At 49.3% G+C, this 60,543-nt stretch overlaps 6 protein-coding genes across 13 annotated transcripts; 4 read left to right on the plus strand and 2 right to left on the minus strand.

Moving 5' to 3' along the window:
- Positions 1-2,756: 2,756 nt before the first annotated feature.
- Positions 2,757-14,569, plus strand: VPS72 (vacuolar protein sorting 72 homolog). The gene is made up of 6 exons (XM_047784676.1): positions 2,757-2,994; positions 6,689-6,841; positions 7,006-7,120; positions 7,514-7,690; positions 13,521-13,665; positions 14,000-14,569. Exons 1-6 carry the CDS (start codon positions 2,878-2,880, stop codon positions 14,385-14,387), a joined length of 1,095 nt encoding a protein of 364 aa, XP_047640632.1. The 5' UTR covers positions 2,757-2,877; the 3' UTR covers positions 14,388-14,569.
- A 412-nt stretch (positions 14,570-14,981) lies between these two features.
- On the plus strand, positions 14,982-19,559 carry TMOD4 (tropomodulin 4). Of its 3 annotated transcripts, none has more exons than XM_047784677.1 (10): positions 14,982-15,116; positions 16,072-16,236; positions 16,442-16,598; positions 16,915-17,031; positions 17,518-17,607; positions 17,791-17,921; positions 18,015-18,122; positions 18,509-18,652; positions 18,911-19,055; positions 19,437-19,559. In XM_047784677.1, exons 2-10 carry the CDS (start codon positions 16,114-16,116, stop codon positions 19,457-19,459), a joined length of 1,038 nt encoding a protein of 345 aa, XP_047640633.1. In that variant the 5' UTR covers positions 14,982-15,116; positions 16,072-16,113; the 3' UTR covers positions 19,460-19,559. The 3 variants fall into 3 exon arrangements, with proteins under 3 accessions (XP_047640633.1, XP_047640634.1, XP_047640635.1); XM_047784678.1 differs by having other exon boundaries at positions 14,982-15,088; XM_047784679.1 differs by lacking the exon at positions 16,072-16,236 and having other exon boundaries at positions 14,983-15,116.
- Positions 19,560-20,062: 503 nt separating this feature from the next.
- SCNM1 (sodium channel modifier 1) lies at positions 20,063-22,582 on the minus strand. The gene is made up of 7 exons (XM_047784681.1): positions 22,412-22,582; positions 22,088-22,158; positions 21,759-21,847; positions 21,564-21,661; positions 21,367-21,455; positions 20,501-20,695; positions 20,063-20,252 (listed from the first exon to the last, which is right to left on the minus strand). Exons 1-7 carry the CDS (start codon positions 22,460-22,462, stop codon positions 20,153-20,155), a joined length of 693 nt encoding a protein of 230 aa, XP_047640637.1. The 5' UTR covers positions 22,463-22,582; the 3' UTR covers positions 20,063-20,152.
- Positions 22,583-22,691: 109 nt separating this feature from the next.
- LYSMD1 (LysM domain containing 1) lies at positions 22,692-32,992 on the plus strand. 2 transcript variants are annotated; one of them, XR_007135517.1, is made up of 4 exons: positions 22,692-23,533; positions 30,708-31,072; positions 31,749-31,954; positions 32,557-32,992. XR_007135517.1 is itself a non-coding variant. In XM_047784682.1 (3 exons), exons 1-3 carry the CDS (start codon positions 23,354-23,356, stop codon positions 31,885-31,887), a joined length of 684 nt encoding a protein of 227 aa, XP_047640638.1. In that variant the 5' UTR covers positions 22,692-23,353; the 3' UTR covers positions 31,888-32,992. The 2 variants fall into 2 exon arrangements, 1 of the variants encoding a protein (XP_047640638.1); XM_047784682.1 differs by having other exon boundaries at positions 31,749-32,992.
- TNFAIP8L2 (TNF alpha induced protein 8 like 2) lies at positions 32,991-36,097 on the minus strand. Of its 3 annotated transcripts, none has more exons than XM_047784683.1 (2): positions 36,010-36,097; positions 32,991-34,140 (listed from the first exon to the last, which is right to left on the minus strand). In XM_047784683.1, exon 2 carries the CDS (start codon positions 34,116-34,118, stop codon positions 33,519-33,521), a length of 600 nt encoding a protein of 199 aa, XP_047640639.1. In that variant the 5' UTR covers positions 34,119-34,140; positions 36,010-36,097; the 3' UTR covers positions 32,991-33,518. The 3 variants fall into 3 exon arrangements, with proteins under 3 accessions (XP_047640639.1, XP_047640640.1, XP_047640641.1); XM_047784684.1 differs by having other exon boundaries at positions 32,991-34,078; positions 36,010-36,096; XM_047784685.1 differs by lacking the exon at positions 36,010-36,097 and adding an exon at positions 34,422-34,695 and having other exon boundaries at positions 32,991-34,078.
- Positions 36,098-46,740: 10,643 nt separating this feature from the next.
- SEMA6C (semaphorin 6C) lies at positions 46,741-59,619 on the plus strand. Of its 3 annotated transcripts, XM_047784686.1 has the most exons (20): positions 46,741-46,860; positions 48,840-48,889; positions 50,593-50,764; positions 52,153-52,267; positions 52,574-52,637; positions 52,796-52,852; positions 53,210-53,311; positions 53,538-53,628; positions 53,839-53,958; positions 54,145-54,233; positions 54,538-54,755; positions 55,015-55,146; positions 55,437-55,589; positions 55,824-55,997; positions 56,287-56,433; positions 56,743-56,820; positions 56,948-57,003; positions 57,177-57,221; positions 57,603-57,698; positions 58,103-59,619. In XM_047784686.1, exons 3-20 carry the CDS (start codon positions 50,647-50,649, stop codon positions 59,146-59,148), a joined length of 2,901 nt encoding a protein of 966 aa, XP_047640642.1. In that variant the 5' UTR covers positions 46,741-46,860; positions 48,840-48,889; positions 50,593-50,646; the 3' UTR covers positions 59,149-59,619. The 3 variants fall into 3 exon arrangements, with proteins under 3 accessions (XP_047640642.1, XP_047640643.1, XP_047640644.1); XM_047784687.1 differs by lacking the exon at positions 57,603-57,698; XM_047784688.1 differs by lacking the exons at positions 46,741-46,860; positions 48,840-48,889; positions 50,593-50,764; positions 52,153-52,267 and adding an exon at positions 52,290-52,420.
- The last annotated feature ends 924 nt before the right edge of the window (positions 59,620-60,543 follow it).

The following is a 60,543-nucleotide window of genomic DNA, read 5'->3' on the forward strand; positions in this document are numbered from 1 at the left end:
GGCAGGGTGTGGAAGCCTGGACAGAGGAGGACACATTGGCTTGGTGCCCGCAAGGAAATGGAAAAGGGAGTTCACCAATATATAATTTGGAAAAAGGAGGGGACAACCTGGTGATCTCCAAATGGAGCCACTCATACATAGTTGAAGGAAACAGTGTACATACAGCCACACACAGCCTTATTAAAATGAACTTCATGTCTTAGGACAGTTCTTAAGGTCAAAGTGGAGTGGAGAGGCTAGGTCAACATAGAGGCAAAATAAGAGGATAAGTTCCTTATTAACTCAATTAGTCATTCATTCATTCATTCATTCATTGAGTTAATATTATTTAGCCTCAATTACATCCTAAGCAGTGTGGGAATTCTGGCGCACACAGAAGAAGATGTAGTCCCTACACTCAAAAAGATCACAGACAAATAAGGAAGTCAGACACATAAATCATTAGAGCAAACATAATATTTGCCATCATAAAGTATGCACAAGTGCTATGGTTTTTGTGGGTTTTTGTGGGTTTTTTTGGTGTTTTTAGGCCACACCCATGGCATATGGAGGTTCTCAGGCTAGGGGTCAAATCAGAGCTGTAGCTGCCAACCACAGCCACAGCCACAGCAACTCAGGATCCCAGCCATGCCTTCGACCTACACACAGCTCAGAGCAACGCCAGATCCTTAACCCACTGAGTGAGGCCAGGGATGGACCCCTCATTCTCAGGGGTACTAGTTGGTTTCATTAACCACTGAGCCATGATAAGAACTGCCACAAGTGCTATTTTTTGACAACCATACTTTCAGAATTAAAAATGGGAAGAAGAGTTCCCTCTGTGGCACAGTGGGTTAAGAATGTCTGCAGCAGCTCAGGTCACTGTGGGGGTATGGGTTCGATTCCTGGCCTAGTGAAGTGGGTTAAAGGACTGGGTGTTGCCACAGTTGTGTCCTGGGATTCAGTCCCTGGCCTGGGAACTTCCATGTGCCAGGAGTGTGGCCATAAGCAAACAAACAAACTAACCGGAAGAGAAGTTGAAACATTCTTGACAGACTATTTGAGATTGGAACTATTACAAGAATCTAGGAGGCATGATCTCCATGGTTATAGAAACTGTACCGGGAAGAGAGAAACAGATGTGAGATGACTTCACTGTCCTACAGAACTGGAATTTTGCCAGGTAGGTAAGAAAAAGAAGAAATTTTAAGAAGGAAAAATACGGAGACATGATAAAGAATTGGTGTCAGGGAAACAATGCTAGAATAGGATGATGTGGAAGAATGTGAGGCTGTTAAAGGCAAGGAGAAGCTAAATGACTGATGAAGGATCTTGAAAGCTATGTTAGTAGTAGTTATCCCCTACCAAACAAACATCTATGTGCTTATTACTGTGCTAAGTGGTTTACAAGGATTAGATATTTAAATCTTCTCAACCACCTAAAAGTGTAGGTATTCTTATTAGTGTCACTTTACAGATGAGAAAACTAAAATTCAGGGAGGCAAAACAACTTGTCCAAAGTCACACAGCTAGAAGACCTTAAACTCAAACTCAGGTCTGGCTGGCTCTAGAACTCAGCGGTCAACCATGCTACTATTCTGCCACAAGAATTTTGGACTTTCAGGCAGAGAAGGACAAACATCAGGAGTTCCCGTCTTGGCTCAGCGGTTAACGAACCCGGCTAGAATCCATGAGGACTCGGGTTCAATCGCTGGCCTCACTCAGTGGGTTAAGCTGTGGTGTAGGTCACAGATGCAGCTCAGATCCTGCATTGCTGTGGCTGTGGTGTAGGTGCTGTGGCTGTGGTGTAGGGCGGCAGCTGTAGCTGATTCAACCCCCAGCCTGGGAACCTCGATATGCAGCGGGTGCAGCCCCAAAAAGAAATAAATAAATTAAATAAAATAATAAAATAAAATAGATAATCAGAAGTTGCTTTGTGTAGGTCGAAGCTCTGGCTTGGATTTGATCCCTAGTCCTGGAACTTCTGCATGTCATGCGGGTTGCCGAAAAAGGGGGAATTTTTTTTTTTTTTTTTTAATTTTACTTAAGGAGTTCCCTTTGTGGCTCAGTGGTTAACGAGTCTGACTGGGAACCATGAAGTTGCGAGTTTGATCCCTGGCCTTGCTCAGTGGGTTAAGGATCCGGCGTTACCCTGAACTGTGGTGTAGGTTGCAGAAGCGGCTGGGATCCGCGTTGCTGCGGCTCTGGCGTAGGCCTGCGGCTACAGCTCCGATTCGACCCCTAGCCTGGGAACCTCCATATGCCACGGGAGTGGCCCAAGAAACCACAAAAAGACAAAAAAAAATTTTACTTAAAAAGACGAATGGGTATATGTATAACTGAATCACTTTTCTGTACACCTGAAATTAACACAACATTGAAAATCAACTATACTCCAATATAAACTAAAAACTAAATTTAAAAAAGATTTGGACTTTACCCTGTAAGTCGACAAGGAAGGAGCCATTGAAGATTTTTGAGCAAAAGTGTGACAAAATCTGAGTTTTTAGAAAGGTTCCTACTGGCAGCAGAGTAGAAAACGAACGGGAGCAGAGGGAGACTGACCTCTTCTAAATGAAAATTTCTTGGCTCCCGATTTCTGCACTCAGTGTAGCGGGGTTTCTGGGGTCACCAAATCGAAGTATTTCACAGCCCAGTTGGGCGCCGGAACTGGGGCGGGGAGCTTGGGGTAGTCTCTGCGCAGGCGTGGGCGGGGCTGAAGCCGTGAGAAGATTTAGGGGGCGGGACTAGGAATCTCTCGACACTCTGCTACTTCTGCCTGTAGATGACCGGCTTCCGCTGTCGCATGCCGCCCGCAGGTAGTGGTGTCGAGAGCCGAGCCTTGAGGACCGCGCTGTGTGAGGGGTTGCTGGTGGTGGCGCAGTCTGAGTAGGCACTATGAGTTTGGCTGGGGGCCGGGCCCCCCGGAAGACCGCAGGGAACCGGCTTTCTGGTCTCCTGGAGGCAGAGGAGGAAGATGAGTTCTACCAGACGACTTATGGGGGTTTCACTGAGGCAAGAGCCGGGCCCAGGAAGAGGGAGGGAAGGAAGCTGAAAGGAGTCCTGAAGGGAGAAACCTCGGACAAAGAAGGGGGCGGGGGAAGAGAGGATCTTTGGTAGCTGATACTCGAGATGGGGTGGGCGAGACTGGAGGATAAACTGGAGTCCTGGAAGGGAGAGTGCTGGAATGCTGAAACCTGCTGTGTACTTCCCCAGCTGCATCTCTCATTGCACTTCTGACGTCTAGCATACAGCACATCGTAGTCACGCGGTGTATACTCGTTGGCCCACTGCCTGGTTATTCACCTCCAGTGTAGAAAAGAAATCTCTCAAGAAAAAATAGAGGCACTTAGCATACTCCTTTTTCAGCTTTCAGATCTTGGTGTAAATGTCTCTTGGGTAAATAGCCTTTCCTTGATAGTGCTAAGAAGTTTCTCCCTATATTTCTTTCGTAGAACCTATTTCGATTTGTAATAGCTTTTGCTGGCTTGTTTATACTTTCCTATCAGATTGTAAGCGCTTTAAGGTTAGAGATAATCTGTTTTGTTTAACAGTACACATGTCCAATTCCTGGTCCAATGTCCTCATTGGGTTGGCACTTGTTAAATTTTATATTGATTGAATCTAACCGTTCTTCAAATATATTAAACGCATAGAGCAAGCCAAGAACTGTGATAGGCTTTAGGGAAACAGAGTATTAAAAACACCACTTTGGGGAGTTCCTCTGTGGCTCAGCCAGTTAAGGGCATGGTGTCACTGCTGCCGCTTGGGTCACCTCCTTTGGCACCAGTTCAGTCCCTGGTGGGGAAGTTGCACATGGCTCCAGCACAGCCAAAAAGAAAACCAAAAAACAGACCCCACCATTTTGTTCTGACATATTCCAGATTCCAGTGGGGGAACTAGCTGAATTAAGTCAGTTTAAATACCACATGGAGCCAAAGTTGTTTGGGATAGGCATCAGGATAAGATGAGGACCATGTGAAAAGTGGCCTTGGCTGGCTGAATAGTGGTAGGAGTAGGAGCAGGGGAAGGAGGAGGGTTGGTCCATCGAGGGGGTGGGGCAGAGATGTATAAAAACGCTGAGATCCTTGTCAGGGACCTGCGTATCTACTGCCATTATCCAGACCATGAAGGAGAATAAAGGTTGGTCAGGCTGGAGGGAGTAGGTGTGGGCCAGATCATGGAGGGCTTGTGAGCCATGTTAAGGAGTTTTGCTCTTCATCCAGAGGACTGAGAATATTTGTCATAGTTTTATGATCAGATTTGTACTTTATAAAGATCACTCTGTATTGTGGATTTGAAGAAGGCAGTGGGAGTAGAGAAACATGGTCAGGAGGGTTCAGGAGAAATTAAGGAGAAATAGAATCCACAGGACTTGGTGACTGATTAGGAATCATCACAACAACCCCCTAAGCAAGTAGTTTAAAATAGAACTTTCCCATCCCTCCTCCAAAGGCCATTTTCCTATTCCTGTCATTTTACGAGTTGTTATTTAATATGTACCCTTCGTTCTTCCAAAAAGGATTTAAGGAGGCTTACGATATAAACAAAAAGTAGGAACAGTAAAAATAGAGACAGATCAGAAGTAATTGTACCAAGAGCCTCAGCTAAAATGGTAGTAGCAATTGATTTTAAATTTAGCTGTGAGCTTCCTGGCAGCCAAACCCTGAATTTCTTTTTTCAGTAGGAAAGAAGCATACAAGTTCTTTAAGAGAGACAAACTTATTCAACATTAAATCCTAGGGAGAATTGCGTCCTTATATATAAAGTAACAGGGGTTTGGTAGATGATGTAAAAACAGTCTCTTGTTTAGTCATGTCTATTAATGACCCTTGATAAAAGCCAAAGGAATGGTAGTAAGTCCATAACTTAGTGAAAGCATTTCAATTGGGCATTAAGCTAATGTGTAGTTGAACTGCTACCTCTGGTGATATGACTTAGTAGGGTCAGAGCTAAGGGGATTAACATGTTCCCAGGCTGTCTTTCACAAACATCAGTTGGGAGGAAATGATGATCATCAGTGCAAGACTGAAGTTGACAGGCTTGGAGTGTCAACTGTCTGTTATTTGCTTGTTTTGGCAGTGTGTATACCAAGATTAGCCCGTTAGTCTCATCATTGATTGAAGAGAAAGCCACATGTTTGAAGTGCTGCCCCACCCAATTAACTCCCACTTAACTCCCTCGCCTCCAAGTGATTTTTTTTTCTTCTTTTTTTTTTTGCCTTTTTAAGGCTGCACCTGCAGCATATGCAAGTTCCCAGGCTAGCGGTTGAATCCGAGCTGTAGCTGCCAGCCTGCTCCACAGCCATAGCAACTCCAGATCTGAGCCTGGTCTGCAGCCTACATCACAACTCACAGCAAAGCTAACGTGACCCATTGGGCCCCAAGGCAACTTCCTTCTTTTCTAATCTTGTAGCCCTACAGGGCAGTCAGTTTATGTTGGAAGGAGGCTGTCTGTGCTAGCGCCAAAGACAATCAGCTAGGACAACTTCTTGCCAGAGATAACCTGCTTTACTTAGGTCCAAATCCTTATTCCCTAATCATGCTATACACATTCCTGCTTCTACACCTTTGTTCCTGATGTTTGATCTGCCCATGTTTCTCTCCTTGACCTTGGCTATCTAAATACTATCAGTATTTTAAACCATGGTCAAAGGCCTCTGCAATTTTTTTTTTTGTCTTTTTAGGGCTGCACCCACGGCATACAGAGGTTCCTGGGCTAAGGGTTGAATTGGAGCTGCATCTGCCAGCCTACACCACAGCCACAGCAATGGCAGATTTGAGCCAGGTCTGCAACCTACACCACAGCTCTCAGCAATGCCGAGATCCTTAAGTGGGATCCTTAACTCACTGAGCAAAGCCAGGGATCAAACCTGTGTCTTCATGGATATTAGATTCGTTTCTCCTGAGCCACAGTGGGAGGTCCTCCTCTGCATTCTTTAGAGTCTAACGCAGGGTTTAGTAAACTACAACCTGTTGGCGGAAACTGGCCCTTTACTGAAAAAGTTTGCCAAATCCTAGTCTAAAGGAAGGAAATCTAAAGTTAAACCTTCCCGGGCCATCTGTAACATTTTATTGGTACTTTATATGTTGCCTTGTATTAAAACTTTGTTTTATAATTATGTCCTGTCCTCTACTAGTCTGCAAGATCCCATGAAGATAGAGACTAAACCATATCCTTTTGTACCCCAGCACTTAACACTGTGCTACAGGTACAAGGCAGTCAATTAATGTTGGAAGGGGTGGTCCTGGAGCTGAAGGCCATCAGCTCGGAAAGCTTTTTGCCTGAGGAAGGTGAAAGGCTGAGTTGGGAAGGAGAGTGGGGCAGCCCTTCTAAAGAAACTGATTCTGGCGTTCCTGTAGTGCCTCAGCAGTAATGAATCTGACTAGCATCCATGATTGATTAAGGCCATTAGTCCCTAGCCTCCCTCAGTGGGTTAAGGATCCAGCTTTGCCATGAACTGTGGAGTAGGTCACAGATGTGGCTCAAATCTGGCATTGCTGTGGCTGTGGTATAGGCCAGCAGCTGTAGCTCCAATTCAACCCCTAGCCTGGGAACTTCCATATGCTGCAGGTGCAGCCCTAAAAAGACCAAAAAAGAAAGGGAGGGAGGGAGGAAAGGGAAGGAAAGAAAGAAATAGTTCTGTTCCTCCTGGAGGGGTATTAATGACTCCAATGCCGATGAGAACCTTTTTTCCCTATGCCCTCAGGAATCAGGAGATGATGAGTATCAGGGGGACCAGTCAGACACAGAGGATGAGGTGGACTCTGATTTTGACATCGACGAAGGAGATGAACCATCCAGTGATGGAGAAACAGAAGAGCCAAGAAGGAAGCGCCGAGTAGTCACCAAAGCGTATAAGGTGAAGGGGGGGGGTCCTAGTTTTCTTGGGCTTCCTTAATTTCTGTTCTCTCTTTTATCAGGTCTCAAGATCCTCACACCAGTCCCATTTCCTTCAGTGCTGGTTTTCTCTTCCTTTTACCTGTCTCTTCTCTTCCCTGGTGTCTGATTCCATTCTGTCCCCAGGAGCCTCTTAAGAGCTTGAGGCCTCGAAAGGTCAGCACCCCAGCTGGTAGCTCTCAGAAGACACGAGAAGAGAAAGCATTGCTTCCACTAGAACTACAGGATGATGGCTCTGACAGTGAGTGTGGATGTTTGGGTCAATTGACAAAATTGAAATATGATGATAAAGTATTGTATTACTGTTAAATTTCCTGAAGTTGATAACTGAATTATGTTTATGTAAGGAAATTTTTTGTTCTTAGAAAATATACACTGAGTATTTAGGGGAAGAGAGCCATGATATGTACACTTAACTCTCAGATTATTCAGAAGACACACACACACAAAATGCAAATAGGGCAAAATGTTAACAGGTGATCTGGTAAAGAACACATGGATTTACCTTGTACTGTTCTTGCAACTTTTTTCTAAGTTTAAGATGATTTCCAAATAAAAATTTTAAATTAAAAAAAAATACAAAGGAGGTGGACATGAGTTCAAAGGTTTCTTCCTCTCTTGACTTCCTTCCCAGGTCGGAAGTCCATGCGTCAGTCTACAGCTGAGCATACAAGACAGACATTCCTTCGGGTACAAGAGCGGCAGGGTCAGTCACGGCGACGAAAAGGGCCCCACTGTGAGCGGCCACTGACCCAGGAGGAGCTGCTCAGGGAGGCTAAGATCACAGAAGAGCTCAACTTACGTTCACTGGGTCAGTCTATGGTTTGAGAACAGTGGGTAGAAGGGCTGAGAAGCATGAGATAAACTGAGACCTGGAAGATGGAGTGAACTAGAAAGATGGCGATTTGGGACAAGGTAATCGGAGGAAAGAAATGGGGAGAGTAAGTTATGAGGAACAAGGACAAGGAACTAGGCAGTTACGAGGGCACTAAAGGACAAGTTATACTGAAGTACTTTGGTGTAATATAAGACTTATATAAGGAGTTCCCTGGTTAAGGGTCTGGTATCACTGCTGTGGCTTGAGTTTAATCCCTGGCCCAGGAACTTCCATATGCCACAGGCATGGCAAAAAAAAAATTGTGTAGAACTCAATTCAAATTGTAGTTCTGCTGTTCCCTACCTGTAAGACCATAGGCAAATTACTTACAGCCTACTTTTATCTTTCTTTCCTTGTTCACAAATGGGGTGATAATGCCTACTTTAATGATCATAAGAATTAGAAATTCAGAGGTAGTTCATGAGATATATTACTTTAAAGTAAAAATTCTTTAAAATCTCTTTAGCTTATATGCTATCGGGTACATAGTCATATATGGTAATATATTGTACAAAACCATACATTTCTCTAAAGTATGGTGAGAATTCTAGGGTCAGGAAAGGTACGTGAGAAATTGAGGGCACAGCAGTCTTCACATCTCCCATCACGTGCTCACTCTGGAGGATACTTTCACTGAGTTAAGTAACAGGTGGAATCTCCTACAGTATTTAGTTTGTTATTTCTCTATTGCTCTCTCTTTTTTTGACCAAGCATAAATAATTGAACATGTATAAATAACCCAAATGCAGTTTCACTGTGGAGTGGAAGATTGTTTACCCAGAATATCTGGGACCCATTCTATTTCAGTTTAATGATAGTTATGAGATTTAGATATCTTAACTCCAAAAGACCTCAGTTATTGAGAAAAGATTTAGTACACTTCCAACATTTTCAGGACATATTTTTTTTTCTTTCTTTTTTTAGGGCCGCACCTGCAGCATATGGAGGTTCCCAGGCCAGGTGTTGAATTGGAGCTGTAGCCACAGGCCTACACCACAGCCACAGCCACAACAATGCAGGATCCGAGCCACGTCTGCGACCTATATCACAGTTCGTGGCAATGCTGGATCCTTAACCCGCTGAGCAAAGCCAGGGATCAAACCTGCATCCTCATGGATCCTAGTCAAATTCATTTCTGCTGAGCCACGACGAGAACTTCAGGGTGTTTTCTCACGACATTTTTTCTTTCATTATGTTGGCTTTAAAATGGGAAATATCTCTCTGTATAATTGCATTTCAGCACTTTAAAACAGTAGTTATCTCTCAAAACATAAATGATGGAGAACCATCACAAATACTGAGGTCACCTGATGTCATTGTAATTATAGTCTGCATCCTTCGACCACATTGATTGTTTCAGGGCACTATAAAGAGAGCGATTCCCAAGCTTCTGACATTATAACTTGACATAGGAGATCGTGGAGAGCCATGTTTGATAGGGAAAAAAATAATAAATTCCTTTTTTATTTTTTTATTTTATTTTATTTTTGCTTTTTAGGGCTGTACCCGAGGCATATGGAAGTTCCCAGGCTAGGGGTCATTTCAGAGCTACAGCTGCCGGCCTCCACCGCAGCCACAGCAACATGGGATCTGAGCTGTGTCTGCGACCTACACCACAGCTCACGGCAACGCCAGATACTTGACCTACTGAGTGAGGCCAGGGATCGAACCTGTGCCCTCATGGATACTCGTTGGATCTGTTTCCACTGCGCCACAACAGGATCTCCTCATGTTGGAATTGAGGTGTCTGTGAGCAATTCGTGCAGTGCTGAGAACTGAGTTAAATGTGCATATCTGGCACTTGGACAAGATTCCTGCGTTAGAAATACAGATTTGGGGAGTTCCCGTCATGGCACAGTGGTTCGCGAATCTGACTAGGAACCATGAGGTTGCGGGTTCGATCCCTGGCCTCACTCAGTGGGTTAGGGATCTGGCGTTGCCCATGAGCTGTGGTGTAGGTTGCAGACGCTGCTTGGATCCTGCGTTGCTGTGGCTCTGGTGTAGGCCAGTGGCTCCAGCTCCTATTAGACCCCTAGCCTGGGAACCTCCATAAGCTGTGGGTGCGGCCCTAGAAAAGGCAAAACAAAACAACAACGACAAAAAAAAGAAATACCGATTTGGAAGTTTTAAAATATGGATGGTAATTGACATTGGAGGGATCAGATCACCTAGGGAGAAATCATAAAGGGAGGAGAGTAGACAGAGGCACAAAAAGGTCCTGCAGACACTGAAAAGTAATAGTCTTATACAAGAAGAGGTGCTTAGAAAAGAATCGGAGGAGTAGCCAGAGAGTTGGAAACTCCAGGAGAGTTTGTCTTAATGCTAAAGGAAAGAATATTTCAAGAGAGAGTAGCTACTGAGTGCTGCTGAGATGCCAGTGAAGAGAACTAGGAAGTGTCCATTGGCTTTAGTGACATGGAGATCAGAGATGACCTTAGGGAGCACTTTTTGGGGACTGAGCCATTTGGAAGTTGGTTGGGAAGCCAAACTTAAAGTTCAGCCATGAAGGGTAGGAGAGGGAATAAGGGGGGTGTGGGGTCAAGGTAGAGTTTGTCCTTGTTTGTTTTTTTTTTTTATTTGTTTGTCTTTTTTGCCACACCCACAGCATGTGGAAGTTCCCAGGCCGGGGATCGAACCTGTACCACATAGCAGTGACCAGAGCCACAGTGGTGAAAATGCAGGAGCTGTAACCCACTAGGCCATTGGAGAACTCCCTGTCCGTCCTTGTTTTGTTTTATTCAGAGATTAGAAAGAATATAAGTATATTTTTGGTGAAGTGAAAATGAAAGAATTTAAAGATGGAAAAGAAAGAAAGGATGGTTAATAGTGTAGGGTTTTGGAGAATTGGGGGTTGGGGGGTGGAAGCTAGGGCACATGTGGAGGAATTGAGCTAAGTTACAAGAAAGGAGGGAAGGAAGGGTGGCTCACAGTTGTAGGACTGTAAATCCAGAGCAGGGCAGTGCAGTTGTCCTCATCTGTTATCTTTTATGTACTGTCAGGTGTTAGGGATAGAGTTGGAAGCTTGAGGAGAATGAAGACTGCTTGAAATACTTGTTGAGATAGGATCATCTGAACTTTGGGACCATGAATTTATTGTGGTTCCAGTCTACCTATTTTGTAACTTTTCAACGGTAGCACTTGGCAGTCCAGGTCTGGGTGAGGGAGTTTAGATTGACAGGAGAATGACTGATAGACCATGGAACCTAAGCTTGATTTTAAAAGGCAAATGAAGCCTGGAAGGGATGATAGAATGAGGAGATATTCATGGACTAGAATACTGAAGAACTAGAAGAACAGAGGTATCTAGAGTAATGGAGCAGGGAGTTCCTCTTGTGGCTCAGCAGTTAATGATATGGACTAGTATCCATGAGGATGCGGGTTCCATCCCTGGCCTCGTTCAGTGGGTTAAGGATCTGGTGTTGCCGTGAGCTGTGGTGTAGGTCGAAGATGTGGCTCAGATCCCGCGTTGCTGTGGCTGTGGCGTAGGCTGGTGGATGCAGCTCTGGCTTGACCCCTAGCCTGGGAACTTCCACATGCTGCGGGTTCGGCCCTAAAAAGACAAAAGAAAAAAATACAGAGTAATGGAGCAAAGAGACCTGAAGTGTGAGACTTAGTAAGACTCAGGCACAGCTTGTACAGGATGTGGGAGAGTAAGGGGCCTCCATCAGAGGACTGCAGGGAGAGTGGTGGCCTCTGTGGATGACAGGTTTCCAGTAAGGCAAGTTTTGGAAGGATTGCTGAGTGAGGAACTTGAGGAAATAGATGAGTTAGCTGATTACAGAGCAGGCGTTCCAGAGGGTACAGGAAGTGTTCGAGAGAAGGGTTGGAAGGTTGGCTCAGGGAAAGAGAACAACATTACCAACCAAAATTTAAGTGCAAAAGAGGTTAAAATACTGGGCAGGGGTTTGGGGTAGGGAGTGTCCAGAGGACTCTTCTGGTCAGAGTTTATCTAGAGGAGTGTGTTGACAGTACCCACTTTTGGACACAGCACAGAACTTAAAAGTTCATTCAGAGGAGAAGGACCAGGCTTTTTTTTTTTTTTTTTTTGCCTTTTCTAGGGCCACTCCTGAGGCATATGGAGGTTCCCAGGCTAGGGGTCGAATCAGAGCCATAGCTATCGGCCTACACCACAGCCACAGCAACACAGGATCCGAGCCACATCTTCGACCTAATACCACAGCTCACGGCAACGCCGGATCCTTAACTTGCTGAGCGAGGCCAGGGATCGAACCCACAACCTCATGGTTCCTAGTCAGATTCGTTAGCCGCTGAGCCACAACGGGAACTCCAGACCAGGGATATTTTTGTTTGTTTATATATTAACACATCTTTATTGAGTGCCTGTAATGTATGGAATGCTGCTTGACCCTGATAATATGTAGGTCATACGAGTCACAGTCACTGTCCTTAGGGAAAAGACACATATACCGACAAGAACTGCTATAGAGCAGTGTCACAGGGTCCAGTGGGGGCTGTGGTGAACTCGAGGAGTGCCTGAAAGGAGGAGCAGTTACTCAGCTCAGCTAATTGTTGCCATGTGAGAATGCAGGCACAGGGTTGCCAGATTTTCTTTCTTTCTTTCTTTCTTTTTTCTGCTTTTTAGGGCCGCACCTGCAGCATACAGAGGTTCCCAGGCTAGGGGTTGAATCAGAGCTGTAGTTGTCGGCTTACGCCACATTCACAGCAATGTGGGATCTGAGTCACATCTGTGACTTACACTACAGCTCATGGCAGCACTGGATCCCCAGCCCACTGAGCGAAGCCAGGGATTGAATCTACATCCTCATGGATATTAGTTGGATTCATTTCTGTTGCACCTCAATGGGAACTCATTATTTTTTTTTTAAGAGGGACCAGAAATCTCTGTATTTAAATGTAATTCCTAACTGTTAATTGTCAGCAGCTAATTCAGATTTTTCATTAAAACGCTATACAGATCAAGCAGAACACCCAAGGGGTGGGGGGTGGAGGGGCTGCCATCTTGCAGACTCTGCCATAGACTGTGATGAATACAGGAATAGAAGAGTGAGGCACAGCGGTGGCAGAGGGAGAGAGTGACTCAACCTTGCTGTATGAGTAATAGCTCAGTGGAAGGGGTGTTGTGATCAGCCTGGATAGAGATGGAAACTAATTTCAACTATATAAAGGATTGTCGTGTGGAAGGAAGATTACACTTGTGTCCCTTATGGCCTTAAAAGTTAAAACAATGTCATCAGAAAGTTTATTTCGGTTCAAAATTGGAAAGAACGCTGATGACCAGAGATGCCTAAAGATGCAGTGTTCTGCCTTGGCTGGGAGCAAGTTGACAGGGCAGTACTGGAGGGGTCTCTGGGGAAATGAGCCAAGCACCTCATCAGAGGGTCCCTTTCAGTTCTGAAGTCCTACAGTCTGAGTGGGGAAGACACTAAGGGGACTGAAGCAGTGATGAGCGGAAAAGATGTCAAGAGGGGCAAGCAGGATTTTCCTTGTGGTGCAGTGAGTTAAGGATCCGGTGTTGTCACTGCAGTGGCTTGGGTCACTGCTGTGGCATGGGTTTGACCCCTAACCCAGGAACTACCACAAGCCACAGGTGTGGCCAGAAAAAAAAAGAGGGGCAAGCAGAAAATGTATGAAATGGTAGATGCTAGAGGGCCTTAGAGGACTTTCATACTTGGCTTGGGTAGGCAGTAACTAGACAGCCAGGAAGATGATGGAGAGACTGTAGGACAGACCCGGGTTTGGGAAGAGGGGAACTGACCATCCCTTCCTTCCTTTGACCCTCAAGAGACCTATGAGCGGCTCGAGGCTGACAAAAAGAAGCAGGTCCATAAGAAGCGCAAGTGCCCTGGGCCCATAATCACCTACCATTCGGTGACAGTGCCACTTGTTGGGGAACCAGGCCCTAAAGAAGAGAATGTCGATGTGGAGGGGTGAGTGAGTCTCAAGGAGAGAAGAGAGCAGTTGCTCCTTTCTGTACCCAGCTCTGTTCCCTCAGCCCCATGTCACCTGCTTTCTGCACACAGCTCTCCAGCCCTCAGTGTCTTTCAGATTCCTCTTCCTTTCAGCTCCTTACTGCTTTCTCTCTTTTTTAGCCTCTCTTTTCTCCTTTCCTTTTTCCATCCAGCCCAGCTTTGTGTTGTTATCACTTAAGAGACTCTCCAATGTTGCCGTCCCCTCTGCCTCCTCTTTTCTCACCTGTCTGATCTCTTTGTCTGTTGTTTTCTCGTCTCAGCTCTTTGTGTTTTTCTGTGTCTTTTCCCTCAGACTTGATCCCGCTCCCACGGCTTCTGCATTGACTCCCCGTCCTGGGACTGGACCCGTCGTCCCTCCTGCTCGCTGTTCACGTACCTTCATCACTTTCAGTGATGATGCGACGTTCGAGGAATGGTTCCCCCAAGGGCGGCCCCCAAAGGTCCCTGTTCGGGAGGTCTGCCCGGTGACCCATCGCCCAGCCCTATACCGGGACCCTGTTACAGACATACCCTACGCCACTGCTCGAGCCTTCAAGATCATCCGTGAGGCCTACAAGAAGTACATCACTGCCCACGGACTGCCGCCCACTGCCTCAGCCCTGGGTCCTGGCCCACCACCCCCTGAGCCCCTCCCTGGCTCTGGGCCTCGAGCCTTGCGCCAGAAAATCGTCATCAAATGAAGGGAGGTCGAGTCCTTAGAAAGCCCTTTCCTGCCCTAACTTGGGGCTCTTGATGCCTGTTCCCCCCCACTTCTTCCCCTTGTCATCACTGATCCTTGCCCAGCCCTTTAGTTTTTTTCCCCTAGTTCCTATTGGTTTCGTGGATTTTTTTTTTTTTTTAATCTAATAAAATAGAAAGATCCCTTTTGTCTGGTGTCTATAATCTTGGGTTGGAAGAAAAAATTATTTGCGAATGTCTGTGTATATACATGGGTCTTAAATATTTGTTTAATAGCATTTATATTGAGTTGCCCTTTATAATAGTAAAATACTCATCCAACAGTTTATAAACCTTAAAATTAGACACCAAAACCAAAATCCTTATATTCACCTTTATGTCTCCTTAAAGTCACTACTGTAAGTATAGCAGGCATCAGATAGGTAGGAAAGGTGTGATTCTCCTAGAACTCCAGTCTCCAGGACTTGGGCTTGCAGGAAGGGGAGGAGGTGCCATGGCTCTTAGTGGCCACTAGAGGCTCTCAGGGCTGGGCAGGGTATGGGGGCTGTGTATATGTGATCTCCCACTCCCCCCCACCTGGCCAGAGCTAAAATAATAAAATGCTGAGCTCACTGTTCCCCCACCCTCTGTCCCGGCACCCGGCTCCTCCTGTTGCCGGTACAGTGCTCCAGTAGAACAGACAGACCGACTGACAGAAGGGGAGGTGAGAAGGGAGGTGACCGCCAGGACTGGTAGGTGGGGAAGGCAGGGGGGCCTTATGGATCAGAGCCTGGTGGGGAATGGGAGGAGAAGAGTGGCCCCTTCTGGGAGTGATATGGAGTGTGTCTGTCTTTGTCTCTCTGTGTTTCTGTCACTGCCCTCTCTGAATCTTTCATATTCAGCATAACGTGTATGTGTAGCTTGTGCGTATTTTTCATATTGTAAAAGATCATGCAAGTCTAATCCTCTCACCATTTTTAGAGAAACTTTATCCCATTTAGAGGACACTTCCCACCCATTGGACTGGTGTCAATGTCCAAAGCCCAGGACAAATTATGGGAATTCAGTACCTTCTCCTAAGGCCATACCTCCCTTCCCCCAACCTGGAGGTACCCCAGCTCCTCTGAGCCCTTGCCTTCCCTTAGGATTTAGAATTTAAGCAAACAGAAAGTGAAATCTTGACCCCCCCACAGTAAGAGGAAATGAGAGTGGGGTAAGAGCACTCTCTTTCCCCCCTCAATCCTCCTTGCTTTCTTAAACCAGTTTAGGAAAAAGACTGGATTATGGGGAAGAAAGGAAGGATTTCCCTGAAGCTCTCTGCCTGCCCCCCTTCCTTTCAATAGGAACTGGGCTTGGGGCCAGCTGTGTTGGCGGGGCTCCCGGCAGCTGTGCTAGGGCAAGAGGCACTGACAGGCGAGGTTATAGGGGAGGGGTACTGCCAGGATTTCCCCATCAAACAATGGGAAGACAGATTCGGTCTGGATGCCTGGGATCCCCATCCAGAGTGGCTGGAAGCTACGGAAGCAGGAAGGAGGCTTGGGTTCTAACTAAACAACCTAACCTACCCCCACCTTCCCACACCCAGCTAGATTTCTATCCTCCAAGGCAACCAGTTAATTGTTCTGCCCCCCGTGGCTTGTCTCTCTGTGTCCCTACTGTGTCCATGTCCATCTTTCCATTTCCAACCACTTTTCCCATGTACCCCAGGCTCCGTGAGTGCCACACAGTGGGGAGGGGGTGGGGGCCATCATGTCATCGTATCTGAAGGAACTGGAGAAATACAGAGACATAGATGAAGATGAGATCCTAAGGACCTTGAGCCCTGAGGAGCTAGAGCAGCTGGACTGCGAGCTACAGGAGATGGACCCCGAGGTAGGGGCTCCAGCACAGGGAACCAGGGGCAGTCCCCAGGTATTTGGGAAGGGTGTGGGGCCTGGGTGTCTGAGACCAGGGCTGTCTACTGGGACTGGAGTCCCAAGAGAGTCAGGGGAAAGGTGTCTGGAGCTGTTTTAGGGAGCCCTGGAGATGCCCCAGTCAGAGGGGAGGTCTGACTTGCTCCTCAAAACTCATCCCTAAGAACATGCTCCTGCCAGCTGGACTAAGACAACGTGACCAGACGAAGAAGAGCCCAACGGGGCCGCTGGACCGAGAGGCCCTTTTGCAGTACCTGGAACAGCAGGCACTAGAGGTCAAAGAGCGTGATGACTTGGTACCCTTCACAGGCGAGAAGAAGGGTATGGAGACACTAACATCCACGCCTCCCAGAACCCAAATAGTTGCCTCTCACATGTCCCCCCCTCCAGCTTCCCTCTCACCTTCCAGCTCCTAGCTGCCCAGGGACTTGGCTGCCTACATCTGCATGCCAGCTCGCACTCTTCAGCTCTTGTAAGAGATCGAGGGGACCCAGGAGTCCTGAGCTTGTAGAGGATGCAGGCTTTACAGTGGCTCCTAGTGACCTAGCACTCCACCTCCTGGAGAAGGAAAGGAACCTGGAGGCCAGGATCCTAGGAGAAATGACCTGTACCTGAACCATCCTCATCTCCCGATCAGGGAAACCCTATATTCAGCCCAAGAGGGAAATTCCAAAAGAGGAGCAGATCACTCTGGAGCCTGAGCTTGAGGAGGCGCTGGCCCATGCCACGGATGCGGAAATGTGTGATATTGCAGGTGGGCAGCTGTGCAGAGGGGAGGACTTGGGAAGATGAGGGGCAGGGAGTCCTAGCCATGCCAAAGGACTAGTAGGGAAGGCTCTGAACCAGGACATGGATGTTTGAGAAAGCCTGTGATTTTGAATTTTTCTTGTTTACATGTATTCACTCATTTTTTAAAAATCTAGTAAGTTAACATTTCAAGGGAATTTTTACAGAGATAATGAAGCAAAACCATTCTGGCTAAAAACAGGAGGAAGTCCGACAGACCCCTTCATCCTGTAGCAGCCCCTTAGGGACCTTCCCTTAGCCCTGTCTCAGTGTTTTAAAAACCAGTGCCTTATGCAGTTTGATGGAAGGGACCCCTGGGACCAAGGAAGAGTGGGAACCTCTTTGGAAGAGAAAAAGAGGTCAGGCTTTAAAAATATAAGATTCAAAATGGGAGGGAGCGGTTGGAGCAAGTCCCTTTTTCTCATTCCCTGTCCCCTCTCTGCTTTCTCACCAGCAATTCTGGGCATGTACACACTAATGAGCAACAAGCAGTACTACGATGCTCTCTGCAGTGGAGAAATCTGCAACACCGAAGGCATCAGCAGTGAGTCTGTTTGGAAGCATGGCCCCCAGGGCGCTTTGCAGGTGGTCCCAGAGTCTCAGCATAGGTAGCAAAGGGTGAAACAAGTGAAGAGGGAGAGGACATGATGCCTATGTGATAGGAGAACCAATGGAGAAGAGTTTGTGGGGGACATATTGGGGTTTTCTTCCTGCCCTCACCCACCAGGTGTGGTGCAGCCTGATAAGTATAAGCCGGTGCCAGATGAGCCCCCAAATCCCACAAACATCGAGGAGATACTGAAGAGTGTTCGAAGCAATGACAAGGAGTTGGAGGAGGTGAACCTCAATAATATCCAGGTATCTGACCCCCACCCTCTAAGGAATAACACTGGGATAACTGCTGACGTAGGTGGGTCCCCAAGCCCATCATCTCCAATCCCCCCTTGACAGGACATCCCGATACCCTTGCTAACTGAACTGTGTGAGGCAATGAAGACGAATACCCATGTCCGGAGCTTCAGTCTGGTGGCCACAAGGAGCGGTGACCCCATTGCCCATGTAAGGCTAGCTGACACCCCTAGCCCTCTCTCTGTACCTTGACATGTACCCCTGGCTGGGGTTCTGCTGGGGATGCTATTCCCATCATGCTCTCTTAGGGGAGCCCTGCTGGAGACGCCCAACTTCAGTCCTATGACTCACAGCTCCGAAATCATCAGATCATCTTCCGAAAGAGCCACAACCCCCTCTACCACCAACTCCACTGCACACGTCATCTCCCTGTTTTCCTCTCCTACCCTCCTCATTTCCGCCTTCCTTGAGCCCTAGCTACACCTTAAGGACTCATTTCAAAGAGCTGTGTTTCCCTCTTGCTCCTGTTTTTTTCCCCTCCCTTCAATCATCTGTGAAACTGTCTCCTAATCCTAACCTAAATCCCCACTCCCCAGGCGGTGGCTGACATGTTGCGAGAGAATCGTAGCCTCCAGAGTCTGAACATTGAATCCAACTTCATCAGCAGCACAGGGCTCATGGCTGTGCTGAAGGCAGTTCGGGAGAATGCTACACTCACTGAGCTCCGCGTAGACAACCAGGTCAGCATGCCCTTGCCCTGGTCTTTGCAGTCAGCCACTACTCACTGAGCCTCCTCCCTAAGGAGCCACCGGGGCAGGACCTCATCTAATCTTGTTTGAATTCTCCTCTTCTTTGTCCCTATGTGGGGAGCCAAGGCAGTTCCTCTCATCCCCCACTCTTGAGAAACAAGCCTCTTAGACCTCCCAAAGGGTCAGGAGGCTGGGACTATGAACAGCCCAGAGAGGGTGGCTGACAGCTTCCACCTCTCCCTCCCCCAGCGCCAGTGGCCTGGAGATGCAGTGGAGATGGAAATGGCCACTGTGCTCGAACAGTGTCCCTCCATTGTCCGCTTTGGCTACCACTTTACACAGCAGGGGCCACGAGCTCGGGCGGCCCAGGCCATGACACGGAACAATGAATTACGTGAGTAACTGCAGACATGGTGTCGGGGTGTGGGGAGGCCAGGTAGGTGCGGCAGCTGGTAGATCCTCCTGAAAGCTGGCTTAGTGACTAAGAGCCTGAACTTCTTCACACCGAGAAGTGATTAGAAAGTATACAGAAAAGCCCCTCTGCCCTAATATACACCAGCAGAGAGGTGGAAGGGAAGCGAGACATACCTGTTCGGAGGCGTGGTATTTTATGTGCCCTGTCGTTTCTTATTTTGTTAATGCAAGGTGGGCATGCTTGTTGGCCTAAGACATGACCTCTTTATGAGTCTGGCCAAGGAACTGGAAAGGAGAAGAGCACCTTTGCAGGAAGCAAGAGATGGAATAATGACTTGCATTGACTCTTCTTCCTTTACAGGTCGCCAGCAAAAGAAGAGATAACACTACCCTCCCTTTATCAACTGGAGCCCGGAGCCCTGAATGCTTAAATTAAATCCTCATCTATCCCCCTTTCCTGTAAATAAAGGCCCTCTGTCCACTCTGCCTGCCTCCTTCCTTGGGCTTTGGGGTGGAAATCTTGGCGCTAACCCCTCAGGGTTACTGCCAGTTCATCAGGGGATTATTTATACTCTAGGGATCAGCAGGCAGGGAGGGTCAAGTTACCAGGAGGAGGTGGGGGGAGCGCTCTCCCTTGGTGTCCCCCATAACCTGGCCAATGCCTTCAGTCCCTTCTGCTCTCACAGGGTGGCTAAGCCCTGGCCCTGTTTCCAGACCTGTCCAGCTCCCACCCCCACCCCACCCAGTGCCTACCCGAAACCTTCATGTCATTTGAAGGAGGAAAAGACTTTGAGTGGAGGTGGGGAAGAAGTCAGACAACATGAAGGGCAAAGACCTCCTTCTGACAGACTTATTTTAGGGCACCGGGCTGCATGCAGCTGACGCTTGGCATGACTTTGGTAGAAGTGGGGGGAGGGGCTAGAAGTATGGGGAGCTGTGTACATTGCAGGGAAATATTGGCCAGGCTGAGAACGAACAGACCTGAAATCCTGAAATGGGACAAGGAACCAGACTCAAGGAAAGTCAGGCTCCCAGCGCCCACTATAGTTTATTTGTGAACTGAATGGGGAAAGAGTGTCAGTCCAAGGGGAGATCAGGGGGTTCCTCTTCATCAGAATCAAACTCAACATTCTCATCTTTTATCCATCGACCTTGTCCATCTGGGATCCATCCAGAACTGGAAATATCAGAACAAACAGAATCGATCAGGAAAGGAAATGTGTTAAGAATTTAGTAGCGGAGTTCCCTGGTGGCTCGGTAGTTTATAGATCTGCATTGTCACTGCTGTGGCACACTTCTGCATGCTGTGGGCATGGCCCCCCCGCCCCCCAAAAAGCTAGTAGGGATAAGTAATATTTGAGGTTTGAAAAAAGGAGAGTCAGAGAGAAAAGGGACAATCTGAGGAAAGTGATTCCGTACACTCACCTTCGAAGGGTGAGATAATGATCCAGAGCCCGTCTTCTCGTGGGGCTCATAGGTGCAGGGGATGAGACAGTGGCTGATTCCTTGGTCTGTGATGCAGCCGCAGGCTCAAGTTCCCTACTGATCCTCTCACTTTGGGATTCAACCTCTGGGGGTGAAAAAGCGGAACGAGAGACAGAGGGACGAGGGGCTTCTGGTCTGGGTAGAGAAGAATCAAAGTCTGTAAAAGCAGTAAAGGAAAGGACCAAATCTCCTGTAACTCCCAACCCCTTAAAGCAGTGCTTCCTAAACTGTATTCCTCAAGATATTAACAGGTGTTCTGCATAAAAAGGATTTTGGAATCAAATGAACTTAAAGGAAAGGCTAAGTTAGTTTTTTCAGCATTTTTTTTTTTAAGACTGTGTAGAACCCTGAAAATATACTGTTACTATTCTTTTTTTTTTTTTTGTCTTTTTAGCGCTGCACTGTGGCATATGGAGGCTCCCAGGCTAGGGCTGAATGCAAGCTACAGCTGCCAGCCCTTACCACAGCCACAGTAACATGGGATCCGAGCTGTGTCTGCAACCTACACCACAGCTCACAGCAACACTGGATCTTTAACCCACCAAGCGAGGCCAGGGATCAAACCCTCATCTTCATGGATGCTGGTCGGGTTTGTTAACCGCTGAGCCACGATGGGAACTTGTATTATTACTATGCTTCAAACAGGATTACAAAACCCTATTTCCCAAAGAAAATTCTTTTTTCCTGAAATTCAAGTTAGCATTTCCAGAACACTAGTATTCCTCAGAATCCAATTTGGAAAACAATTACTTTAGAGCGATCGATCTCCTGTTCCTCCCTACCTCTGGATTACCCACCCCACAGACCTGTTCTTTCGGCGGCAGCAACTGTTATAGTGAGGAGCTCTGTGCAGAGCACTCTGGGTAATAAGTCGAGTCTGGGTTAACAGAGGAGCCTGGCATGGAGATGGGAGACAAAGTCAGAACCTTCAGAGCTAGAAAGAATCCAGAGCCTTCAAGCCTAAGGTGTGCAGCCTGGAACACACCCTCCCCTCTCTGATTACCTCTGCTTTGGTCTCTTCTCTCCTCAATTCATTCTGTTGTCTTGGATTTGGCTCCAGGCCCTTTCCTGGGTGCTTCTTGCCATAGAAAAGCTGCAGGCCTCAGGAGAAAGGGAAAGAGAATTAAAAGGAGGGCACCCAGAGTGAATAAACCCTTTAAGGGTTTATTCTCTATCCTCTGTCTTCCCACAAACTTACTGGACAGATGTTTCTTGCCTGCACGGTGGGCAGTCAACATGGCCAGGGTGTCCAGTACCGGTCGGTGAGGACAGATGGCACAAGCAAAGCTAGAGAGGAGGAGAGAAGATAATTGGTTTCTGGGGAGTGGAGTCTCTGCCATAGGTTCCACCACAGCCTAGAACTCCTTTCCAAAGCCCAAATCCCAAGTCTCCCAGTCTCCACCACCAACATCCCTGTTACTCACTCCCCGCCAAAGATTCCTTGTTCTTTCCACTCTGCTTAATAACAAAAGTTTGTTGAGCCTCTAACCGCAGAACCCCCAGGCTTGATCCACTCCTAGTCCTCACCGTCCATCCCGTAGCATCAACGCCTCATCCTCTGGGATGTAACTCGCCAGCAGGTCCCCGACTCTCCGTTTCTGCAGGGAACAAGGGAAGAAATGCGGACGGGGTCAGCTGGATATGAGGGAGGAACAAAAAGGAAATGACAAGGACGAGGACTCAAAGGGAATAAAGGCCACAAGAAGGGTAGAGATCTGGGCTGAAGAAGGGGTGTCGGCCCAGCTTCCTCCGCCCCCCTCCCCCGAGTTGTTGCCACAGCAACAAAACAGCTCCCTCACAGCCTTCAGATGGCAACTGAAGCTGCTCCAGATGCTCTCCTCTCGCGCTTACTTTGAGCACATTGAGTTGACTCCAATCGTCCCCTTCCCTCTTGAAAGACATCACGACTGTGAGAGCCCCAGAAATAATAAGTTTTATCGCTCCGCGTTCGCCACTCCTTTCAGGCCACCGTAGCAAGAGTGGGACGTCTCCTTTCTTTCCTGTCTCTTTCCGGTTGGCCCCCTTACTTCCGGGATGCGCTTCCACGCATGCGCCGCTCGATCCCGAAAACCCGCCTCTAGCTCATAGAGGGGACTGCATTTCCTATGGTGCTCTGCGACCCCGCCGGCGCGGAGCCTTTTGGGAAATGAAGTCTTTTTCAAAGAGCTTGCCGCCCTGCCCGATTCAGGCCCTTGCATCTTGGCAGATTAGAGGCGTTTGGAGAAAGAGGAACCTAGCTGTGGATCCCGAGTTTGAGAGTGTGACTGATTTGATGCGGAGCGTACCTTTGAGGATCTCTCAGGGGAAAGTGTGCTACAGATTTTCGCGGTCATCACGCCCTTCGCCTGAGGCCACAGCCCACCTGGAGTGGGCCTGATTAGTTCCCGACCCTAGCGACCAAGCCCGGGACGTGCGGAATCGCGGTTGGGGGCTGGGAGGTCTGGCGGACCGACCTGGGGGCAAACTCTGTAGTGTAGAGGAGGGTGTCTAGTGTTCAAAGGTCAGAGGTCAATGTCGCGAGTTGTGGGGGATCGAAAGTCGGAGGGGTACTAAGGAGAAACTCAGGTAGGGACTGAATAGTCAGGTTACAGGTTTGTGGGAAAAGGCCTTGGAAGGCGGGGAAGCCAGGAGTCAGAGGTCGCCTAGTGGGGGGAAGGCGGAGAGACTTAGGAGAGAACACAGAAAGGGAAAGGAATCCTCCAGATTTTCATTCCCAGACCTCGGGCCTGTCACTATCGGTCACTTGGCCGGGCCTCCCGCAGTTGCAACTCCAGTTGTCCGCAGGGTGAGGAGATGGCCTCTCCCTCTAGACAGGCCCCCCTCGGGGGGTCAGGACTGCTTCAAGGGAGCCGGGCTCGTTCTTATGGAAGCCTTGTGCAGTCTGCCTGCTCCCCGGTGAGGGAAAGACGCCTGGAGCATCAGTTGGCGCCCGGAGACACCCTGGCTGGACTAGCACTCAAATACGGGGTGACGGTGAGTCTTCCAGGATTGGGACGCAGACACTCAGAAAAGATTTATTCCTCATGAGGATATAGTGGCCCTCTGGGCAACTTCACCTGAAATTTTCCTAATTGTGTCTAAATTAGTTAATTGTGATAAATTAATTGACAAGGGTCCCATCTCGTGTTGCACTGTCTGGTTGAGACAAATCCTGTCTCATTATCCCGGTGGAGGTGAGCAGCTCTTATTTATTATACCAGTCACTATACTAAAGACTTTACATCCATTAGCGCATCTGATCTTCACATCCCTATCAAGCATACAATTATTATACCCTTTTTATAGGTGAAGAAACTGAGACTTAGATTGGTTAACCAGTTTGACCAAGGTCAAATAACTAGTAAGTGCTGGAGTGAATATTCAAACAGATCTGTCTTACTCCAAAGCCCATACCCTTTTGTTTTGTTTTGTTTTGGCCAGGGATTGGCCAGGAAGTTCCTGGGCTAGGTATTGAACCCTCACCACAACAGAGACACAGCAGTGACACCACCAGACCCTTAACCCACTGAGCCACCAGGGAACTCCAAAGCCCCTACAATTAACCACATAGAAATGTTTTAAATGAGAATGTTGAAACATTTATGGGAAATAATGAAGAGCTGGTTTTTAGTTCTAAGTTCCTTAAGTGCCTGTCTCTTGTTCTTTTTTCCTCCTCAGTGCTCTGCCTCCTTTTCAGAAAGGTAGCCTTGTTGGTACAAAATAGGTACTCTCCCAGAGTTCCTTTCGTGGCTCAGTGGTTAACGAATCCAACTAGGAACTATGAGTTTGTGGGTTCGATCCCTGGCCTTGCTCAGTGGGTTAAGGATCTGGCGTTGTCGTGAGCTGTGGAGTAGGTCGCAGATGCGGCTCAGATCCTGCATTGCTGTGGCTCTGGCGTAGGCCGGTGGCTACAGCTCCGATTAGACCCCTAGCCTGGGAACCTCCATATGCCACAGGTGCGGCCCTAGAAAGACAAAAGACCAAAAAAAACACAAAAAAAACAAAAAAAAAAAAAACCCACAAAATAGGTACTCCCTATGCCAAGTATTTCAGGTCATGGACAGGGTATATTTAGTAGGTGTAAAAATACATTGGTTTAAAGTTGATAAGGTAGGAGTTCCCTGGTGATCTAATGGTTAGGACTTGGTGCTTTCACCACCAAAAGTGATGAAACTTATGGCTAAGTTCAATCCTTGGTCTGGGAACTGAGATCGTACATCAAGTTGCTGCACACCTTGGCCAAAAAAAAAAGTTGATGAGGGTTTTTCTTCCATATTTCTGTAGCCACACAGTTTTTGTGCTTGGTATGTTCAAGCCACTGTGGTAACCATCTTGGGAGATGGAACCATAAATAAAATGTAGAGTTGCTGCCCTCATGTAGTTTACAGTCTAGTGAGAAATGGACAGGGACACAAATAATGATTGTAGGTGACAGAATATGGTGAGTTTGTAGAGGGGTTAACAAAGAGTGGGAAATCAGGAAAGATTAATTTTTTTTTTTGTCTTTTTAGGGCCATACCCCACAGCATGTGGAGGTTCCCAGGCTAGGGGTCTAATCAGAGCTGTGGCTCCCGGCCTTCACCATAGCCACAGCAATGCCAGATCTGAGCCTCATGGTTCCTAGTTGGATTTGTTTCACTGCGCTGCGATGGGAACTCCCAGGAAAGATTAATTTTTATCTCAAAGGGGACAGTGCAGATTTTAAGGGAGTAATCACAATGGGCCTTGAAAGACAGGCATTCCCTTCTCTATGCTCCTCTCTATAAACCTATGTAATCCAGTGGTTTACACCTTTTACATTTTTGTCTTTCCAATAGCTTGTATACTTTTTTTAAGGGCCAGAATGATTTCTTTTCAATTTTATTTCAATAGAGATTGGCATAGTCCCATAGTCCCCAGCTTAATAGTTTTTTTTTTTTTTTTTTTGCTTTTTAGGGCCCCACCCACGGCATATGGAAGTTCCTGTGCTAGGGGTCAAATTGGAGCTACAGCTGCTGGCCACAGCCGTAGTCACAGCAACGCAGGATCCGAGCTGCATCTGCGACCTACACCACAGTTCACAGCAGCAGCGCCAGGTCCCTGACACACTGAACGAGGCCAGAGATTAAACCCGCAACCTCATGGTTCCTAGTTGAATCCATTTCTTCTGTGCCACGACCGGAACTCCCCAGATTTTTTTTTTTTTTTTTAAGGGCCACACTTGCGGCATATGGAAGTTCCCAGGCTAGGGGTCAAATCCCAGCTAAGGCTGCCAGCTTATGCCACAGCCACAGCAATGCCAGATCCAAGCCGTGTCTGCAGCCTACACCACAGCTCACAGCAACACCAGATTCTTTAACCCACTGAGCAAGGCCAGGAATCAAACCCTCATCTTCATGGATGCTGGTCGGGTTCATTACTACTGAGCCACAAAGGGAACTCCTTAATAGATGTTTTTTGAGTAAATGAAAGTGTGGCTCAGATTTCCACACATGGAGACTGGGAGTACAGTAGAGTGAACATTTCAAGTAGAGGGATGGCCTAACCAAAGGAAGCAGATATGAAAGTACTGGGCAGTTCTTTCATCCCAGCAAAGGCCGAGGGAGCCATGCTGCGAGTGAATCAACAATTATTTCTGAGGTTTTCTTACAGCCCTGTACCTTTCTGAGTACAGAAAAGCTCTGTAGTTCTAAGTTCTGTTCTCATTGTGCTACTTACTAGCTGAGTGACTGAATAGTCAATCACTTCCCCTGTCTGGGGCTTCAGTTTCCTCACCATTTGTAAAATGAGGAAGATGCATTAAATAAAAAACTTAGGTAACTAAATCACCCTAAGTTATTATCTATCTGTCATTTAAGGAACCCTTAGTATGTGCCACGCTCTTATATTATCTCCATAAAACTTTATGAGGTATATATAACTATTTCCATTTAAAAATAAGGAATATCACTATGTTGTACATCTGAAATTAGTATAATATTGTAAGTTAATTATGCTTCAATAAAAATTTTTTAAAGATAAGGAGATTGAATTTTAGATAACTTGCCATAGACTATACAACTAATCTAATTAGTAAAGCCAGGATTCAGACGAGGTCATCACATTCTAAAATTCTCACTTTGACCTGCTCTATTAAAATGACTAGATTCTAATGGCCGTTATAGCTCTTGGCTCAATGGATGTGGAAAATTGTGCCCTTATATGGTACTTCTAGGGAATAATAAAAGAGACAGAAAGTTCACAGATAAATTCATGTCATCTTGGAACTAGAAGGGACCCTAGGATATTATCTAAGCAAAATACACTGACTAGGATCAAAACATTTGGCAGAGTAAAATTACAAAACTGCAAGCCACTTTCAATTTTTTTTATTGTTCAGATCAATCGGTTTTATTTTAAACTCATTATAGCATAAGATTTTATTAGTCAAGTTTATTATAGTAGTCTTGCCCTAGGATGGAAACAGCTTTCTTATTTGACAGATATAAGGATTTTGATTTCCTAAACTGGTGCCATTATGGGGTGAAGTTTTGGTAAAACTGGCTGCCTGGCCTCTGGTAATAAAATACTGATATAATATATCTGTGGTTTCTACATTTTATGATCTAGTTTATTTACTCATAAAGCATTAGTGAGCCTCTGCTGTGTGCCAAGTTTGCATGATGCTGAGGAGCACCTTAGGGACAGAGATAGCAAGTCACCAATCCTGTCCAGTTTGGGCAGGACAAATATGCGAAGAGGCAAATAATAATGTAATAGGGTAGGTATTATTACAGGTGTATTTACAGTATGCATTGGGAGAAGATAACACAAAGGGAAAGATAGTTGATGAGAAGTTTTCCAGGCAGAGAAGTGAATAGTGGAGAAGTGTTCCAGGCAAATAAAGACACAAAAGTGTTGAGAGATCATAAAATGTTGGAGTAAAAATGAAAGTTCAGGATGGTGAAAGGTATAGGTGGCAGAAGAAGAGAGATGTGGCTGGACTTCCTATGAGGGCTAGATTGAGAATGCCCTTGAATGCTAATGTGGAATTTATCTCTGAGCCAGTGGGGAGCCATGGAAGGTTTAGAAGCAGAGTAGTGGGTTGATCAGATTAACTTTTAAATTATTGGTTTTTTTTTTAACTTTATTTTTAGCTGCTCCCATGCATGCCAAAGTTCTTGGGTGATGGATCAAATGGGCACCATGGCAGCGACCTGAGCCACAGCAGTGACAGCAACCTGCTGAGCCACCAAGGAACTATCAGAGGTTTTTTTTTGTTTTGTTTTGTTTTTTTTGTCTTTTTGTCTTTTCCAGGGCCACACTCACGACATATGGAGGTTCCTAGGCCAGGAGTCTAATCGGACCTGTAGCTGGCAGCCTATACCAGAGCCACAGCAACGTGGGATCCGAGCTGAGTCTTTGACAAACTATACCACAGCTCACAGCAACGCTGGGTCCTTAACCCCCTGAGCAAGGCCAGGGATTGAACCCACAACCTCGTGGTTCCTAGTCGGATTCGTTAACCACTGAGCCACGAAGGGAACTCCCAGATTAATTTTTTTGGAAAGATATCAGTGGAATGGAGGATGAGTACAAATGGAGAGAGGAAGACCAGTTACATGTTATAATACCCAGATGAGAAATACTAAGAATATATTCTAATTCAGTAGCACTAAGTGTGAAGATGAGACCAGATGTGAGAGAGGTTTTTGCAGCATTTTTGATGACCTGTTCAGTATGAGTAGTAAAAGAAAAGAGTTAAGGATGACAAGGTAACACTGATATTTCTACCTTGAGAGGCAGGTAGATACCTAGATGGTGATGCCTGTCACTGTTTTCAGTGTTGAATAAATAGGTACTAAATACATGCTTGATCAGTGAAGTTATTAATTCACCAGAAGGAGTAAAAAGGCCCAGAATTCTAGTTCTAGCTCTATCAAAAACTTGCTAGGCGAGTAACTTCACCTCTTTGAGCCTCGGTTCCTTCTTTAACAGAAGTTCTCAAAGTGAGTTCCAGGGAGCCCTAGGAGTCCCTAAGACTCTTTAGGGATCCACTAGATCAAAACTATTTTCATTGTAATAGTAATTACTTATCTTCTCCATTCTTGAGTGTTTTCATTGTGGCTCAGTGGGTTAAGAATCCGACTAGTGTCCATAAGGATATGGGTTCAATCCCTGGCCTTGCTCAGTGGGTTAAGTGTCTGGTGTTGTCACAAGCTGAGACATAAGTTAAGGATACGGCTCAGATCTGACATTGCTGTGAATGTGGTGTAGCTGTGGTTCTGATTAGGTCCCAATCCAGGAACTTCCATGTGCTGCAGCTGCGGCTACAAAAAGAAAAAATTTGAAAAATACCTTTTCCAGAGTTCCCGTTGTGGCGCAGCGGAAATGAATCTGACTAGGAACCATGAGGTTGCGGGTTCGATCCGTGCCCTTGCTCAGTGGGTTGGGGATCCAGCGTTGCCATGAGCTGTGGTGTGGGTTGCAGATGCAGCTCAGATCTGGCATTGCTATGGCTGTGGTGTAGGCCAGCGGCTACAGCTCCGATTAGACCCTTAGTCTGGAAACCTCCATATGCCTCGGGTGCAGCCCTAAAAGGACAAAAAGACAAAATAAAATAAAATAAAAAATATCTTTTCCATTTTCATGAGAGTACTGTATTTTCCAGAGGCTTCGAGACATGCGATCTTGCAGCAGATTGAATGTAGAGGCAGATAGGAGAATCCTGTTGTCTTCTATTAAGTCCAACATAAAAGTGGTTTATAAAAATGTAAAATAGTACCTTTCTTCTGGCTACATTTCTTTGTTTTTGTTTGGAAAATTAGTGATTTTTTATTAAAATATTTGTTAATAGGTAATAGGTTTGTTATTTTTATTTTTTTATTATTATTTTTTTTAGGGCCGCACCCACGGCATATGGAGGTTCCTAGGCTAGGGGTCAAATTAGAGCTGTAGCTGCCGACCTATGCCACAACTACACCAGATCCGAGCTGCATCTGTGACCTACACCACAGCTCACGGCAACGCCAGATCATTAACCCACTGAGTGAGGCCAGGAATTGAACCCGTAACCTCATGGTTCCTAGTCGGATTTGTTTCTGCTGCGCCACGATGGGAACTCCCAGGTTTGTTATTTTTAAAGCAAATGTTTTTAAATTTTTTAGCTTTAATTTATAGTACATTAAATATAGATAGCTGTGATCATCAAATATAAATAAAAGCATTTCTTCTCCATACTTTTTTTTTTTAAGGACCACATCAGAGGCATATGGAAGTTCCCAGACTAGGGGTCAAATCAGAGATGCAGCTGCCGGCCTACACCACAGCTCACAGCAATGCCAGATCCTTAACCTCCTGAGCGACGCCAGGGATCAAACATGCATCCTCATGGATACTAGTCGGATTTGTTTCCACTGCACCACGGGAACACCCCTCCATACTTTCTAAAATCTGAAGGGGGCCCCCAAGACCAAAAAGTACGAAAACTGCTAATTAATCAAATAGGATAGCATCAGCCCACTGTATTTACGGTACTTAGAGGGTCAGATGAGACTTTGTACAATCACTTTAAAAGGAATGAGGGAGTTCCCACTGTGGCGCAGTAAGTTAAGTATCCAACTGCAGTGGCTTGGGTTACTTCAGAAGTGCAGGTTGGATCCCTGGCCCATCACAGCAGGTTAAAGTATCTGGTATTGCCACAGCTGTGGCTCAGATTCAATCCCTGGCCCAGGAACTTTCATATGCCACAGGTGCGGCCATAAAAAAATTTTTTTAATTTTTAAATAAAAATAAAAGACATGAGATGGAGTTCCCTTGTGGCACAGTGGGTTAAGGATCTGCTGTTTTCACTGCAGTGGTTCAGGTCATTCTGTGGTACTGGTGCAATCCCTGGCCCAGGAACTTCCACATGTTATGGGCACAGCCAAAAAAATAAAAGGCATGAGATGCTGTAGAGATGCTAGATTGATTGCTGGAGTTCCTGCTGTGGTGCACGGAGATTGGCGGCATCAGGGCCAGGATGCAGGTTTGATCCCCAGCCCAACACAGTGGGTTGAAGACTCCGGTGTTACAGCTGCAGTGTAGGTCACAGCTGTGGCTCGGATCTGATCCCTGGCCCAGGAACTCCATATGCCTCAGGGTGGCCAAAAGAGAAAAAAAAAGAGGGATTGTTTATACTGTCATTAATTGTGATTTTATTTTTTTAAAGATGGAACAGATTAAACGTGCAAACCGACTTTATACTAATGACTCCATCTTCCTGAAGAAAACCCTCTACATCCCCATTCTGACAGAGCCCAGAGACTTGTTCAATGGTTTGGAATCTGAGGAAGAGAAGGATGGAGAGGAAGAGGTACAGCCAAGTAAGGATGAAGTATGGTCACACTCAGCTGAGAGGAAGAAACAAGAAACAGGTCCGGGACGAGCCAATGGTGAAGTCCTTCCCACTCCTGGCCAGGAGCCCCCGACTCCCATCCATGACCTCTCTGCCTCTGACTTCCTTAAGAAGCTTGATTCACAGATCAGCCTGTCAAAGAAGGCTGCTGCCCAGAAGCTGAAAAGGGGGGAAAGTGGGTGAGTCTTGAATGGTCCCATCTAAGTCCCTCCATAGACTTCTCTGTTCCTCTAACTTTACCTGACCAGACACAAAGTAAGTAAGCACAGTGTCAGCAGAAGCCAGGTGAAGCCTTTCCCTCAGGTGGCCCCAAGACAATGAACAGAGCCTGTGGCTGCTGGAATGAGTAGAGGCACTGGGAAATGGTTCTATGTTTTCTTTGGAGTGGGATAATTGACTGTTTTGTTTTTTTGGGGTTTTTTTTTTTTTTTTTTTTTTGCTTTTCAGGGCCACACCAGCGGCAAAAGGATGTTCCCAGGCTAGGGGTGAAATCAGAGTCTATGCCACAGCCACACCAGATCTGAGCCATGTCTGTGACCTATACCACATCTCATGGTAACACTGGATCCTTAACCCACTGAGCAAGGCCAGGGATCGAACCCATATCCTCATGGTTACTAGTCTGATTTGTTATTGTTGAGCCACAATGGGAACTCCTGGTTGACTGTTCTTACTGCTCCGATGATCTGAGAAGGACCAGGACGGTTAGGATTTATCCAGAGGGTATGGAGACTCCATCTGAGAGCAACCAGCTCAAGTATATTAGAAGAGGAGGACGGCTTTCCATGTACCTCTTCACTTGGCCCCAACTCAGGCTCTTGATCTGTCACTTGTTTGCCCTTTTCCTACCTGCAGGGTACCTGGGGAGGATTCAGGTCTTCACCTGAGCTCTCCTCGGATGCAGCAACGAGCAGTCCTAGGTCCTGTGCCGCTGACCCGGACCTCTCGGACCCGGACCCTTCGAGACCAGGAGGATGAAATCTTCAAACTCTGACGTCCCCAGAACTGACTGAGAGAAGCAAGATGTTGAAGGATCAACTTGAGGGAGAGAAGAGCCTGAGGTGAGGCTCAAGAACACGGCTTCCCAGCCCACCTCCCTTCCTCCTGCCATCTTCCCAGCCTCCTTGTCCATCAGGAGTTCCTTAGCCTGGAGCAGTTCTACTGGCAAGGGTAGGGGTGGGAAAGAGACCCCTTCTCAGTTCTTGGGCTGAATCTAGAGTTGTCCTTTAAATTCAAAAGGCTCTTAACATCCTTGCTGCCTTTCCCATCCCTCTCACCATTCCTTGGCCTTAGAGCAGGGAGGCAGGGACTCCTCCAGCCCCCAACTTCCTCCCCCCCCAATGATATTACCTAATTTATTTGGTGCTATACTGAAGTAATATTTATTTGCTCTATCTTACTCTTTCCCACTCTTAGCCAAAAAATAAGATTTCTATAGCCCTGGGGTGAGGAGAACCCAGGAACAGGGAGTTAGCTGATGACTGTTGGCTCCCCTGCCCAGCCTTCTTAGCCAACGGTATTATTGAGAAAGGGCAGTCAGTGATCCAGCCCCACTGCAGGGAATGGCACACTGTGCCAGCCTTTCCCCCAACTGCAAAGGAAAGAATTTTGGCTCTGTCTTGACTAACCAGGTTCATGTAACTTTTTCACGACTCTTGCTCAGAGAACAAGCCAGTGATGTAGGGTCTGGGACTCTCCACGCCACCAGTTCACCCTTCTAATCTGCTCCTCTGTTCAACCTGTGTGAGGCTAAGGGCTGGAAGAAGAATTGCCTTGGAGTTTGAAGAGGAGGACAGCTGTGGGAGTCTTTTTGTTGTGGGAGTCTCTTTGTTATGCCCCCTCCTTACCAGAGCCTGTTGATCTATGCCTTGCTCCTCACTGCATATTTATTTGCAATTTGTAGCACTGATCTGCAGTACAGTTTTTTGAGTTTCTTAAACAGAAGAAGTAGGCAAGGGAACCCCAGTGGTACTGGAAATATGCCTCAGTCTCCTGTATGGAAATGGTGAGAGGTGAGATGAGTGATGTTTATATACCTCTTTCCTCTGATGATCATAAGATATAAGAAGCTGGAGAGATTAAACATTGAGCCCTGTGCATGTTTGAATAGTTTTATTTCCTCTGTGAGACTCTCCCCTGCCCTAGCCCTTCTTCCTGCCCTCTAGAGCAGAGCCCCTGGTATCTGTCCAGGCTCTGCCTAGAGCTGAAGGTCTAGGATGTCTCTAAGGGCCCCCTTCCCCCACTCCCTGCCCCCTGTCTTTAGTGTCCCCAGAGGAGTTCGATGGGCTGTGGCTTCTTCCCCTGGTTCTGAGGGGAGGGGGCTTCCCTGTTTGAAACGTCTCTTATGGGAAAAATAGAGATCCAAGTTTCACTTCGTCTTTTTCAGGCAGCTCTGTTTCCTGTCTTGGGGCTGGAGTGGGAGAGAGGCTTCAACCCTCGGCATTGCTTCTTCTCCACCAGCAGTTTGGGGGTGGGGTGGTCTCAGAGTCAAAAGCACTCTTGGGAAAGACTGAAGCCTGAGGACTGAAAGGCATTAGTGCGGATGAGTAGGGTTAGAAAGCCCGTTATCTGTTGTTTTCTCAGTCAGCCATTTCGCCAAGAAGGAATGTGCTGGGTTCAGGGCCCTCAGAGTTTCCCCTCATCCAGCAGCTTCCTGAGCCCATCACAGATCTTGCCAAGGCGTGAGGTGAAGTCAGGCCCATAGAGCGCCGTGAGCAGGCCCAGGTCGGAGAAGTGATCAAACACATGGCGGATGCGGCTGTGTGACTTGGGTGTGAGGTGCTGTGCCACCAGCTCCAGCAGCATATCCCGGCACTCGGTCAGCAGGCTGGCCAGCACAGCAGCCTCGAAGGTGAAGTCCACCTCGCTAAAGCTGAGCACGGTCATGGCGCCCTGCCGCAGCTTTTGGCGAAAGCGGGTAGCCAAGGCCAGCTCGCTGGGGCTAAAGCAGCCACTTCGGTGCAGCACAGCCACCTTGATGGCCACCTTGATCAGGTCCTTGATTACCCTCTGGGCCTGGGGCCTGCTGTGTGTGTACTCTTTGGACACACGGTAGAGCTCATCTAGCACTTCGCTGCTCGTCTCATCGATGAAGAGGTGAACAACAGACCGACCTGCCATCTTACTCAGTAGCTTCTTCTCCGCTTGCAGCGCCAGACTCTTTGAGCTGAAGGACTCCATGGTTCCTGGGGGTGGGGGTGGGGGTGCGGGCATGTGGTCAGTCATTAGAAGAAAGGCCGCAGGTTTCCTTAGAAAGAGAGAAATGGCTTTTCCCCTTTCTGTCTCTTTGGTTTCTAGCTCATCATCATCTTTGTTTGTCATCTTTCCCCCTGGGCCCCTTCAGCCCTCTGTGCTTTCTTCCCGTTTTTTTCCTTTAGTTCTGTAGGAAATCTTGATCTTTAAAATAGCCTGAGGAGCAGTAACAGCTTTGGCTGGAGGAATGAGGGCACGCAGGAGGCTAGCCCACCACCAGTTAAGACCCCAAGGGAAGTAGGCTGTTGCTACTACAGTGGAGAAGGTGAAGCTTACCTGGCAGGTAGTTCTCATAGCTGCCATTTTTGGACACACACTGGGTACTGTACTTCTGTGAGGTGCAGGTATTACTCTCCTTGTTTTACAGCTGAGCAAACTGAGGCTTACATTAAGTAATTTACCCAAGGTCAAACACAACTGATTTTCAGACTCCAAAAGCCCATGTCAGGGAGTGTGCTGTCCTGCCTTTAAAGAAGTGAGAAATATAGGGGTCCTGGGAGTCCTGATAAAAATAATAACTAGGAGTTCCCGCTGTGGCGTAGCGGAAACAAGTCCAACTAGGAACCTTGAGGTTGCAAGTTCGATCCCTGGCCTCGCTCAGCGGGTTAGGATCCATTGTTGCCGGGAGCTATGGTGTAGGTCACAGATGTGGCTCAGATCCTGCGTTGCTGTGGCTCTGGCATGGGGCCGTGGCTGCAGCTCCGATTAGACCTCTAGCCTGGGAACCTCCATATGCTGTGGGTATAGCCCTAAAAAGACAAAAAGACAAAAAACAAAAAACAAAAAAAAACACCTTAATATTTATTGAGAACCTACTATGTGCCAAGCGCTTTATGTGAATTATCTCTGTCTTCCCAGCCTGTTGTAAGGGAAGTGTCCCCAGTTTGCAATGAGAAAAATGAAACTAAGAGAAATTAAGCAACTTGGCTTAAGTCACTAGCAAATGATAAATGTGGGCTTTTACCAAGTGGGCCAAATAATCCAAAGACAGCCTCCTTCCTTGGAATGCTCTCAGTAAGGTTGAAGCACACTGAGGAAGCCTGAGAAATGCAGAGTCCTAGAGGCGTTGGGCCTCTGCTGGGCCTGAGCTGAGGACCCCCTGGTGGCACGTCAGCTGTATGTATCCAGGGCATGCTCCCCATGGTCTTTGCCTGTGGTGGTTCTGCTTGTTTTGCTTCTTACTTCCCCCTCCCCTGCTCTGCAGGATGTGGCTGTGACCGCAGTGAGGAGCAGCCTCACCCTCTCCCCCAACTGAAATGGGAGTATGAAGAAGCAGGGGAGGTGGGTAACTGGGGGGATTCTCCTCCAGCTGAATCAGTCCGGTGGGAACCTGGCGCCCCACTTCGCTCCTGGTTTTGCCGGGGCTTTCTGGAGCGCGCTTTACAGCCGGAAGAGGAGATTGCTCCATGTGAGCCTTCCTTCCTCCTTGGCCTTCCTGTTACCCAGCTCTCCTCTGCCCCCAGTGCCATCTCATATTTGTTCCACTGTCCTCTCCCTCTCTCCCTGTTTCAGTCTCCCCTTTTCTCTTGTCTGGATCCTGCCATGTGATCCTCTGGCCATGCTCTCCCTCTGGCCCTGGCATCTACCTCCATGTCTCCTAAGATTGCCTTGCATCTCTCAGCAGTGTGTCCCATACCCATCTCCACTGCCATCCCTCCACCCTGCCCCCACCCATCCCAAAGCGTGTCTTTCTCTCTGAGGCTTCCTTGCCCCAGGGAAAACTGAGCTGGACCTCCCCACTGGGGACTCAAGAATTCTATCAAATGAGAGTCTCACAATTTGGGAAGCTCAGGTCAGCAGAGCTGGGATTCTCCTGCCACCATCACCCCTAAAGCCTACCCTTCTGTCATTGCTGATCCCTCACCTGCCGCGCCCTGGGTGCCAGTCTTGCCTTGGATGTTCCGGGAGAGCTGACAGAATGGAGAAGCTCCTAAGTGAGAGGCTCTTTGGCCTGGCCCCACCCCCAAACCCCGCCTACCTACTCTGTGCTCAACCTCCGGTTCATCACACTGTCACCAAAAAGGTCTGTGAATGAGAGCCTCCTGGAATTAAGACAAAAGTCAAAAGGAATGGTTCTCTGTAGGAAACAGTCTCAATTCTTTGAGGTGAAAAGAAAGGACTGTGCATCCCCTGCTCCCAAACTGTCTGTCTGCCTCTTTCTATCCTTCTGCCCAGTTCCTTGTGATCTTTTCTTACATTTCTATGGTTCAAGGGAAACGTGAAGTACAAATTGCTGGGGTGGGGGAGTCAGAGGGGAAAGCTCTGAAGATTGGACTGAGACCAGTGACTCTAAAGGCAAATTAGACATCAGCAGGTCTGAGTGTGTCCCTGGAATCTGTAGGAATGGATGCTGCTGTGGGGCAACATTACCAGGAGCATATGCTTCCAGGGCCTGGCTAGGTAAGGGTGTCTCCACCCTTAATACTATATAGAGAGGAATATGCTGGGGTAAGGACTGCTGAACCAGATATGACCAGCAGATGTCAGCACATCATTATACCACTACTTTGTAGCGGCTAATGGGATACAAAAATGAAGGTAAGTCACAGTTTGTGAATCAGGCAAAATTATTTACCGTCAAGAATCTTACAGCCTGGTCAGGGAGATAAATGTAAGCACACATAGCTGTAATACAGGTCAGATTATGTCAGATTAGCTTTAATAGAAGTTTAAAGAATTATGACAATAAAGAGAATTTGGGGGGGGCGCACCTGAGGTGTATGGAAGTTCCCAGGCTAGGGGTCAAATCAGAGCTGCACCTGCCGGCCTACCCCACAGCCAACAGCAACATGGGATCTGAACTGTGTCTGCGACCTACACCACAGCTCACTGCCAGATCCTTGACCCACTGAGCAAGGCCAGGGATTGAACCCTCAACTTCATGGATCCTAGTCAGATTCGTTAACTTTTTTTTTTTTTTGGCTTTTTGCTATTTCTTGGGCCGCTCCTGCAGCATATGGAGGTTCCCAGAGCCACAGCAACGCAGGATCCGAGCCGCGTCTGCAACCTACACCACAGCTCATGGCAACGCCGGATCGTCAACCCACTGAGCAAGGGCAGGGACTGAACCCGAAACCTCATGGTTCCTAGTCGGATTCGTTAACCACTGCGCCATGACGGGAACTCCAGATTCGTTAACTTCTGAGCCATGAAGGGAACTCCCAGTAAAGAGAAGTTTTGATTATTTCTTTTTTTTTTTCCTTTTTTAGTGGGGGTTATCTTTGGGTGGTAGATTTTGGATAGTTTTTGTTTATCTGTATTTTCTTTTTTCTTTTGTATTGGAATATAGTTGATTTGAGATTATTTCTGATAGAAGGGCTGAAGAGGAAGACTTAGAGGATAGATTTAACTACTTACTAGGCAGAGTATGGAAGGATTGCTCCCCAGATAATGAAGATAAGCACAAGCCATACAGCAAATAAAGATAAAAAAGGGCATATTCAGGAAGTGGTGATTTATTCTGTATATCTAGAGCAGAGGTTGTTTGAAAAAGAAGTGAAGAAAGAAAAATACCAGATTATGGAAGGCCTTAAAGGAGTTGCTCAAGACTTCAGACATTTGCTGTAGACAGTACGGAGACATTAAGGGTTTTTCTTTTTCTTTTTATGGCCACATCTGCAGCATATGGAAGTTCCCCGGCTAGGGGTCGAATTGGAGCTGCAGCTGCCAGCCTACGATACAGCCACAGCAATGCCAAATCCAAGCTCCATCTGTGACCTACACCTCAGCTTGCAGCAATGCCAGATCCTTAACCCACCAAGCAAAGCCAGGGATCAAACCCACATCATCAAGGGCACTATGTCAGGATCTTAACCCTCTGAGCCGAAATGGGAACCCCTTAGCTCCTTTCTTACTTCCCCGCCTCGGCCCTGGGTCCAGAACTGAGGGTCTTTGATACAACTTGGATTGGGAAATATTAACAACTCCTTATTTTTATTATTTTTTTATTTATTGTCTTTTTGTCTTTTTACCGTACCCACGGCATATGGAAGTTCCCAGGCTAGGGGTCAAATCGGAGCTGAAGCTGCCGACCTACACCACAGCCACAGAAACTCGGGATCTGTGCTGCGTCTGTGACCTACACCACAGCTCACATCAACGCCGGTTCCTTAACCCACTGAGCAAGGCCGGAGATTGAACCCGCATCCTCATGGTGCTAGCTGGGTTCACTAACTGCTGAGCCACAACAGGAACTCCAGGAAATATTAATAGCTCTTTTAAGTAGTGTAGTGGTAAAGGGATGAAGAAAAATGGGAAGGTAGCTTAAGGGGATGGGGAACTGGATTGAAAAAGGGACTATTTTTAGCTTGGAGTTTGAGGACATTGTAGGCTGAGGGGAAGGAGCCAGTGGAGAGAGGCTGAGGAAATGCAAAGGAGAGATAATGTTTATGGAGCAGGGTGTAGGGGCCAATGGAACAGAATGGACTGCAAGTTCAGAGGAGAGGAGAGCACAAGGAGCTGGCCTTTGTTGGGTGCACTCTGCTAGATGTTATGTAAATATCTGATTTCATCCTCTGAGGCCTTTATGAACTAAATGTCACTATATGCTTTTTGCTGATGAAAAAGACTGAAGCTTAAAGAAGTTAGATAACCTGTTCCCAAAATAGAAAACTAATTAATAGCAGACTGAGGCCCTTATGTGGTTCCCAAGCCTGTGCTTTTTTTTTTTTTTTTTTTGACAATTACCACACAAGCTTATGAGGTAATACTTCAACCTCATAATGAATTGCTACATTCTACTCATGTATGCTCTATCAATTTACTTATTTCACAATTGGGGGACAATAGTAGGTGGCACTACCAAAATCACAGGAAAAGTAAAAGTTCTTTTTAAAAGAAATGTAGGATTCCTGCCACAGCTCAGTGGTTAACAAATCCAACTAGGAACCCTGAGGTTTTGGGTTCCATCCCTGGCCTTGCTCAGTGGGTTAAGGAGCTGGTGTTGCCGTGAGCTGTGGTATAGATTGCAGGTGAGGCTGGGATCCCGAGTTGCTGTGGCTGTGATGTAGGCTGGCGGCTACAGCTTCAATTTGATCCCTAGCCTGGAAAAGAACCTCCATATGCCATGGGTGTGGCCCTAAAAAGACAAAAGACAAAAATAAATAAATAAAAATAAGATAAATGAAAATACAAGAAGATGCAAATACAGTAATACCTTCTGAATCCCGAATTCTGCTACCAACTCCTTACCTGTTTACCTCTCCAGCTTACCTTGAATTCTGATCTACCTGTGTTGTGATTCTCTCAGTTCCTGCAATACACATCACGGTTGGCTTCTCTCTCTCCCTCTCCTACCTTCCTGTGCTCTAGACTTTCCCACTTCTTGTCTCTCTACCTGGAGCTCTCTTCCCATGCATACCTTTCCCCTGCCTGATGAATTCCTATTCATCCTTCAGGTTTCAGCTGGAAAATCACCTGAAGCCATCATGACTCCCTAAACTACGTCAGGCCCCTCTGTCCCTTAGCCCTATAGAACCGCATACCTCCCTGATCATGATAATTACTCTTCATTGTAATTTGTGATTGTATTAACTGCTGTCCTACTAAACTATTAACTCCATGAGGGCAGGAATTATGCTTTAGTATCTGGTACTACTTTGTTCAATAAATATTGGCTGAAAGAAGAAATTCAAAACACATCCAAGAACCAAGAGATAAGGGGGAAATGGTAGCAATAAACAGTCACATACAATAATGTTCATTTGCTTTACTTATGTGGAAATCTTTCATTTTCTCTTAATCTATAATTTTGACTAATCTTCCTTGAACCTATAGCATATGATTAGTAGCAAATTAAAACAGGAAAAAAGAGTTTCCGTTGTGGTGCAGTGGAAACAAATGTGACTAGTATCCATGAGAATGCAGGTTTGATCCCTGGCCTCACTAAGTGGGTCAGGGATCTGGCATTGCTGTGAGCTGTGGTGTAGGTTGCAGACAGGGCTCTGATATGGTGTGGCTGTGGCTGTGGCGTAGGCCAGCAGCTGTGGTTCTGATTTGACCCCTAGCCTGGGAACGTCCACATGCTGCAGGTGTGGCCCTGGAAAGACAAAAAAGAAAAAAAAAAAACAGGAAAGTTTTTTTCCACTTCTGGTTCAGTGGGTTAAGTATCTGGCATTGTCACTGCACTGGCTTGGGTTGTCGCTGTGGCAAGGGTTTGATCCCTGGCTGGGGAATGTCTGCATGTTCCAGAGGGGGCCAAAAAAATTTGAAAAGAAGGGAGGAGCTTTTATAAGCAAGAACACTGTTAACAATGAGAATTAACACAGATAGCGAGTGAAGACTAGGAAAACAAAAAGCAGACAGCTGAAAATTATAGCATTTTTGGCCATTTAGAGGAGGAGCAAACAGTATTAACTACATATGTTCTAGACTTTGCAGTCCTCACTGTTTTCCTGGGAAATTAAGTTCACATTCCTCTGAGTAAGCAAAAATCTGGCTAAATGGTGGTATCTCTCTCTCTCTCTTTTTTTTTGCGGAGGGGAGGGGGCGGCTGCACTCACAGCTGGCTGACATTCCCAGGCCAGGAATTGAACCTGTGCCACAGCAGTGACAACACTGCTTAACCTGTTGAGCCACCAGGGAACTCCAATAATATCTTAAATGTCTCAAACACTTTAAGATTTAGAAAACAAAACAAAACAAAAAAAGGATTCCCGTCGTGACACAGCCTGGAACCATGAGGTTGCAGGTTCTATCTCTGGCCTTGCTCAGTGGGTTAAGGATCTAGCATTGCCATGAGCTGCAGTGTAGATCGCAGACTCGGATCTGGAGTGGCTGTGGCTGTGGCATAGGCCAGTGGCTACAGCTCTGATTGGACCCCTAGCCTGGGAACCTCCATATGCCACGGGTGCAGCCCTAGAAAGACAAAAGACAAAAAACAAAACAAAACAAAGAAAACATTTCACTTACATTATCTTATTTTACCCTGTGTGGTAGGCAGGGAGGTATAGTGTTCACTCTCAGGTGACAGACTCAACCTCACAAAGTGATCTATCTTATAAGGGCAGTCTGGGTCTTTTTTTTTAGGCAAGAAATAGATGTATTAAGATACAACGCTTGTGAGAGATGCAAGCGAGCAGGCACGGAAGCTCTGCCTAGTCTGGGTCTTAGTGACTCCTAGTTGTGGTCTTTCCACTATATAATCCACAGGAAATTAAAAACATACTTTTTAACAATCCTTATTTGAAACAGTTAAAATGAAAACACTTTGGGGAATTCCATCGTGGCTCAGCAGAAACAAATCTGGCTAGTATCCATGAGGATGCAGGTTCTATCCCTGGTCTCACTAAGTGGGTTAGAGAATCTGGTGTTGCCGTGCGCTGTGGTGTAGGTCACAGACGTGGCTCAGATCTGGCATTGCTGTGGCTGTGGTGTAGGCTGGCAGCTGCAGCTCCGATTAGACCCCTAGCCCGGGAACTCCATATGCTGCAGGTGGGGCCCTAAAAAGACAAAAAGGAAGAAAGGAAGGAAGGGAGGGAGGGAGGAAGAGAAAGAAAACACTTTGCACTTAATTGGGTAAATTCAAACTATTTGGAAAAATACTCAGAATGGAACATTCCCTATGTTTCTGCTCAGCTGAAGTTTTACCAGGGTTAGGATCAGTACCTTCATATCAGGAAGAGAAAATTCAGTGTGATTTGAAGCAGTCAAGCAAGACTTCAGCCTGACATAGCTGGAGGTAGTCCACATATTTGACACATCTTTTTCTTCCACAACTTACCATATGCCAGGCATTATGACTAAGTGCTGGGGATATACAGATAAAAGAAAAGCTTCTTGTCTTTAGACTAAGTGGTAAATACCTATGAAAAGTCCAAATGGACGTGTCCAGTGAGAAATTATAAAAGTGAGTTTAGAGCTCAGGAGAAAAACCAAGATTGAATATCTGTAGAGTTTATGGTGAGTAGCACATAAATAGTTATTGTAACTGTTGGTGTGGATTATCTTGACCAATGAGGGTGTGGAGAATAAGAAGTAGCTAAGGATATGACCCTAGGGAATACCAACATTTAAGGAGAGGTCAGAAAAGGCTGAGAAAGAGAAGCCACATCGATAGAAGTGAAGCCATTCATTCACTTAAAAAATATATCCATTAAGTCTTAGTCTTTGTCAAAAGAAAGAAGGACTCAGGAGCCAAAAGAGGAGAGAATTTCAAGGAAGAAAGGGTCAACAGGGCCAAATGCCATAAAGAGGGCAAAAGGATAAAGACTGAAGAGATGTTCATTGAATGTGACAAGGAGATCATTAGTGGCCTTGATGAGAATAATCCCAATGGAATTACAGAGACCAAAACTAAAGTGATTGAGAAGGGGGGGGGGGTTGGGGGGGTGGAGAGAATGTGTACAGCAAGAATAGATGACCCTAGAAATTTAGCTGTGAAGGAAAAAGAAATTGAGTGATGGCTAAACACAGGCAAGGATCAAGAGAAAGTTTTTTGATTTTTTTTTTCTTTTTTGGCTGTACCCATGGCATATGGAAGTTCCTGGGCCAGAGATCAAATCTGAGCAGCAGCTGCAACCTATGCTACAGCTGTGGCAACACCAGGTCCTTAACATGCTGTGCCACAGCAGAAACTCCATATTTTTTTTTTTTCTTTTAATCAGGGTAGATACTTGAGCATGTGTATATGTATAGAGGGGAAGGTGTCTGTCAGTAGAAAAGAAGTTAGAAATGAAGGAGAAAGTATTTGAAGACATGTGACATAAATAAAGCCACTACGTAGGAGATACAGAGTCATATTTGTTGAACCAATGTGTTATAGTTAATACCTGCAACGTGCCAGGCACTGTACTAAATGCAAAGCATACAGTGGATACAGTGCAAGATAGAGCCAGGTCCTGTGTGCTTGGACTTTACAGTAAAGTGGAAAGGTGAACCTTAGGCAGGCAATATGGATGTCTCATCTGCTGAGATGAGGGGGGTGTGAGGATGCAGCTAAGTGCATCTCTAGAGGGCAAAATGTTGGTGGAATTCTCACTTTACTATCTCTATTTTTCTCTGAATATGGATACAAGTTCTGCTAAGATGAGCAAGGAAACTGATGAAATGAGCATGGGAAAAGAGGCAGGCATTTGACACAGCTACTTGTAGGGACTGGGAGAGAGTATTTTCCAAACTTGGAGATCTTGAATTTATTAAAGGTTCCAATCTGTGGGACTGTGATTTTCTTCAGAAGACCCTGGGGAGGAGTTCCTGTCATGGCGCAGCGGAGATGAATCCGACTAGGATCCATGAGGATGCGGGTTCCATCCCTGGCCTGGCTTAGTGGGTTAAGGATCCAGCATTGCTGTGAGCTGTGGTATAGATCGCAGTTGCGACTCGGATCCTGTATGACTGTGGCTGGCAGCTGTAGCTCCAATCCCACCCCTAACCTGGGAACTTCCATATGCTGCAGGTGTGGCTCTAAAAAGAAAAAAAAAAAAAAAAAAAGACCCTGGGGGGTAGGAATGGAGTCATTTGGATTTTCCTTTTGAAATAGCTCTCAGATTCACACATTTCTTTCCATACCCAACACCACCATCCTTGTCTGACTGCCTTTCTCCCTTCATCCTTGAACTTTCCTGTTTTCTTGCTAAAAGGTCTTGTCTTGGTAAAATAAAGCATTTTGATGGTAACACCTTCATTCAAGAACTTGATAGGAAAAGGACATCATTTTAACCTACTCACTTTAGTATTCCAGGCCTTCCATAGTTTGTCTCTCTCCCCCTTTCCCCCATCCCCCTTCTCTTCCACCTCTGCTTCTAACTAGTATCTTTTTTACCTATCAGTCACACAGGCCCTGTTGCTGTCCAGGCTTCAGGCCCCAGGGTCACTAAGTTAAAGCTTTTGCTGAAGATATGTCCTCTTTGGAACATTTTCTCCTTTCTTTTGAAACAAGTCAACTCCTACCAGACTTCTCCTGACTTCCATGATAAAATGTATCCAAATGTTTCCCTGCAGTCATCATGAAAAACATTTATTGTCTTTTCTTTCTTTCTTTCTTTTTTTTTTTTTTTGTCTTCTTGCCTTTTCTAGGGCTGCTGCTGCGGCATATGGAGGTTCCCAGGCTAGGGGTCGAATCGGAGCTGTAGCCACCGGCCTACTCCAGAGCCACAGCAACGCGGGATCCGAGCCGCGTCTGCGACCTACACCACAGCTCACGGCAACGCCGGATCGTTAACCCACTGAGCAAGGACAGGGATCAAACCTGCAGCCTCATGGTTCCTAGTCGGATTCGTTAACCACTGCGCCACGACGGGAACTCCCTAAGTCTTGATTTAATTCAAATTAATGGTCATTTTCTTAAAGACTGGGGCCACATCCCACAGTGGGATTGTACTTGAAGTAAGTGCTTATTATTTATTGGATTAAACTGAGATTTTTAATTGGGCCCTATTTAAATGAGTTCCACCTTACTCCCCATTCACTAATCTATTCAGTGAGCACATATTTGAATACCTAAGCCCTGTACTATGAGTGCTGGGGAGATTTCTTTCAACTTCTAAGTATTTATGTATACACGTATATATATTATGGCTGCACCCACAGCATAATAGTTCGCAAGTTCCCAAGCCAGGCACTGAATCCGAGCCAAAGCTGTGACCTATGCCCCAGCTGTGGCAATGCTGGATCCTTTAAACCACTGTGCTGGGCTAGGGATCGAACCCCAAATTCCATGGTGACTGATGCCCTTGCAATTTGGTTCTCAACCTACTGTACCACAGTGGGAACTCCTGTCTATATTTTGATTATCTTTCTCCACTTTTTTTTATTTTTTATTTTTTTGCTTTTTAGGGCTGCTCTTGTGGTATAGGGAGGTTCCTAGGAGAGGGGGTTGAATAGGAGCTGTGGCTGCTGGCCTACACCACAGCCACAGCAATGCAGGATATGAGCCTTGTCTGCGACCTACACCACAGCTCACGGCAACACCAGATCCTTAACCCACTGAGCAAGGCCAGGGATTGAACCTGGGTCCTCATGGACACTAGTCAGATTCGTTAACCACTGAGCTCTTTCCAGCTTTTAAAACAGCCCCAACTGGCCACTGAGTTACCTTGGACCCAAGACCCCCAGCAGTTACCCTTGTGTAAGTATTGTTCCATTGTTTCTGATTCTGTTTGTCTGTTTCACCTCTGCCTCTGTGACTGTGTGTGTATATGTTTATTATCTCTTGCTTATTACTTTGGGGCTTAGCCCAGTCGGTGATGCTACCCACCCCAATCTCAGTCCAGTAAAGGATTGTCTAGAAGTAGCAAACCCCTGCCCATCCTTTCCTTTAGTCCAGAGGACCAGGATGTTTGTGTGTGGGCAGGGGGGCACTCAGATAAAACTATCCAAGAATGCAATGTCTCCCATGCCACCCACTATCCTGGGAATTTTGAGCACGTCTTTTGTCCCAGTCCCCACGCAGGGAAGAATCTTAGCAGGCAATACCAAGGTGGAAGCCAAGCAGTGCTGTCTGAAGTAGCCTCATTCTTCCTCCCCACTGACATTCCTGGGATCAAAGGGTCTTTATGGAGAGTGCGGATGGAGAAGGAGCAGTTTTGCTGTTAGGAGGGCTGCCCAGGGCCCTCTGAGGAATGACGGGACATCACTACCCATGTCTTTGGGGCAGAAAGGCTATGTGGGGTTGGGGAAGCTGGTTACTTTCCCTCTTAGGTCTCCGTGTTGCTCCTCTTTCTGTGTGACTCTCTGAGTCAGTTTGTCTCAATCTCCACATCTCTCTTTTGGCTTCAGCCCCACTCACCTGTCTTATTGGATCAAACAACAGCCTGACTGCGGGCCACCCTGCCTTCCAGGCTCCTTAGTTCCTGGCCTACTAGCCCAAGCCCATCTTGCTTTGACAGCAGGGATAGGAGGGGAGGTGACGGGGATGAGGAAAACTTCCTGGTGACATCTTCCTTTCCTTTCCCAGGGCTCAGGCTCTCAAGTGCATGCTAGGCCTCCCTTATCCTGGTCAGGATGAAACAGGAGGCACATGGGAAGAAATAAAGGGGTTGATGTAAAAAGAATAGAGAGGAGGAACAGAGGGTTGGGGGCAGAATAGGGGGGAGGTGCACCCAGGAGCAAGGTAGCCAGAGCCATAGGAGATGAGAAAGGAGGGAGAGAGGGTCACGCCAGCTCTGATAGCCCAGCCCAGCTCAGGTCCCCCGGGTTTCCTGTCTGTCTCTCCTCCCAGCTACTGTCCCTTCCTCTCCTGGTGAGATGTTTCCCCAGGGCTTCTCCATGCTAAGTGTGTGACCCCTCTTCTGTCCTGGTCTCGGGCGACTGTCCGTGGATCTCGCGTCTGGCTTTCGTCTCCAGCTCAGCCTCCCCGCCAGGCCCTCTCGGTGGGCGGTGCTCTCGGCACCCCTCCTCCTCCGAAGCCTATTGGTGGAGAGGTGTCGAGAAGGCGGTGTCTAGCAGGTCTCTGAGAGCTGGATTTGTGGTGGGGACCCCGAGGCGGGCCGAAGGCGGGTCCGGCCGGGAGGCGGGCGGGGCGGCTGGGGCCCGGCCCAGAGCTCCGGGCGGTCGCATTGTTTTCCTCCGCGGAGCCGCGGCAGGAGTGGGGTTTGCCACTGAGACCCGGAGCTCGTTGGACCTGACAGCGCCCGGGAACCCAGATCTGAGCTCCATCCAATTCGGACGCTCATCACATCTCGCTAAAGCCCCAACCACGGATTGCGAACTCGGCGCGGTGCGCGGCCGCTGCCCGCCCGCCGCGATCTCTATTCCGCTGACCCGGATCTCGGAGCAAGTACCCCAGAGCAGGGCTGGGGTTGCAGGGAGGCGGGGAGGATCGGGGCGCCGAAGGCTGGGAGCAAGGTTCCGAAGTGCTAGAGGGACCTGGGAGGGTGCCATCGTGCTATGTGCCTGATAACCGAGAGGGTCAGCGGAGTTGGGGTGTGCAGAGGGAAGAGGGGCCGTGGCCGAACCTCGTCACGGTACTGTTGGACACAGGGTCTGGGAGCCTCTTCCGACCTGGCTTCTTCGAGTCACATCCCTCGGATTGGGGAGCGCGAAAGGGATTGTTTGAGGCGCGCACTGCACAGAGGGTGGAAAAACCTGGTCCCTTGCCTCCCCAGCAGGGAAATTAAGGCTTCGAGACCCGCGGAGAACCGGATCCTCTCGTTGCCCTTACAGGGATGGGAAGGGAGATGCATCGTTCTTGACTTTGGTATTACGGCTGCACCTCTGTCCCTGTGCAAGCGGGAGTCTGAGCACCTCCCAGGGGATTGGCTTGAGCACAGAGTCGGGAATGGGGTCCCCAAGAAACATCAGTCCTAGTGCCTATCTCCTTCTTTCACCTCACTCGCCCTGGGGCTTTGTTAGATCGAGGTCTTCCAAGAAGGAGACCAGCTGCCGACTGCATCTCGAGCCCAAGGACCCCGCTCAGCGCTGGCCCCAGGCCCGCCTTCATCGGTTCCAAGCCTCTGGCCCTGTTTCCCTGGCCTCGGAGACCCGCCTCTGTTCCCCAACCCCCGCTTCCATTCGGTCTGCGCCTGCAGGCCCCTCCAGCCCCTCCTCCCGCTAACGTGGCTCTGGGACCCGGTCCCGGCCCAGACTCTGCTACCCGCCCCTCTTGGAGCCCCAGATCCAGTGAGGGGGAGACACGTCGAGCCCCTGGCCTCAGGCCCACCTCAGGCGAGGCTCAAGACACCTGGATTATCCTTGTTGGGGGCTTGGTGGGAGAAAGGGTAGGTAGGGAGCCTGGGGCTGAAAGCTAAGGGGGGGGGGGACTGTCTTGGAGAAAGGAAAGCTCCTGTTCAGCGAGGCTCCTTGGTGTGTCCCCTCAACCCTCCAAAGGAAGGTGGAATGGGGCGTGCAACCAGCCTGAGGGCTTCCTGCTATTGTCCGCAGCCGGGTCTCCCCTTCTCCATCCCTTCCCCAGCCCCTGATAGAATCTGGCCTTGACCTGGGCCACTCCCCAGAGGTGGCTCTGCAGGGCCAAGAGGAGAGAGAAGGGCTGTTTCCTCTTCCAAGCAAAGGGAGAACCTGGGAGAGGGAGGAAGAGCTGGCCAATTCTCCCCCATTTGCTCCAAATGGGGGTTATGAAGCAGCTGGGATTGGTCCCTGAAGGGTAAGCCTTTGCCCAGGCCAGGGGTAGGATGGGGGCAGCTCAGATGCTGCTCCCTAGAATCAGTTATGGGAAACCCTCTTAAAGATACATCACAGTTAAGTCTAGGGGGCCAATGCAATGGCCAACCAAGTGTTTTCAGAGGCTGAACTAATCTAGTCCAAGGTCGGGGGTAGGGTGGAGAGAGTTTTGGTGGGAGAAAGGTAGGGCCTGCTCTCAGGAAAGAAGGAAGGGGCTGGGGGTGCTTGCTAACTGAGCATTTTGCCAGGAAATGAAGAGCATGCAAATGAGATGCAAATTACCCTCTATTGTCCCCAGCTAGGGCGCTTTTGCTAAGGCTGCTGGATTCTGAAGGTTTTAATATGGGAGTGGTCATCATGCCCCCAAAACTCTCCTAGTCACCCCTTTTCCCAAGACTGGTCCTGCAGTTTCAGGAGTTTCCCCCCAGACCCTGCCCCTGCCCCTGCCCTCACATCTCTAGGCATGAAGCAGCAAGCACCTTTGTAATCAAGCTCAATGTCAGTGTGCCCCCACTTCCAGGACAGCATCTCCCCTACTCTAGTCTCATTAGACTTCTCTTGAATGGTCACGTTTACTTTTAAGGGATGTGGTAAGGAGATGTAACTCAGTCTCTTCCCTCCTGTCCCTTCTTCCATCAGGTCAGAGGTCTCCTATCCCCCTCAAACCCCCAAAGGAGTCACCACTCCAGGTAAGGAAAGGGCAGCAGGTCCTGAGAGCAGGGGCTAGAAACAGGCAAGACCTGGGAGCAGGAAGAGGGTCTGGCTGTTCTCCCCTCTTGCCAGAGGCTGAAGTTGTTTCCTGGGTGAAGATACCAGTTGCCCAGGGCAACTTGTGGGGGGGCAGAGGGGGAGGATAGGAGACAAGCTGTGTCCCTTTCTCTTCCCCTGGGAGCACCAACATCCGGAAACACGGTGGGGGGGGTGGGGAGGGAGGCTTGGCCTTTCAGCACCAGAGGGTCGTTAGCTAGCTGACTGCTTTGCCCCTGGGGAGGGGTCATCATTAGGTGTTCTACCCCTTCCCTTCCTCCAGCTCTCTTGGGACTCTATCTGACGTCAGCCTTCCCACCAATGACGCTGAATTGGGGGTGGGGTACACTTGGATCCTGACTCCAAAGGTGGAATTGTTGGGGAGATGGAATGAGCTGGGCCTGGAAGCCCAGGGTCTCTTCTTCAGGGGATATGGTGGGACAGCAACTAAGGATTGGTGAAGGATAGCTGTCTGTTCACAGAAAAGAAGGAGTCTCACCCTTTCTGACCTGATTTCCTCAGCCTACCCAGCCCCTCACTTCAGCTTCAGAGGGAGGCAGTAAGCTGGTGCACACCTCCCACTGTGGGTTCCAGCCAGGGTCAGCTTGACTGGGGGAGGCTGATGGGTGGGAAAGAGGGCTATCTCACTGTCCCTTCCACCATATCTTTTCCTGGACTTTGGGTTACACTTGCCTGCCTGTCATCAAATTATTTATATTTTCATTCCAAGACAGCCTGAAGAGGGAAGGAAAGGAAAGAGGGACATGTTCAGCCACATCTCCTCACCAGTATAGCCCCTTCTATGCCTGGCTTCTCATAGGGGGTGGGTCCACTCTTCCCCCCTTCAAGCACATGCAGTAGTTCTTAGGAGTCAGGGAGGGAACAGGGGGCTAGAGAGCCTGGAAGGGGGCACAGTGGTCGGGCAGACAGCTGCAGCCAGAGCTAAATTTAGCCTCTGATCTGGCTTTGATGCAGATTCACTTTTGGCTAAGAAGCCCCCCTTCCCCCTCCCCTCCCTTCACTCCCTAGCTTCTCTGTAGCAATGGGAAGGCCCCTGAAGCATGAGTTTAGACCAGGACAAAGACCCCTAGGCTGCCTCCCCCACTCTGTTCTCTCCCAACCCTAGACAGGATGATGGCTGCCTTGCTGCTGCCTCTGCCAGGGCACAGTGCCTAAACTGCTCCCAGGGTGCCATGGGGGTATGTGAGGGAGGGGGAGGCAGACAGAGTACCCTCTTCCTCCCCCCAGTGCCAAGGAGTCACTATTTATAATTTTAAGGCTTTAGTGTCTAATTATAGCTGAGAAGAGGTTAGCAAGAGGGGGCCAGGAGGTGTCACCTACCAAATGTCCCAGGCCCAGTCAGGAGAGAGGAGGAAAGGCTGAGTGAGAAGGCTGGGAGGGGGAGCGGGTGTGTCCTGTCCTTACCTGGGGTCATGCTGGCGGGCCTCACACCAGCCAGTTTGGGCCAGTTGGAGAGGGAAGGGCCTTGAGTGACAGTGACAGCTGGCTGGGCTGAAGCAGGGCCAGAGAGAGGGTTCTTTTCCCTAGTGCACTGGGTCTTCTGGGGATAGACCAGGGGAGGGGCCCACCTGCTTCAAAGGTGGAGGGAATCTGCCCCTTCCCCAACTCTTCTGCCTTCTTTCAGGGCCAGCATATGGGTGAGGGGGCACCCCCTGGGGCCTGAGCTGCCCCGCACAGGATGCCCCGTACCCCCTACTTCATGCCCTTGCTGCTACTGCTGCTGCTCCTCTCACTTCCCCACACCCAGGCGGCCTTTCCCCAGGACCCCCTCCCTCTACTGACCTCTGACCTACAAGGTGAGTGCCCACTACCATGGCCCCTCTGGGTGAGCTCAGCACTCAGTCTTGGCAACTAGACATTGAGACCCCTTGTGTGGGTGGCAAGGTACAGGAAGGCCCAGGGAAGCTAAGAGCCTGACCAGAAAAGGAGGGCAAAAGAGTGAGCTGGCACCTCAGTTCTGTCACTGCTCATCTGTGGGCCTACTTTTTTACTTCGAGGCAGCCGTGTTTGGAGGTTAAGAATATGGATTCTTGGCCAGACCAAACTTGAGCAGGTTTGAATCCCTGCTAAGCTGCTCACTAGTTGTTTGAACTTGTCAAGTTTTTAACTTTTTGTTTGCCTCAATCTCCTCATCCACAAAATGAAGATAAGATAATAATAGTATTCTACCTCATAGAGTTATTTAGGGATTAAATGAGGTAGTACAGGTAGAGTGCTGAGAACACCGTCTGGCACAAAGTAAATGCTTTGTATGTGTTTGCTATTATTAGCTACAAAATGAACGCTTGAGATTAATTCAGTGGTTCCCAACACCTCTTACCTCGCTCTCCACCACTTCATCACTACTAAGTTTAGGTAGCACTGTAAGGGAAATCATAAGCCAACTTTTTCTGAAAAGGACCTTTATCTATTTGCAAGTTCCTGTTATATACATAGGATTGAGAGTAATTTTAAGGATGAAGGGACTACAGTTGGGTTATTGAGAGTAACTGTTGGGGGACAGATAAGAATAGCAAACACGTGTGCCAGGGCACTAAGCACTGCATGTTAAGTCATCTCTCCCTGAATTCTGGGCTCCCTTTGAACGCTGATGACTCTGGTTTCCATGATCAGGCCAGGTGGATGCTGGAGTTGGTCAGAGGAGGCAGAAACCTTGGAGGGCTGAGGTGGCCTGTGAAGAGCCTTGAGGGGAGGGTGCAAAGAGAGGGCTAGGAGAAATGGGGTGAGTAACTGCTCCAGGTGGGACAGTGTACCATGTGGGAGTGAAAGGGAATCTCTAGTCCTAAGGCAGTTCCAAGAAGGGGGTGGGCTCGGTTCTGGAGTCAGACAGACCTGGATCTGAATTGGGGTGCCTGCCACTCCCAAGCTAAATGAACTATTCAGATTTCTTCATGGCCTTAAGCTTCAGGTTCCTCATCTGTAAAATGGGGCCAATGTTAGGTACCTACCTTATAGGGTTGTTGTTTGAAGTGAGACAATGTCTCTAAAGTGCTAACACAGTGCTTGGCCAAGATTAAGTACTCAGAGTTAGCCGATGCTATATTTATTAATAAGCTTATTAATAGCTTTATTAATACCTCACAGCTCATCTCACTGTGGCTGGGTTTCATCTGGTTGGAGAGGGTGTTGAGGGAGTGTGTGATATCCTGGCCAGCCCTCAGCAACACCTCTCTGTGCCTTCTAGGTATTTCCCCATTATCCTGGTTCCGGGGCTTGGAGGATGATGCTGTGGTTGCAGAACTTGGGCTGGACTTTCAGAGATTCCTGACCCTGAACCGGACCTTGCTAGTGGCTGCCCGGTAAACTGGCCGTGGCACCATTGTGGGGCTGACATGCATGCTCCTGGGCAGACATGGGACCTGCATGGCCACTGCAGCATCTTGCAGGGGACACATGCAGGTGTACAAGCCATGGGACATGAACATGCTTGGATCCAGAGCACAATTGCCAAGGCATGGAGTAAGGGGGAGGGGAGGGGGCAGGAGGTCTGTACTCTTTGTCCCTGAGCGGCTGAACCTGGGCAAGGTGGGGGTGGGGGTGGTGGCTCAGGAGTATAGGTGGGGTGCTGTGGCTTGGCTCTAATTCCTCCTTGCTTACCCCTTCAGGGATCACGTTTTCTCCTTTGATCTTCAAGCCCAAGAAGAAGGGGAGGGCCTAGTGCCTAACAAGGTGAGGGGCTGTGTGGGAGGAGGCTGAGGCATGGAGATGAGGCTGGTGGGAAAGTTTAACTGGGATCAAATGGATGGGAAGAAGCCTCCAAAAGGAGCCATATTCTGAGGTGGGTCCAGGATGCCCCATGATTTTCCCTGTCCTACTTCTTCCTCCAGTATCTAACATGGAGGAGCCAAGACATGGAGAACTGTGCCGTGCGGGGGAAGCTGACGGTGAGGAGTGGGATATAACTCTTAAGGGAAAGAGATGATCCTGCCTCCAGGCCCTATCCAAGTGGCCCTCCACTGTGCCCAATTCCCCCTCCCCCCAACTTCTCTCAGACCACAGAGGAAAATATACAGGAAAGGGAATTTGGGATCTTTAGCTTCCATTAAAAACCTTACGAAAAAGAAAAGTGAGGTTCTGAGAGCCAAAGAGCCTTCCCAAGGCCACGGGCCTAGCAAATAGCTTAGTTAGGACTTTATCCCACATTGCTCTGACTGGCTCAAGGGGAGTAGCCTTACTTTATGTGACCCTCTGTCTCAGTCCCAGGAAGCCATGTCGCTGACCTGGTATTTTGGATTCTCTAGGACGAATGCTACAACTACATTCGTGTTCTTGTTCCCTGGAACTCCCAGACACTCCTTGCCTGTGGAACGAACTCATTCAGCCCCATGTGCCGCAGCTATGGGGTACAAAGGCGAGGGGGTGGGACATCAGGACCTAAGTGGGAGGAAGATTCAAGCTGGGCAATCAGTTCAGTGGGGATGGACCAGCTGGGGTGGGGGAATGGGAGTGCCCAGAGTGGAGGGGTCCTGAAGGGTGGGGGAAGGAGGCAAGGGGACATAGGGAAGTGGGCTATGGAGCCAGACTCCCAACACCCCATGGGTCCCAAGAACCTGCTCCCTCTGCCTCCAGATAACTTCGCTGCAGCAGGAGGGTGAGGAGCTGAGTGGGCAGGCTCGATGCCCCTTTGATGCCACCCAATCCAATGTGGCCGTCTTTGCAGGTGTGCACCTGGGCATGTGAGAAGCAGGCAGGTGGCTGGAGGGAACTCCCACATTAGCCCCTTTCCCAATTTGGTCTTCCCCTTGTACTCCTGAGTGGAGGGCTGAGGTAGGGGTCAGGGCCGGGCTGAAGTAGTGGTGTGGGAGGCCCAAGAAAAGCCAGACCACAGATCCCTGAGCCCTCCCTTAACCCTTGTTACCCACCCCTCCAGAGGGCAGCCTGTATTCAGCCACAGCTGCAGATTTCCAAGCCAGTGATGCTGTGGTCTACAGAAGCCTTGGGCCTCAGCCCCCACTCCGCTCCGCCAAGTACGACTCCAAGTGGCTCCGAGGTCAGGGCGGGCCTAGGGGAGGGAGGCTGCTCTTGGGGAGGAGGTGCAGGGGGAGTACTTCAGCAGGGAGCAGGCAGGTGGTGGTAGTGGTGTGCACGTGTGCAAAGGGGACAGGCTGAGTGGGGCTACGAGTTTCTGAGCATGTATAGATACTCTTCCATACCTTTCCTGTCCCTCCCTCCCCAGAGCCACACTTTGTCCATGCTTTGGAGCATGGAGACCACGTCTACTTCTTCTTCCGAGAGGTCTCTGTGGAGGATGCTCGGCTGGGGAGGGTAAGGAGGTGGGCACCAGGGGTGGGTAGCTAGAGGGTTCTTTCTGCTGGATTCTGAGGAGCCAGTCAGGGGAGTCAGCCTGGCCCTAATCTCTACAAGGCAATCCCCTGGATTCTGATCCCCCAGCTTGGAGAAGCCTCCAGGCCCCTGCCCCTCCGTTCTGCCATGTCCCTCACCTTGACCCAGATTGACCACACCACACCCTTCCTTTGCTATCTAACCTTTGGCTCTTGGTGTTCTAACTCACCACATTGCTCTCACCCCACTGGCCCTGGGGCTCTTTCTCATAGTTCTCCTCCCCCAGGTGCAGTTCTCCCGTGTGGCCCGTGTATGTAAGCGTGACATGGGAGGCTCACCTCGGGCCTTGGACCGCCACTGGACATCCTTCCTGAAGCTGCGGCTCAACTGCTCTGTCCCTGGGGACTCTACCTTCTATTTTGACGTCTTACAGGCCTTGACAGGGCCTGTGAACTTGTATGGCCGCTCTGCTCTCTTTGGGGTCTTCACCACCCAGACCAATAGGTTGGTACTAGTCTAACTAAAGTGGCCCAATCTGTTTCCTGCCCCACCAACATCCAAGTTCCTCTCTGAAAGTCTATTGATGAGGGCAGTGAGGGGGAAGCTTCATTCGAAGCTCCATTCAAATGCACCCCAGGGGCTGTTCCACCCTCTCAGGCTCCCCTCTAATATGGTACATGAAGGGGAGCTGCAACGTCTTACCTGAGAGGAGCTATGCTGTCCCTTCCAATACCTAGCGCACATCCTTTTCTGGCTCCCTCAGCATCCCTGGCTCTGCAGTCTGCGCCTTCTACCTGGATGATATTGAACGTGGGTTTGAGGGCAAGTTCAAGGAGCAGAGGAGTCTGGATGGGGCCTGGACCCCTGTGTCCGAGGACAGGGTCCCCTCCCCCAGGTACTCAGGATGGGGGTGGATCTTGTGGGGGAAGAAACAAGCAGGATCGGCTCCCTAAATGGGATTGTGTGGAGGGCAAGGTGATCAAAGCCTGGGGAGGAGGCTGTAGTGGTTTGGCAGTGGGACCAGAGAGCTGTAGCAGGGAAGGGAAGCAGTAGTGTGCGTGTCTGTGTGTAGGCAGAGCGAGGATTACCAATCATGTTTGGGAGCAGTGGGCTCATGGTGGTCACAGAACCTAACCAAACCCCAGCTCCCTGCCTTAAGGCTGCCTCTTCCTATGTGTCTACCAGGCCAGGATCCTGTGCAGGAGTAGGTGTAGCTGCCTTGTTCCCCTCTTCTCGAGACCTCCCTGATGATGTCCTGACCTTCATCAAGGCTCACCCACTCCTGGACCCTGCCGTGCCACCTGCCACCCATCAGCCTCTGCTTACTCTTACCAGCAGGTATGGGGCTAAAAAATGCTCACCACTGCCCTCCCCAATTCAGCCATTCTCTTTCTCTGACCTCACAATGTAAATCACATTGGTAGAAAGAAGAACTCATCAAAGTGGAAGGGAAAAAGCCAAGAAGGAAATGCTGTCTGGGCTGGGGGAATGGCTCAGAAGGGGGCAGTTAGACACATGGACTGCCCCTGAAACACTGGTTGGTTTGTCCTGATCTGAGGCCTATCCCTCCAGGGCGCTACTGACCCAAGTAGCTGTGGATGGCATGGCTGGTCCCTACCGTAATACAACGGTCCTGTTCCTTGGCTCCAATGATGGGACAGTGCTGAAGGTGCTGCCCCCAGGGGGGCAATCTGGGGCCCATGAGCCCATTCTGTTGGAAGAGATTGATGCCTACAGCCCCTCCCGGTGAGCCCTTTGTCCAGCAGCACCCCCTGCAGAGCAGAAGTGGGGTGTGAGGTGGTAGATGGGGATATGGGGATAGGGCGGGAAGTCCAATATCGGAAGTTGTGGGGAAGAGAGAGGGGCCTGTCAAGAAGGTGGACAGTGTGCTGGGGCAAGATGGCCACTCAGGAACCCTAGCCCCATGAATTGTACTCAGTTGCATGTATGCCTCCCTACCTTCTGTTCATTAACTCACTCAAGGAAAAAGGTGCCTCACCTGTCCCATTTCTGATTCCTTCTGGCCTCACCCTAGGTGCAGTGGGAAGCGAGCAGCTCAAACAGCAAGGCGGGTCATAGGACTGGAGCTGGACACTGAAGGTCACAGGCTTTTTGTAGCTTTTTCTGGCTGTATCATCTACCTCCCTCTCAGTCGATGTGCCCGGCAGGGGGCCTGTCGGAGGTGAGAGGGACCTGAGGCCAGGCCCTGCCTGGGTGGGCTTCCTGGGCAAGCAGGCACACAGGAACACAGGCATTGGGGGTGGCAGAGAAATGTAGAGGACAGTTGTGTGTGTTGGGCAGGGGGGGGGGTGTCTCAAGCATTCTGCAGGTGGGCAGTAACCATGGAGTGAACTAGGGATTGGGGTGGATAGGATGGGAGGGAGTATCAGACTAGGAGTCTCCTGCAGACCAAGGTGAGAGTAGAAGTCAGGGGAATGAAATGTGATCAGAGTGGTGGGGTCCCAGCCTCACATGACTCAGTTTTCCCTAGGAGCTGTCTGGCTTCTCAGGACCCATACTGTGGATGGGATAGCTCCAGAGGCTGTGTGGATATCAGGGGACCTGGTGGGTAAGTGAGGGGCCTCTGGATCTCCTGCAGAGAATGTTCTCCACTACCAAGAGAGGAAACTGTGGATTAGGGTGGGGAATGGGGGCAAGATGTATACCTGCACTGAGCCACCTCCATCTCCTCCTAGGACTGATGTGGATCCAGCTGGGAAACAGGAATCCATGGAAGATGATGACTGCCAAGGTAAAGAGAAAGGGCAGGGGCAGCTGTGGCCATTGCTGTGCATGGCTCTGATGGCCATAGATACCCCAGGTGTGGGCTTTTGTTTTTCTCTTCTGTGGCACAGCCATGCTCATCAGTTCTTCAGGAAGCTTCCCCCTGTTGCCATCTTCACCTTCTCTCTTCCTTTTTCATAGATGGAGCTACTGGAAGTCAGTCTGGCACAGGGGATTCTACTTACGGTGAGTTCTGTTGTCCCAACTTCACCCTTTCTTGCTTCACCCACACTCACCCAAATCTGTGCCCCATGGCAGCAACAGACCAGCACCCTGGACACCCTGAGAGTCTCAGAAAAATACTTAGCATGTAGCTCAGGGCTTGCTAAGTCACCTCCAAATACTTAGCATGTCGCACAGGGCTTGCCATATAACATGTACTTAATAGTTTTTGAACAATAAACAGAAGAATGCATTGCATAGTGCGCCCTTCCCCATTCCCAAAAGAAAGTAGAGGCTGCAGTTCTGGACCTCTGGATTCCAAAGGGGGCGCGGGGGACTTGCTGAATGGGTGTCAGAGGTGGAGAGCAGGAGCCTGATTGGCTCTGACCTGGTCTCTGTCACTAGTGCTTCTGGGTCGTGACCCCTCCCCTGAGACCCCCAGCCCCCCCAGTGAAGCCCAACCCCGGCCCCAGTCTTCCACTCTTGGAGCTCACACTCAGGGTAAGGGGGCTGGCTGGGAGGGGTAGGAGTGAAGTGTGGGGCTGCTGATTCTTGAAGAATTCTTAGCCCCTCACTGGTCGCTGTTTGGTGCTCACTAATAATGCTTGTTTGGAGCTGCCCGTCCTGAGAAAGCTGGCCCTCCCAGCCCCACCTCCTTCAGCACCCGCAGATTTGTAGTCGCTCTTGGCATGGCTAAGAGAGCCAGAGTCGGGATGGGGACTCCCTAGGCCCAAGCTCTAGCTCGCGTGTGAGGGGTAGTTCGGTGGGCTGTGTGTGTTGAGGGGTTGAGGGAGGTGATTCCTGAAGAGGGTCAAGGCTGTGTTGGAGTGAAGCGGAGCAGCAGCAGGAGAGAAATGACACTTCGGAACTTGCCACCCTCCACTCTCCTTCCTCTTGGCCAGCAGGCGTGCGCCGAGACCTCCCCCCAGCCTCAGCCTCCCGCTCGGTCCCCATCCCACTCCTTCTGGCCTGTGTGGCTGCAGCCTTCGCCATGGGCGCCTCGGTCTCTGGCCTCCTGGTCTCCTGCGCTTGTCGCCGCGCCCACCGACATCGAAGCAAGGACATCGAGAGTCCAGGGCTCCCGCGCCCTCTTTCCCTTCGTAGCTTGGCTCGGCTGCACGGGGCGGGCCCAGAGCCGCTGCCGCCGCCCAAGGACGGAGAGGGGGCGCTGACGCCCCAGCTCTACACCACCTTCCTGACTCCTCCCGAGGGCGTACCCCCGCCGGAGCTGGCCTGCCTGCCCACCCCGGAGTCCACGCCGGAGCTGCCGGTCAAGCACCTCCGCCACCCGGGAGGGCCGTGGGAGTGGAATCAGAACGGGAACAACGCCAAGGAAGGCCGGGGCCGCACCCGGGGCGGCAACGCGACCGGCGGTCCCGCGCCGCGCGTGCTGGTGAGGCCGCCGCCGCCCGGCTGTCCCGGGCAGGCCGTGGAAGTCACCACCCTGGAGGAACTGCTGCGCTACCTGCACGGCCCGCAGCCGCCTAGGAAGGAGGCTGAGCCCCCGGCCGCCGCCCCTTTCACCTCGAGGGCGCTGCCGCCCGAGCCCACCCCCAGCCCCACCCTCTTTGCCGGCTCCTGCCTGCTCCCTCGGGACTGTGCCCCGCCTCGGAGGCTGGACGTGCCCCCGGAGGGCAAGGGCCCGGCCCCCGCCGCCCGGCCTTCGCTCTCTGCCCCCGCTCCCCGGCTCGGGGTCGGCGGTAGCCGGAGGTTGCCCTTCTCCACGCACCGTGCACCCCCCGCGCTGCTCACCCGAGTCCCCTCGGGAGGCCCCTCCAGGTACTCTGGGGGGGCCGGGAAACACCTCCTGTACCTGGGCCGGCCTGACGGGTACCGGGGCCGCGCCCTCAAAAGGGTGGACGTCGAGAAGTCTCAAGGGCCCTCGAAGCCTCCCCTCGTCGGGCCTTCTTCCCAGCAGGTTGTCCCTAACGGCAGCCATTTTAACTTTTAAAGGGAGCTGCTCCCAGGCCTCACACCACACCCTTGAGGTCCGCGCCCTCAAAAGCCAGGGGCGTGGACGCGCCTCCCATGCCAGTTCACCTCCTCCTCTCCTTGTTCTACACCTCCGGCCTTCCTGGACTCTGGGAGTCTCCCGGGGCCCCTGCCTGCCTCGGGTTTATTTATTGACTGCTGCCTGTCTTTCCCCCAGTCCTCGAGAGAGGAGTGGGAGGTGAGAAGCTCGCCCCCTCAGTGAGCCAGCTTTCGAGGGTAACTGGCCCACTCCCACTCCCCCCCCTCAGCCAAGCTGCCTTAACTCGCCCCTCCCCCCGGGCTTCCTCCACAGACTGGGCCCCGGGCGGGCCGCACGGCGGACGGACGGGGCTGGGCCACGCGTGTTGTGTACAGAGTCCTCGGGCCTCCTGGGACGTGCCTCCTCCTACTGTGTAGGAGCCTCCGCTTCCCAATACAGCTGTGTCCCCGAGCCGCTGCCTGACTTTACTCGAGCAGGGGGCGGGGCGGGAATCGGTCGGCTGCTCAGAGCGCGCCTTTGCCCCAGAACCTCTGCCTTCGTCTTGGCCTTGAGCTCTCTCCCGAGTAATTGGGAAGGCTGCGGTCCCACCGGGGTTAATCAGGAAAGGTTTCCTGAAGGAGGCAAGCGAAGAAATGGTGCGTGGAGAAGACGCAGGGTAGAAATTTAGGTGGGGCTAGGGAGGGCGCTCAGAGCACGGTTCTGGATTGAGGTAAGAGGGACTTTTTCGTAGCCTGCTCTATGGGGTGGGAGGAGGGATTTTTGGAGAAATAAAATGAAGCTGCAGCGTAAGTGATTGACGTTTCACGTCAGGAAATCTTGTCATTGAAAAAAAGAATTTGGCTGGAAGAGCCCGGGTCGCATGAGGAGTAAGCTGCAAAAAAAACAGCAAAGGCTTCAGTTCTGGTGGAGGCAACGGTTTACCCCAGTTGTTACCTAAGCAGCAGCTCCCTTTCGCAGAGGGAGGAAAGGGTCGAGCAGCGTATTCCGCCGCACGCATGCGTAACCACCTCTCGCGGCGGGCAGGCTGTATTGAGCTCCGCGCGCCGGGGATCAGCGAGCTGGCGGCGGGAGGTTCCTCTGGTTCGGGCTGGCTGCACAGAGCTGTCTGTTACTCCCGCGGGCCAGTGAGAAGGGCGAACAGGACGGTCTGCCCCACCCACCGCCGCCAGCTAAGGACACTTAAGCCCTCGCGCGGGTGGTGGCAGCTTTTGCGGATTTACAAGTCTGGTGTTTTACCGGCTCGTGTCTGGAGTATCCGCCGGGTTGGGGCCCAAAGCCACCCTCCCACTGGCGCCGCCTGGAGGCCAGACCACGCCTTGCAGCTAAGGAAGCCTCGCCAGTTGCTCTCCCCGTTCTTTGCCTGAAAGCCTTAAT

Source organism: Phacochoerus africanus, chromosome 6, assembly GCF_016906955.1.
Source record: "Phacochoerus africanus isolate WHEZ1 chromosome 6, ROS_Pafr_v1, whole genome shotgun sequence".
In the NCBI taxonomy this organism is placed as follows: Eukaryota; Metazoa; Chordata; class Mammalia; order Artiodactyla; family Suidae; genus Phacochoerus; species Phacochoerus africanus.

What these genes read in the sequence shown, in the direction of transcription:
- VPS72 (XM_047784676.1), top strand. Translation starts at nt 2,878, where the DNA reads ATGAGTTTGGCTGGGGGCCGGGCCCCCCGGAAGACCGCAGGGAACCGG. An exon ending in CTTATGGGGGTTTCACTGAG is followed by an intron (nt 2,995 to 6,688) that starts GCAAGAGCCGGG and finishes CTATGCCCTCAG; the next exon opens with GAATCAGGAGATGATGAGTA. An exon ending in GAGAATGTCGATGTGGAGGG is followed by an intron (nt 13,666 to 13,999) that starts GTGAGTGAGTCT and finishes CTTTTCCCTCAG; the next exon opens with ACTTGATCCCGCTCCCACGG.
- TMOD4 (XM_047784677.1), top strand. Translation starts at nt 16,114, where the DNA reads ATGTCATCGTATCTGAAGGAACTGGAGAAATACAGAGACATAGATGAA. An exon ending in CTTCACAGGCGAGAAGAAGG is followed by an intron (nt 16,599 to 16,914) that starts GTATGGAGACAC and finishes TCTCCCGATCAG; the next exon opens with GGAAACCCTATATTCAGCCC. An exon ending in GCGGTGACCCCATTGCCCAT is followed by an intron (nt 18,123 to 18,508) that starts GTAAGGCTAGCT and finishes CCCACTCCCCAG; the next exon opens with GCGGTGGCTGACATGTTGCG.
- SCNM1 (XM_047784681.1), bottom strand. Translation starts at nt 22,462, where the DNA reads ATGTCTTTCAAGAGGGAAGGGGACGATTGGAGTCAACTCAATGTGCTC. An exon ending in TTGATGCTACGGGATGGACG is followed by an intron (nt 21,848 to 22,087) that starts GTGAGGACTAGG and finishes CCTCCTCTCTAG; the next exon opens with CTTTGCTTGTGCCATCTGTC. An exon ending in AGGCAAGAAACATCTGTCCA is followed by an intron (nt 21,662 to 21,758) that starts GTAAGTTTGTGG and finishes CTTTCTCCTGAG; the next exon opens with GCCTGCAGCTTTTCTATGGC.
- LYSMD1 (XM_047784682.1), top strand. Translation starts at nt 23,354, where the DNA reads ATGGCCTCTCCCTCTAGACAGGCCCCCCTCGGGGGGTCAGGACTGCTT. An exon ending in CACTCAAATACGGGGTGACG is followed by an intron (nt 23,534 to 30,707) that starts GTGAGTCTTCCA and finishes ATTTTTTTAAAG; the next exon opens with ATGGAACAGATTAAACGTGC. An exon ending in CTGAAAAGGGGGGAAAGTGG is followed by an intron (nt 31,073 to 31,748) that starts GTGAGTCTTGAA and finishes TCCTACCTGCAG; the next exon opens with GGTACCTGGGGAGGATTCAG.
- TNFAIP8L2 (XM_047784683.1), bottom strand. Translation starts at nt 34,118, where the DNA reads ATGACTGACCACATGCCCGCACCCCCACCCCCACCCCCAGGAACCATG.
- SEMA6C (XM_047784686.1), top strand. Translation starts at nt 50,647, where the DNA reads ATGCCCCGTACCCCCTACTTCATGCCCTTGCTGCTACTGCTGCTGCTC. An exon ending in ACCTTGCTAGTGGCTGCCCG is followed by an intron (nt 52,268 to 52,573) that starts GTAAACTGGCCG and finishes TTACCCCTTCAG; the next exon opens with GGATCACGTTTTCTCCTTTG. An exon ending in CACAGGGGATTCTACTTACG is followed by an intron (nt 57,222 to 57,602) that starts GTGAGTTCTGTT and finishes CTCTGTCACTAG; the next exon opens with TGCTTCTGGGTCGTGACCCC.